Source organism: Miniopterus natalensis, chromosome 17 (assembly GCF_054644295.1).
Source record: "Miniopterus natalensis isolate mMinNat1 chromosome 17, mMinNat1.hap1, whole genome shotgun sequence".
In the NCBI taxonomy this organism is placed as follows: Eukaryota; Metazoa; Chordata; class Mammalia; order Chiroptera; family Miniopteridae; genus Miniopterus; species Miniopterus natalensis.
The window spans coordinates 28,141,874-28,203,990 of NC_142097.1; the positions used below are offsets into that span (position 1 = coordinate 28,141,874).

Genomic DNA, 62,117 nt, shown 5'->3' on the forward strand with positions numbered 1-62,117 from the left:
TTTTTAAAAAAAACATCAAGTAGGAAAAGAGGGAGGAGATGCTTTGAGATGTAAGAGGTTTGGTCTGTGCGTGAGTGACATGACATCTGAGATGCTGGTGTGGCATCTCCGTGGGTCTCCAGGCATCCCCACCACCTGTGTGCCTGAGGTCATCAGAGGGGAGAGGCCTGGCCAATTTGGGAAATGGTGTCAGCTCTGTTGTCCTGTCAAGGCTCTAGTGGCTCAGGCATTGTTATGCTAAGGGTGAACCTGAGGTCAAGGATCACCCAGAGTTCACTGTCCTGGGTGACTTCCTGTCAGCTGCACCTAGACTAGGCCTTGAAACCACCCTGGAGGGTGTGAAGGGTCTATGGTCCCTCTGCCCTTCAACAGTGGTGCGGGCTGGGGGCTCTTCTGAGACGAAGTCAGAGCCCAGCCCTCTTTCTGACCTAGCTGTGTGCCCAATGTCCTTGGGGAGGGTGGTAGGCAAAGGACACCCCAAGGTCAGGCCCACTCAGCCCAGGCTCCACTCCCCAGAGACCAGCTCTAGGGGAAGGGGTAGCCTGCTGGGTGGTGGAAGTGGGCAGCCAAGCCCTCATCTGGTTCCAGAGGTTGGTAAGGGTGAGGTCCATGCCACCATAGAAGAGTTGGAGGGAGACAGAGTCAGACAGAGCCTGGACCAGAGGACTGTGGGAGGCAGGGGCCCAGGAGGAAGGGACTTCAAAGTGCTTCCAGAACAGCTTATAAACAGGCGGGGCCGGCGGGGGCCTTTCTGGCAGGGCTAGAAGCTTGCACGGGGTTGTGTAAAGAGCACAGGACGGGGGTCTGTGAGAGGAGGCCGCGAGCCTGGGGATCCCGGGCAGGCCCAGCCTAACCTCTCTGTGACTCGGTTTCTTCTGATACACCAGAGCTCACAGCAACCTCTCCCGGCTCCCTCCTGGGGCTGGCGGGAGGGTCAGCAGCGATGATGTCGGTGAAAACGCTGTGTGGGCTCCGAGCCCTGATCAGATGTTATTTATTATTCTGAGCTGTGTTTTGGTGGGAGACTTGGAAGGGCTGAAAGGGAGAGCTGGAGGGTTCTAGGGCCCCTCTTCCCTGACGCTGTTTTGAGAGTCCTCAGAGCAGAATGGCCAGGAGAGGGGCCCTGGGACGGAGAGGCCCAGGCTCTGACAGGACGGAGCTGGAGCTGGGCGAGGGCTTTCTGCATCAACCTGGAGCAGCGGGCTAGGAGGACAGCTGTCCCTGCTCTGCTGACTGCCCCTCCCCCTCTCTCCCACTTCTGTTGTGTCCCTCCTTTCCCCCCACCCCACCCCCATCCCCTCTAATGCTCTCAAGTGACTCCCTAGAAATCAGCCTCCTATCCCTGGATACTTGTCCTCACGTAATGGGGCTGTGAAAATTTTTCTGAGTCCTGCTTAGAAATGTGTCACTGTCCATTTGCCTTTGTGATATCAAAGGAGGCTGCACGAACCCCGTTCGTCAGAGTGTGCCGAGGCCGCACTTGGAGCAGCTGGAACACGGGTTTATGAAATTACAGGGAATTCAAAGCAACCGGCGTCGCCCGCTGTCTGGCTTCATTACTGGGGCTGGCCTCGGAGGGAAGTTTATTCCAGTAATTTAGAGGATTAGGATCTGACACCCTTCATTAACTCTTTGACATAAGCAGAAAAGACAGATCTTGCAGAATGACCCACACGATGGGAAGGAATTGGCTCAGGTGCGGAGAAGCCAGCACACCACCCGGGAGGCGGGGAAAAGGCCTGCAGGGTAGGAAAAAAAGGTCATGGTCAAATTGGATGGTGAACTGTAGCCCTGCAGGGGAGAGTGGACCCGGGAAAGGAAGGGACTGGATTCAGGACTCAGTTTTCCCATCTGTAAAATGAGAGCACTGCTGGGAACCTTCTGGGTCCCTTCTGGCTCTGACATGTGCTGTGCCCACCCGTCCACCATCCTTGGGACACAGCGGCTCAGATGCTGCTCCCCAAACCCTTTATGGTTTGACCTTGAAAAGGTGCCTCTCTCTTCCAGGAATCTGTTTCCCCATCTCTTACCCCCTGGGGATCGAGTGACATTTTAGATAGGAGCCATTTCCTGCCAAACAGGAGGGAAATCACTCCCACCCCCAGCAGCTTCTGGCCCTTTTCCCGCCCCCTCCACAAATACAGCCCCTGGTGTTTCATAAACCTCTTGTCCAGCCTGTAAAAATCAGAGTCTGGGATGTATGTGGGCAGCAGTTCTGACAGATGGGGGTCCGGGGAGTGGTTTTCAGAGGTCCCTGCCTACACCTGGCAAGCTGGTATTCCCATTTCCCATATTAATGGTGGAGTCATGTAGCTGTGTGACACTGGCAAGTTGTTTAGCCTCTCTGTGCGTCCTTTCCTCAACTCTAAAATAACAGTACAACCTGGCCGGGCATGGCTCAGCGGTTGAGCATCGACCTAGGATCTAGGAGATTGTGGTTCGATTCCCGGTCAGGGCACACGTCCGGGTTGCAGACTCGATTCCCAACCAGAGGTGTGCAGGAGGCAGCCGATCAATGACAACTCTCTCCTCATTGATGTTTCTATCTCTCTCTCCCTCTCCCTTCCTCTCTCTAAAATCAATAAAAATACATTTTAAAAAATAATAAAATAACTGTACAGTTTGTGAGGATTATATGAGATGATGCATACCGAGAACCTGGCACTTATGAGGAGCCCAGTAAATATTAGCAATTAGTATTACTAGTTACCGTGGGTGACCTTGGGCAAGTGCCTTGCTCTCTGTTCATGTACCTTCTTCTTTGTAAAGTGGGGGGTAAATGAGACAACTGAAAAGTGCCTGGCACCCCAAAGAGCTCACTGAACAAGCCATCAAGCCATATTGAGAGCAGCTCGGCTGCCCAGCGCCACCCTGAGACACCCGTAGGTCTTCTTGGAGCCACGAGCGTGTCAATGGAGGAGCGAGGAATGTGATATGTCCCCGCAGCTGGGTAGCCGGAGCATATCTGGTATGTTTGTCTGGAATGATTTGGGGAAAATTCACTGAAGTTGGAACTTGAGAAGCAAACTGCCCGGGACAGAGAGATAGAAAGCTGTCGGTGCGCATACCCCCCACAAAGGGACCTGGTGCTGGGTGGGAGTCGGCTTACACAGCACAGCCGCTGCTCAGGCCCGCCCTGGAATGGCCGTGAACTTGTTGTTTTTCCACGTCATTTGCTCTCAAATGTACTATCGGCTGGGCGATGCTAACCCTGCGGCTGCAGGTCCCTCCTTGTAACAAGCGATTGTGTGTTCTTCAGAGGTGGCCAAGGGGAGGAGGGGGCCCGGCCGAGGAGGTGGGGGAAAGGGAAACAAACCGCTCCTTTACAGTGAGCTTGCGTGTCCCGGAGCCAGCTCCCCTCAAAGCACATGCCATTTCTGGCCCTTGAAGGGGTTAAAGGCCTCCTGGAGTCAAAAACAAGCAGGTGTCCCACCGTGCCAGATACGCCGCCTAAACTGCTTCCAGCTTTTTTTTTCCCCTTCTGCAACAAGTCTGTGATCAGCCACGGGACAGAGGAGCCAGCAGCCTGCCTGTGACAGGCATCAGGTTAGCTCGCTCCCACTCGGGTGGCGCCCAGGATATAAATCCAGGCCGGCCCCTGCTGGGGCTCCTCTCCCTGCACACTTCAGGAGAGGGGGTTTCCTTGCAAAGATCTTTCTTTTCTCTGTAGCTATACACAACCCAGTGGGCTCCACTGACTTGGTGGAGGCAGCCTCGGCAGCTGCAACCTTACCAGCAGCAAGGAAGCCTACTGGGGGGCAGGGGTGAGGGCAGGTGCCTGCAGCCCCTAAGAAGGAGAAGGCCCGGGTGGGCCCCAGCCCCTGGCAGCGTCACACGGGAGGCCTCTGGCCACTGCAGACCGCACCATGTGGGCCCTGGGATGCCACTGGTTCTGCTCCCGCTGGGGGCAGGTGGCAGTGCTTCTGCTGCTCCTCGGGGTGCCCCCGAGAGGCCTGGCACTGCCACCCATCCGCTATTCCCATGCTGGCATCTGCCCCAACGACATGAACCCCAACCTCTGGGTGGATGCTCAGAGCACCTGCAAGCGGGAGTGTGAGACGGACCAGGTGAGTGGAAATCCGGAAGCCTGAGATGGACCGAGTGAGTGTGTTAGTGAGGGAGAATGGGAGCTGTGGGGTGGGGACAGCTCAGAAGTGCCCTGTGGGGCCCAGGAGCATGAAGTCACTCAGGCCCCAGGCCACATGGAGATAAACAGGGTGTGATGTCTAACTCTGAGGCCCAGAAGAAGAGGTGAGTGTGATGTTCAAGTTCATGAGGGACTGAGAATCCTCGAATTCCTAGTGTCCTGTTTGCTGAGGGCTGCTTTGAGCCAGGACTATGCCAGCCAGGTGCATGCGTCAGCAGCCCATTGACAGGTGAGAACAGACACTCAGGACGGTGCAGTGAGCAGCACAAGGTCCCATGGCCAGGGGTGGGCTCAGAACCCACGTTTGACTGTCTGACAACAAAGCTGAGGCTTCACCCGGCCTCCAGACCATCTCCCAAGGGGTTTGCACCCTGACACTAAGAGCAGACCAGGCTGGCAAAGAGGGTGGACAGAAACAGCTTTGAATAGACACCCTCTCTGGGTGTTCCTGGGAAGGCAGTGGACCAAGTTTCAACCTGTCAGATTTCGCAGTCCTCCCTTCTGTTCTCATCAGGGCACCCTGCAGCAAACAGGGCACTTCTCTCCCAGCTCCTGAGTCCAAGGGTCATTCTTGCTATTTCCCCTAGCAGCTAAGAGCCTGCTGGTACCTGGCACCTCTCTGGGCAGAGGCACTTCCTGCCGGCCTGGCCAGCTCCCGGGGCTCAGGGCGGAGCTAGACATCACCAGAAAATGTGAGAGGCACTGGTGCTTCCTCTGCCAAACTCATGTAACCTCCAGGAGAGCACAGGACCCACCCTGGAGAGAGTGGCGTCTGCCTCACAGTGCCCAGGGGCCCATTCTCAGGCCTCTCCGGCTGAAAGCTGCCAGTGAGCAGTGGTGGTGTGGACAGGAAGGGAGCTAAGGAGTGGGGAGGGGTGGCAGAGCGTTCCCATCTCACTGGGGTCATGCTGTTGTCAGTGGCTACATTTGCAGGGAAGCCTGTTTCGTGGGCCTGATCAGTCGGGTTGGGCTTGGGGACCGTGAGATTGTGGCTGATTTTGTGTGTCTTGGGAAGGAGACACCTGTGTGGGGCTGGAGACTCAGATAACCTATGAGTACATTCTGGGCCCTTAAGGAAAACTGTTCTAAGGATCCCCTACGGGTTTCTCATGTCCAAAAATACCCTCCGCGTGGTCCCTGAGGACCCAGCCTGCCATGGACCTCTCAGTCCTGAGGAGCTTCTGGGGCCAGGGTCTCTCAGGGAATGGAATGACGTTCTGGCCGAGAAGCAGGTTCTCTCTGCTCAATCCCCCACTGGCTCTTTCTCCCTCAGACCCCAGCTCTGAGATCTGCCCATCCCTGTCCCAAAGCCTCCCCTGGTGAGGCCTAGAAGCCTATGCCAAGCAAGGGCTGCGAAACAAAGTCCCCATTCTGAGCTGAGAGGGAAAAACAGTAAACAAGCCGGGCAGGCAGACTCCGCATAGCCCGGGTGGGGGATCTTTCCCCCTCTTAGCTGATCTGGAATGTAAGAGGCTGAAAGAAAAGTCAGAACCACAAGAGGCAAGCCCTAGTGGGGAGTAATTCACAGAGCTACTACCAGGGCGGAGGATTAGGTGCGGTGCCTGCCGGCCCAGTGGGTACTTTGTGTTATTGTCAAAAACACCATGTGAAATTTTTGTTTGTGTCTGCCCTGAGCATGCTGCTAATTTCTAGGAATTAAACTAATGCCTACGTGGCTCCACAGAGACTCAGAGGGAATTACAGTCTTGTAAGTCCTCTGACGGGTTGCCAACCTTTGACACGCAAGGGGACTTTTTCCCTTGTTGATTTCCCCATGAAATGTCCCCTGCATTGGAACTGGGCACCAGGGTCTGGCATGGCCCATGGTGGTGGACCTGGCATCCCAGGCCTGTCTCTCCTGCCCTTCCTCTTGGCTTTGGACGGATGTAGGCCTCATCAGAGCCACTGTTTCTAAAGTGTATGTAGACCTCTGTCCCACTTTTCCTTCTCAGTGTTTGGTGTGACCTCTTCAATTCTGCCAGGGCATCCTCACCCCAATGGAAAAAAGACAAAATGGCATTTGTTCCCACCTAGACCTCATCTGTGGTCACTACCTGATATGTGTGATATGGAAGAAAAACTCATTTTAGAATTCCACCCATCTGCAACTTGACACCCTTTTCTACCATGTCCCAGCCCTGTGCACTGGGCATCACCTCTCCGAGGCTCTGCATTCTCATCTGTGAAACTGTAGTAAGAGGGATGTGGCCAGCCTCTTCCCACACTACTAGCTGTGTGACCTTGGGCAAGTTACCTAACCTCTCTGTACTTCAGTTATTTATCATCATCTGTGAAGTGAGTGAGGATAATGGTATAACCCACCTCATGGGCTTGTGATGAGCATTAACTTAGTTAACAAATGTAAACATTCTTGGAAGAGGGCCTGGCAAAGAAATAGCAGGTGCTCTGCTATTATTATCAAAACATTTTGCTCATGACAGATGAGCACCTATTTGTTCCCCTCCACAGAACAGTGGGGTAGGGTGGGGGAACCCAGCCCTCTGTTCCTTCTCCTCGCTCAGGCCTCTCTGTTTGGCTCTCTCCAGGAGTGTGAGACCTATGAGAAGTGCTGCCCCAACGTGTGTGGGACCAAGAGCTGCGTGGCAGCCCGCTACATGGACGTGAAAGGGAAGAGGGGCCCGGTGGGGATGCCCAAGGAGGCCACGTGCGACCACTTCATGTGTCTGCAGCAGGGCTCTGAGTGTGACATCTGGGACGGCCAGCCCGTGTGCAAGTGCAAAGATCGCTGTGAGAAGGAGCCCAGCTTCACCTGCGCCTCGGACGGCCTCACCTACTATAACCGCTGCTACATGGATGCCGAGGCCTGCTCTAAGGGCATCACACTGGTCGTGGTCACCTGCCGCTATCACTTTACCTGGCCCAACACCAGTCCCCCGCCACCTGAGACCACCGTGCAGCCTACCACAGCCTCCCCGGAGACCCCTGGGCTAGACATGGCGGCCCCAGCTCTGCTCAACCACCCCGTGCACCAGTCGGTGACCGTGGGTGAGACGGTGAGCTTTCTCTGTGATGTGGTGGGCCGGCCCCGGCCAGACATTACCTGGGAGAAGCAGCTGGAGGACCGAGAGAATGTGGTCATGAGGCCCAACCACGTGCGTGGCAACGTGGTAGTCACCAACATTGCCCAGCTGGTCATCTATAACGCCCAGCTCCAGGACGCCGGCATCTACACCTGCACAGCGCGGAATGCTGCTGGTGTCCTGCGCGCTGACTTCCCGCTGTCGGTGGTCAGGGGGGGCCAGGCCGCAGCCACCGCGGAGAGCAGCCCCAACGGCACGGCTTTCCCCACGGCCGAGTGCCTGAAGCCCCCCGACAGCGAGGACTGCGGCGAGGAGCAGACCCGCTGGCACTTTGACGCCCAGGCCAACAACTGCCTCACCTTCACCTTTGGCCACTGCCACCGCAACCGCAACCACTTCGAGACCTACGAGGCCTGCATGCTGGCCTGCATGAGCGGGCCGCTGGCCGTGTGCAGCCTGCCTGCCCTGCAGGGGCCCTGCAAGGCCTACGCGCCACGCTGGGCCTACAACAGCCAGGCAGGTCAGTGCCAGTCCTTCGTCTACGGGGGCTGCGAGGGCAACGGGAACAACTTTGAGAGCCGAGAGGCCTGTGAGGAGTCCTGTCCCTTCCCCTGGGGGAACCAGCGCTGCCAGGCCTGCAAGCCCAGGCAGAAGCTTGTGACCAGCTTCTGTCGGAGTGACTTTGTCATCTTGGGCCGGGTCTCTGAGCTGACCGAGGAGCCCGACTCGGGACGGGCTCTGGTAACTGTAGACGAGGTCCTGAAGGATGAGAAGATGGGCCTCAAGTTCCTGGGCCGGGAGCCGCTGGAGGTCACGCTGCTCCATGTGGACTGGACATGCCCCTGCCCCAATGTGACAGTGGGCGAGACTCCGCTCATCATCATGGGAGAGGTGGACGGTGGCATGGCCATGCTGAGGCCCGACAGCTTCGTGGGAGCATCCAGCACCCGGCGGGTCAGGAAGCTGCGCGAGGTCCTGCACAAGAAGACCTGCGACGTCCTCAAGGAGTTCCTGGGCTCACACTGAAGCCCCCTCCCCGCCCTCTCCCTGGCTTCCCCCTGCCCTCTCCCACCTCTCCCACCTGCCCACCCTGACGCCCCTCAGTTAGCAAACTGGGCAAGGTCAGATTCCACAGTCATAGGCCAGAAGAGGAATATCAATCAGAAAAGAGCCGCCGGAGCATCTTAGATCAAATTCTGTTCTTTGGGTTCAATAAGGGGTTCATCTTTTTTAGCTGAGGGGGACAAAAGGAGAAGGCAATAGACACTTGCAAAATATTCCTAACGACCAATCGCCTCGGACATTATTATCCTCTCTTTGCTGGCCACCTCCCTGCACACACACACTGCCCCCCCAACCCCCCAGCCGCCCTCCCCTAGCCAGCCTCCCACCAGGGTTCTAGAGATGGCAGCTGCAGGGTGGTCACAGGAAGCATGGAATGAATGGGTTTCCAAAAGGGGTAGGTGAGGAGAGAAAGGAGGGCCCAGGGGCTCACGGGACACATTCCCCACAGCCCCCTAGACCACTACGAGCAGAGCCACTTCACGTTCAGGGTCATGAGAAGTGGGAAGCAGGGGCATGGTCCAGCCCAGCACATGACTTGCCCTGAGTGGAGGCCACTAGGCAGGTGCCCTTGGGTGCTGGTCATCCTGTGCTTCGGTCAAGTTGGCCCTGTGGTCTCTGAGGCCACCAGCAGAATAAATACATGTTTCTCATGTTTTACCTCCTTGACTTTATTGATTGGTTTATTGATGGCTGATTTATTAATTCAGTTCTGTTCAGTCCAACTCAACAGTCATTTTCTGAACATTTACTGGGTGCCAGGTGCTAGGACCACAGAGAGCTGTTAGTCACTGCCCCGCTCACAACGGCTGAACACAGTGTCCAGACCCAGGGGGTTCCCCCAGCAGCAGACCCTTGGCTGGCCCTCCCAGATATCAAAGGGTCCCAGTTGACAGTCAGGGTGCTTTCATCTGTCACCGGCTTCCCTGGACATAAAGCAGTCAGAAGCCCCAGGATCTGTTTTGGTAGGAGAAGAAATAAAAGAGGGGGAAAGCAGGCAGAGAAGGGGCTGGTGAAGGAATGAGGAAGGAGGGAGGAGGGGAGGCAGGCCTGCGGAGGGGAGGGGAGGGGAGGGAAGGGAAGGGAAGGAATGCTGCCCAATGCTCCCATCTGGTGGTGGCCTCGGGAGCCGCGGGCACCCAGAGGGCGGCTCCGTGCCAGGCCTGGGATGGCAGGTTTGAGGATGTGGCAGCTTGTTGGTGATTTTTGTTTTCGGACTTCCTGTGCAGGTCCAGCCACCTACCACTAGATAAAGGATTCGGGAAAGCCACTGTCAGCTCTACCGCTGCCCTCCGGTCCCTCCTCAGCCCCTTCGAAGCAGAAGGTCAGCGCGGGGCGGCCTTGTTTCTTCCTCAGCTGTAGGGAGGAAGATACCGATTAAAAGCTCATAGTATCAACAGGCCTTCTTGTGTGATTCATTTGAGCTACTATGTGCATGTATGTGTATGGGGGGGTAGGGAGAGTGGGTGGTGTCATTTGCTTTGGGGACAGTGCAGGAGGGAAGTCTGGCCCATGGGACCATATTTGGGCGAGGGAGGGACACTGCTAACATTCGGCCCACTTTGCAGCTCCGAGGCTCCTTAACTGTGAGTCAGGCACTCGGGCCAGGTGACTCTCCAAAGAACACGGAGGCAGGAAGGTGTGGGGCTTAGGCCCAGGTGTTCTGACTTGTACCTCAGTCCCCCGCCCTGTCATGACAGCGTAGTGGACCAGAGGCAGGTGGAGGAAACAGAAATGGGGTGGGAAGGGCCGGCTGCCCAGCTCTGAGTCCCGAGGGGCCTTCTGGGTGAGGCCCTGTCCCAAAGCCCTAGGTGTGCTCTGAGCTTGTGGCTCAGTTCCTAGGATGGGGACAGCAGCCCTTTGGCCTCAGCTGCCCATGGCTACTCCCTTGCCCTGAAGGTATGTTCTGGAGCCTGCTGCCATGGCCCACCCCATGCTTGTCTGTCCCCGAGGCTGGGCGCCAGCGAAGCATAAGAGACACCTGTCTCCTGTCCACATCCCTGGGTCTTCCTGGGTCACAGCCCCAAGGAGGGATCCAGGCTCAGTCCAGCCCAGCCAGCCCTCCCTGGAGATGATTTGTGCAATAAGCACAGGCCAGGATAGAGAAGATGAGCTGCTCTCTGAGAGAGAAGAGAAATACTTGAGAAGTTGCCACTGGGAAAATCCTGAGATAAAACTTAGCCACCTAGAAGGTGTGAGCACCAGCCATAGGCCCCCCTCTGCTCAGGTCGGAGAACTAGGACGTGAGGACTCAACTCCTCACTCACCCTCAGAGGCTTAGAGATTCTGTTGCACGTTTCTAGGCCAAGGTGCCCCAATATATAGCACATCACTTTAGAGCCTGAGGGGTAAATGCCAACATGCCAGTGCCTGTCACCTCCCCTCTTCCCCAAACTTGCACAGCTATGGGGCCTGAGCCTGTGGCTGCCTTGTGGAGATATGAGGTTCAGGGGAGTCCGATCTCAGGGCTCCCTCTCACCAGCTCACTGACAACCCACACTCCCACATTTGGGGTCCCTGCCACACTCCAACCCCAGCCTGGCAGAGTGAAAAAACCCAGACTGTGGAGTCAGAACCTCCCCGGTTGGAATCTGGGCTCTGGCACTTATCTGTTGTCTCTCTGAGCCTGTTTCCTCGTCTGTAAAACACAGGGTAGTGCCTGGCTGGCATGGCTCAGTGGTTGAGTGTCGATCTATGATCCAGGAGGTCACAGTTTGATTCCCAGTCATGGCATATGCCCAGGGGGTGTGCAGGAGGCAGCTGATCAATGTTTCTCTCTCATCACTGATGTTTCTATCTCTCTCTCCCTCTCCTTTGCTCCCTCTGAAATCAATAAAAACATATTAAAAAAACAACACAGAGAGTAGTAAGGGCTCTTTATAGAGACTTATAGACTCGCCCTTTTAACCTTGTCAAACAGAAAAGCCTAGGAAATGGAGCCTGGCACGGATGGCTGCCCCTGGGCCCTCAGCAGCTCCCTGGCCAAGAGCAGGCCCCCAGAATCTCAAGCCTTCCCCCTTGTCTTTTTGGGCCTCAGGGCCCACAGTTTCAGTAACCACACAGCCTCAAATATCTTATTCTGTGGCTCACAGTGTACATCCAAACACATCACCCCACATGGGCTGATCTGGGATTCAGAAAACATGGGTACTTAGAGACTGGGTGATTTAGAATCTATTATAACTTTGGACCTACTACATGGCTGGCATTTATTTTTCTCTCCTTGAAACCAAGCCTGAGTCTCTGCCCTCTATTGGCCAGGCCTTACACGGGAAATGGCATCTAGTAGGTGTTCAATAAAGGCTGAACTAGATTCCCAGGGCCTCCTGGTTGCCAGGTAACCTGGGGAGGCCACCCCACCCAGTCTGGGAGGTTTGCCCAGGCCTGGGTCCCAGGACATATGGAGACTGAGCCTTCCTTCAGGTCCAAGGCCAGGCTCACCTTCTTTCTTGTCTACATTGGACACTTACTCCTCCCCTCCTTGCATCTGTTGTCCCCCCCACCCCCACCCCCACCCTGTTCCAGTCTCTCTCTCTGTTTGCCTCTTCAGAGGCCTGGTCTGGCGCCGCTGTCTCCAGACCAGCCCCACTGCCTCTGGGGCAGGACAGCTTGGCTTTTTCCACCCTCTTTCCCTCCCAGCCTCCTAGGACACTTTGCTCCATTGTCTGGCCAGCTGCTCCATACTCTGATGTCACCCCTGGACAGTGGGGCCAGAGAGCAGGGACCAGGGGCGGAAGCTAATGAGGGATGGGACAGAATAAATACACAGCCACGTGGTGATTTCCTTAGGCTGGGAGAACACCCTGTGTCCAACCATCCTGTTATAACATCAACACCAAGTGGGCACTTACTGCGCGACAGGACTGGGCATCATGTCTTGTCATCTCTATCACAACTGCCTGAGGCAGGATGCTATTTTGTAGGCAGGAAAACTGAGGCTAGGAGGATAAGAAACTTGCCCAAGATCACCCACCTGCTAAGGGGCAGAGCCAAGATCTGAACCTCGGCAGTCTGACTTCAGAGTTCTTAATGCTCATGTTATGCTATTTCTCCCAGCGTGTCACACACACACACACACACACACACACACACACACACACACACACACACAGGCCTGGGCAGTGTGAAATCCCATCAGGACCCCAAAGAGCCCACCTCCTGCCAGCCCGCATCACCCAGGGCTGACGACCTTGCCATGTGACATGGTATTTCTATCACACACCGGCAGTCACGGCCTAGATTCCTGCGCGAGACATCAGCCTTATGTCTACTCATCCTTCAAGACTCAGCTCCTTGGGGAAGCCTCTGCCACTCCCCAGGCTCTATAGACACCCTTCTACAAGACTTGGTCTCCCTCCGTGTCCCAGCATCATTGCTTAGGGGCTCCTGGAGGTCTGTGGGCCCAGCTCACAGAGCGCATGACGGATTCGCTGAAGGGTCCTGGGACCAAGGGCCTGCAGTGTGCTGCTCAGCCACAGGCTGTGAAAGGGCCTCTGTGGGGTCCTCCCTCCTTTTCCCAGCTCCTTTTCCTGATTCTGTCCCCTCCTCCTCCCACCTCCCCGAGGAGTCCAAAGTATTCCTCCTGCTCTAGGAATGTGTGATTAATATAGGCAGGATAGGTGGCAGGGATCCTGGGTCCTATTTTTGGCTGTGGCCTCATTCTGGAATGTGCCCCGAGGTCAAATGACACTCTTCTCTAGGGCTGGGTCAGGAGGAAGGAAGAACAACTCTAGCCGGCCACCCCTGAGGGAGCAGGCTGGGCGGGTAGGTGGGCAAGGGGCCCAGCCCTCTCCTTCCTGCCTCTGCTCCTGAGCCCCTCAGCGCTTCTCTCTGCATGGGGCTGGAGCCTCTGTGTCCACATCCCAAATGACACCGGGACACGGAACTCTGGCACCCCGCTTTCCAGCAACACCCTGCCACCCTCAACCCCACTCAGATGAGCAGAAAACAGGACTCAGCTCCAGCACCTCCTGACCGGACCCTCCCAAGGCACGTCTGTGGGGTGAGGTGGCCCTTTTCAAAGGGTGTTTTGCCCTTTTTGAGTCTTGAGGATGCTGCTAGAGACTGGATGGGGCGGTGATGGCCCCATCCCGATGACGTATTTTCCGTCTTGGTGTGAGGGACACATTCGGTCCTGTCGGAGGATGGTGGCTGTTTTGCCCTCCTGTGTGGGTAGCCAGGAACCTCAGGACAGCGGCACAGCATCAGGAGAGAGGAACGGGCACTCGAGTGCTAACAGCTCCGCATGGGATGCTACTCACATAGTCCAATTTGATCTCACGACCCTCTCCGAGCTGATTTTGCTCTGTCACCCTATGATGTATGCCACCCTAGGCTACAACGGTCAGGAGGGCAAAGCCAGTATGTGCTGTGGTCACCTCTACGTCCCCAGCACACGGCCTGACCAGAGAGGGTATTTGATAAATAGACGTGGAATGAGTGAATGAAGCGAGCCCCCAGACCTTATGGAGAAGAGGCTCCTCCTGGGTATTATTGTCCCTCTTAGTGACCCCTTATTTCATGCACCACTCCTCATCTCAATGCACCTCAAGGGGTAACAGAATAAAGGGGAAGACAGCCTTAGTGCCCCGGTGTGACCAATAACTCAGGCTCAAAGTGGAGCACAACGTCAGTGAGACACACAGACGGTGGCCCAGCCCCACCTCAGGCCTCATGGAAGGGGAGTGCCCTTACCAATGAGGCGTCTGGGTGGCAGGGTTAATAATTTCCATTACTAATAGCTAACAGCACCCAATCTGTGCTCAACATACATTATCTCATTAAATATTTTCAACCCTATGAGGTGTGTATTATTCACCCCGGTTTAATATTCTCTCCACTTTAAAGGCGATGAGACAGGCTCAGAAGGGTAGAAAAATTTGCCCAAAGTCCCTGGCCAAGTAGGTCCTTCTGTGTGATCTCAAGCCCATGCATCGAATCACATGTATGCTATCTTCCCCCACAGCTTCAAGAGCAGTGGAGTCCGGCTTTCTCTCGCTTTTGCTTCCTCCCTTTTCCCTGCTAATCCACCAGCAAGGTTTACTGCCTAGGATTCTGAAAAGACAAGTTTTAGGCAAGTTCAGCTTCCCTAAGTATGCTGAGACCGTGTCCTTCAGTCCCAGCCACAGGCAGAGATAAAGATATAGAGATAGAAGGACAGAGAGTTCAAGGCCCCTCTCAGAAGTGTAGCGAAGAGTTCCAGTTATTCCATAGGGGAAAGAGGAATGTGCTTAATGCTTTACGCATTTTATATAATCCTCGCACTAACCATGACAAGTAGGATTTTTCAGATAGGAAACCTGAGGCAGAGAAGGTTGAACAGGGCACACCCATTCACAGGGGAGCTTGGGATTCAATTAGAAGTCTGACCTCAAAGCCCATGTTCTTTCTTGCACAGGGTTACTGCATGTAATTTTATTTGGAGGCTTGATGAAGCCCCTGTACTACTATAGAAAATTCTTACTTATTTCTTGGCAGTTACCAAGGAGTTTGGAGGGGGGACTGTGGAGCCTAGACCTCTGTCCCTGCTGGTGAAGTTGAAGTAAGACATGGATGACGCGGGTGTTTTCTGTTTCAAAGCAAGATCCGTGCTTTGTACAGAACAGTGATGTTCCCTGAATGGTCCCAGGTCACATGAAGGGGCTTGGCCAGCTTGTGGCAGTATTTTCAGTGGATGACATAGTAGTCAGCCACAAAGGGAACTTATGGGAGCCTAGGGAAGGGCATTGCCCAAGGGAAGTGACCCAGGGGAGAAGTTATTTGGGGCTGCTAATTTCTGGCTTAAATTTCCCTCCAAAGCTTTCCCTCCAAAAGCCTCACTCTGATTTAGGCTCAAAATGGAAAGATGTTCTAAGCACCCAAAAAAACCAAACTGGAAAACGGAACAGTTTAAATTCTGAAAAGACTGTTATCTTGGCGAAGAGTAGAACGTGGTGTGTGTGTTGGGGCGGCAAGTGGGAGTGAGCTGGGGGTGCAGTGAACACACATTCGGCCAAAACCAACTTCTGGTATGGCGCTACCTACTGTGAACTGTGAACCCTGACAATTGAAAAAACAAAGTTTTGTCTCTAAAGGTAGGAAACAAATGAGATGACCCCTAGAGGGAGCTTCTAGCCTGAGGAGGTTTCTAGCATAAGCATTAAACTGAAACTGTCTTGAAAGGTGGAATTAGAGCCGTCCCTTGGTACAACCCATTCCCCTCCATCACTACCACCACGTACATCTTCCCTTGGACTTCTCACCTCACCTCTCCACCCCACCCCTGGATTAGATAAATAAAAAGTTCTCCACCACCTCTTTCACAGTGGTTCTGTACAAAGCTTGGAACAATGAAAAACATTGAAATGGCCAAAGTCAAAGGCAGCTTAGCTTCTCCTGGGAGTGATGAGCTGGCAGCAGAGCTGATTCTGATCTCTGCCTTTTCCCCCAGGGGTGAGCAGCCTACATTCTGCCCTCTGAGGACACATCAGATGAAGAAAAAGCACCAGGACCAAGTGTTTCCTTCACTGGGACTTGGAATTTGAGGGGGTTCATGCTTCCCCAGGTGACCCATTCATTCTTCAGGACTTGATAACTCCTCCCCCATCTAGGACCCCTCCAGTGGGCATGATCTCTCCCCCTTACACACACCTTCACACTCTCCTGTACACAATAATTTGGGCGTGTGTGTTATCTTTTGCTAGGATATAAGCTCCTTGGAAGGTCCTAAAGGTTTGTATACATCACCACCAGTTCCTAACCCAGTAGATGCTCGATAAATGCTTTGAGTGAATGAATACAGGGGTTGTTTTAAATGCTGTCTCACTTTGAGATAATCGAGGGACCTGTATAGAATCTGACCCTAGAGCAGCTACAAGTCAACATCACTCTTTTGCTAGCGGTTCAGTTATGTGAAGTTCTTCTCAAAGAACCTGGGAGCCCAGACAGTAGTGATGTGAATAAATAAAACAAGCACATCGCCCTCGAGCCCTTCTATCCCATTCCAGCATGGTTTTGCAACAACTTTCCCTTTCCTGCTTGTGCCTGGCAGAGGCTGGTATTAAAATGAGTCTGGGGTTGCTGAGCAAACAACCAACATTCAGGACCACGCTGAGTATTCAGGGGAGGGAAAGTTGGCACCAACTGCATTTTAGATCACTTCTCCTAAATAACTGAGTGTGGTTCTTTATAAAGCCTTCCTGTTGAGGAAGTCAACCAAAGGAGCAGGATAATGAATGGTTAAGCACCATGGACTTTGAAAACAGAATCCCACAGTTCAGATCCTGGCTCTGTTGGCTATTACTCTGTCAGAAGCTCCCTGCGTCCATTTCTTTATCTGTAAATGAGGAAAATAGCACAACTTTCAGAGGGTTCTTGGGAAATTGAAATGAGTTAAAAATATGTGTTTAGAACAATATCTAGCACACAGTAAATACTATATAAGTGTTATTATTCAGCTTCTGAGGTTGCTTATTCCCTCTGGACTCCCTAAGGCTTTGCGACAATATGAAAATCATGTCATTCAAATAGGCCGCATGCAAGGCATGGGTGCAGCTACTTGCCCTACTTCAAAGTCTGGAAGCAAACACGCAGTCGTCAGAACAGTGTGGTGTGCCTGGGTGAGGGGTGCTTGTCTCAGAACTGCAAAGCCTCCGTCAAGGGGAACTGATCTCCAGGACAGCTCCCAAGGCAGTGCATACAGAGGCCCCTCCTGTACTGTTCCTTTCCCAGGCCTAGAAAGGCAGAGAAAGCACATACACTGTAGCCCCTTTCTTACCTGCTGCCTGACCCATCTCCTCTGGTAGAGGCTTAGGGGGAGATAAGGCCTCACCTGTATCTCTCTACCTCTTCCACATAGAACCTAAAAAGTGTTGTTTTTTTTAAATCCTCACCAGAGGATATTTTTTCCATTGCTTTTCAGAGAGTAGAAGGGACAGAGAGAGACAGAGAGAGAAACTGACATGAGAGAGACACATGCACATGGCCCCAACCACAGCTGGGTCGAGCCTGCAACTGGTGCCCTTGGCCAGAATCGACCCTGGGACCCTTCAGTCCACAGGCCGATGCTCTAGCCACTGAGCAAAACCGGCTAGGGCCCTAAAAAGTTCTTTTAAGTTTTGTGATTCAGATGATTAACAAGGGTCTCCTTCCAAAAATCATTTCTTCCTGAGTTACAAAGGAAAATTTTCCTTCCTTTCCTACAATCTTCTGTAAAATTCAGAAAGATGCAATTTCCCCAGGTAAAACCCTTTAGAGCCTGTGTGGAAACTGGGCTGTTCTCAAAGTCCTTAAAGGGCCCCTGGTGACACCTTAGTTGCCAGAAAGGCTTCCCAGGGATTGCAGCTATCACAGGCATTGGATTGAAATGGTTTGGAGATCCCCACCGTTTCCTGGAAATAGAGTTAGCAGAAAGTAAGTCACCAGGGCTTTGCAGAACTTTAGAATGTCAGGTTGTTTATAAAACAAGGAGTGTTCTTTTTGGGAAAAGAGCTCTGAGGGTAGTAGGCAGATCTGGATATAACCAGAATGAGAAAAGAACAGACAGGCTCATTATAAAGCAAATCAAAGTCCAACCTTACTAGAAATGAATTTATGGATGGTGGAGGGGTGGCAAAGGACTGTGCCTAGCACAACTGAACCTGTCACAGGCCATCTCGACTCTTGACTAAAATGGGCAATGTTTGTAGGGTCCTATGATTCTATTTCTTAAACCATACTGATGGGAGTATTTGGTGTTCCCTTTAATAGTACCCAGAAGTCATCGATTTATACCCATTTGCTAGAAACCAAGCTAGAATGATGCCAAGCCCAGGCTTGCGACATTTCTTTCTAGCTGAAAGGAATAAAGGATTGTTTTAAACCTGAATCTGGTTTAGGAGTACATCATAACCCAGCCTTCATGCTGCCATATGCCCCCAGCTCTCAACAGCACTATGGGAGGAAGAGAAAAGGAGACCCAAGAGCTGTAGAAGGGCATGCAGAGAACCAGCATTTAAAAATAGCTGCAACCTGATGGCTGGGAAGGAAGTTTATGTTTGTCTTTAACATTCAATACAAAAAAAACCCCAAAACCATAAAAGCAATGTCTAGCTTATTTTGTAAATGTGGTTTTTCCACAATTATTTTTGAAACACTTGAGGCGTGTGTAGAGAGAAAGGATGCGACCTACAATATATGCCAAGGTTTGTCTAAAAATATTTTACACCTGTTCTCTGTTCTGCACACTGGTCATATTTTATCAGTGAAGTAAAGTACTCAGAATGCTAGACGGAATGTGTTTTTCCTTCCAAGTCCTCAATGTTTTTCCCTTCTGTAAAGCAAACCTCCTCTTCTTTCCTACCTGCACTAAAATAAAGCTAGCACCATTATCCATATGAAACATCTACCACCAGAGCTGCGTTTTCACTGCTCCTGAGCCAGTATTATTTAAATAGGAACAACCATTTCAATGTTTTTCACAACAGTATAGGCACTTTAGCAAACATTTTTGGCTGCCCCCTAAAGGAGTATCAACTTGTATACTGAGTTTAAATCAATTTGATGATTGTATGAAAAAGAATGCTGAAACACTGGTTTCCCTTTCGGCACCTCAAAACTAGAATTACAAAGCCAGTGGTGTTTATTACTAAAACATAAATAGAGTAGCTTTTAGGATATTACTGTAGAATTTTTATTTAATTCTATTTTTATTTGTTGGACAACAAATGTTGATATAATAAAGACAGTTACGGTCTTCATTAACTTTTCTGATTTCAAAGGGCAACAAACATGGGCAAAATTATGAACTTGATGGCTTCTAAATACTGTAAGCCCCTAAGAACACGTTCCATTAATTCAATGACAACTCTTCATAGCAAGGTCATTAGTTCCTTGAGGAAGTATGTTCATATCACTATACCCATTTTGCAGACAAAGAAACTGAGCCATCTCAGTCAAATGATTTAACATGCTTAAGGAAGAAATTAGGCCCATAATTTCAAATAGCCTCTAGACATGAGCTGCCTCCTGGCTCAATGTTTTCTTTTAAGGTTTGCCTAATTGTGAGGTGATCGCAAAGCTCCACTTAGAGATTATATGTATAAAGTAAGTCTTCTAAAATATAAATCTTAAAACTCAAATATTGAGAAATGGTTAGTAGTGGTTTATTATTTATAAGTCAAATACCATTATTAATGCAAGACTTATAACCCAATCTAAACATCCAAAAGCCCAACTAAAGGTTCATTAATATTTGGTCCAATCAAATTCTAACTAACTCAAAATCTGAAGAGTAGGCATTTAGTATAACAAGATTTAACCCATAGAGAAATTCCAGATTCTTCTGAGCCATTAAAAAAATTTTTTTTCTGGTTACTGTGCAGTTTCAACATGTTCAAAACTAATAGCAACACTAAAAGGGAATGTAAGTTCATCCATAATAGCTTATGCTTCTAAAATGTGAGTTTTTATTTTAAACTAAAATGTACTTTGATTTCTTCAAGAAAGGCTTTCAGAACCAGTTTGAAACAAGAGGTTGTTCAGTTTCCTTAATGTTTTAAAATAAAAGCAAAAAGGCCATTTAACACATCTATATATATAGAAATCATGTATTAGAAAGGTGTGTCTTAAGATAGTTTTTTAAAGTAACTTAAAGCAAATCATAGGTACTAGAAACACACTATTGAAAACTATTTTAGTAACCTACTTGGCCATTCCTTATTGTTTTTATCAATAAACACAGGTAAAGAATGTGTGTGAAAATAGCTACAGATCAAATGTTTATAATTTTACTTGAAAGTGACAGGGCCACTAAATCTGCAGTCCTTAGTCTAAGGGAGTCATTCTGTGGTTATAAAATGAGAGAATTTACACAATTGAATTAAGAAAATCAGCAAAATCAGAGCACTGTTAATGATTTCTAAAAATACTTCCAGATAGCCTGTGATTATAGTTTATGACCATCAAAGATATAAAGTATCTCTCAAAACATCATGACTTCTAAGCATGGCTAAGCACCTTCCACCAGACTCTTCTCATTAACTCTCTTGAGATTCTACAAGTCATGCGGCTAATACATCAAAAATGGTCTTTATTCTACTGACTTCAAATCAGAATAGCAACTAATCTGAGGGAACAAAGCAGAGGGTTTAAGAGCATGAACTCTGTCTGGAACCAAATTCAAATTCTGAATTTGAATTCCAAGTCTGCCACTTATTGTCCACACAATCATGGGTAAGTTAAGCTGTGTCTCAGCCCTTCTTCTGCAAACTAGATTAGAAATGTACATGGCACATAGTAAGTACTACACTAGTATTTGGTAACTGAATGTTTTAAATAAAAAATAAAGAGACTTCAACACAAGTGTGGTACTAATTTTCCAAATGCATGTACACAGATATTGATCCTAGGTCTTTAAATATGAAGATAGTATCTTCCTAACATAACACAAAAATTGAAGAACTCTGATCTCAAGTGACCTCCTAGGCCAAATTGATTAAGCATCAACTGATTGGCATGCTAAATGATATAAATGGGTTTTATTCAGCAATGGCAATTTTCCATACTTGTCTTCTAATAAGGCTGTTTTCTGACCTGATCTTGCACTAGAGTTGCTATCCTGCTTCTGACAAAACATGCATTCTAGTCAAGTAAGGATACATATTTGATGTGCCTTGCCTATGCTATTTTCTGTTTGTGTAGGGAAAGGGTGTGGAGGAAGCTTTCCAACTGGCATTTTACTTCACTGGCTTACATATGTCCAGAGAGATACTTTTTTCTGTGTGTTAGTGGCATTTAAAAATAACCTAAGTCCTAAAGATTTGCTGGGCTAATAAGTCTCTCAATTGAAATGCCAGTACATAAGACGCCTATTTGAGAATGAAATTAACACCAACACACATTAGAAAAACGTTTTAGAGTCAGGACACTTTTAGTTTCATCCTCAAAAGCTAACATAGTAAATATTGTCATTATTTTTAAGGGACATTTTGACTGAAGGCCTACATTTGCCATCTAATAGAGGTTACAGCTCTTCAAAGAGGATTTAACAATACACCTGATTTTAGAAAAGATGGGCAGTAAAGGAATATTCTAAGCCCAGGGCTACTCTTTAATGTCATCTTCTTCACTCATTTATGAGCCATGTATATATAAGGCAGCATTTTGAACACCAGGATAAGGCCATTCTGAGACTGCTACAGTATCTATAGTAAGAGAAGTCAAAAAGATAGGAAAGACCTAATAAGATGTAACTCATCAAACTGTCAACACAGTCTCCACACAGAGGGTCAAAAATGTGATGGCACAGTGGGGAGAAAAGATTTGGGACTAAGATGTAAGCTTTTCTAAGGTGTGCTAGAAAAAACACCTTTAAAAAAAATTTCCATTCCTAATGAGCAAAAAGGGCATGGAAACAGAGCCTTTGTTCATTCTTTAAGAAAAATCACGAAGTCCTCAAGGACACCAAACTCAAATGATTTTTTTCTTGATAAAATTTAGCTCTTTTCAAACACCAAGTGAACATATGTATCAATACAAAATTTCCCTCAGGTTTTTTTTTTTTAATCCTCAACCCAAGGACATGGTTTTATTGACTTTAGAGTAAAAGAGAAACATCCATTTGAGAAACATAGATCAGTTCTGTACCCACCCCAACCAAGGATCAAACCCGCAACCTGGGCATGGGCCCTGACTGGGAATTGAACCTAAGACCTTTTGGTGTATGAGGACAACGCTCCAGTCAACTGAGCCACACTGGCCAGGGCGAAATTTCCCTAAGATTTTTTTCAATACATGCCCCCATAAGATCTGAAATTACTTAAGTTCTATTATTTAAAAGCTATATATATTAGTGTTCCAGATTGTTACAAATTCTATTGCATATCTGGCCAGTTGTCTTATTCTGATTTTTAGGAAAAATTATGTCAACTTGAGCCTTTCTTCACTTATAAAAAGGCAGTTTTCTTCCAAGCCTATAACTTCAACCAGTCTCTGGCAGAAAATAGTGCTTAAAACCATTACTCTGATTGTTCTCTTACAGCTATTCAAACGTCGTGATCACAAAAGCACATAATTGATAGTGTTGGCAGACCAGATCTGCCGGTTCCACTCACTATCCCAATGCTTCTTCATAGCCTCATTCTGTCCACTAAAGGACAAAGGCCTCACCATGGAGCTGACAGAACAGCTTAGCTCTGTTATTTCCAGTGCTTGTTTCCTTAAAACTTTTTATTGCTCTAAACTGCATGGGTACAGACAAAAGGCTTTTGTAGACTGATGTCCAAAAAACTCATTTGACACCAAATTTATTTCACTAGTAACCCAGACAGTGCTGGTTTCTTACTATAAAAGCACAGAGAACATTATTTTTTCTTCCCATTCAAGACAATTTTGTCACCAATGCTTATGTCAACACACTATCAATGGACAATTTAACAGTGAAATGACTCATCATTTAAATAGTGTCTTTCCCAACTCATGTTATAAAAAAACTCCATTCTTAATAAACCACTACAATCTGACACATTATCAATGGATAACCTATAAATAACGCCCCCCCCCCCCCCCCAACCAGCAGGTTGTCTATCCAATTTGCAACGAAAAACCAATATGCAAACTTTTTTTGCTGGGGAAAATGCACACAAATGCTAACATTTAGCAACTGGTCCAATCTTGAATAGATTTAGACCATAAATTCTCCAGCTACAGACATGACTGAACTTTAAGTAAAAGGATTAGTAAACAGACCTAAATCTTTTTAAAGTTAGGTCAGCTGCTTTGTCCAAGCAAGTTTTACGAACTGTTCATCCTCCATAGAGACAGAAAACGACCCAATAGTCTCCTTACACATCTCAAATAAATCCTCAGATTACATGAGAATTTCACTTTATCACCTGACTCCACAGCATGACACCACACTTTAAAAACTTGTTATAAAATAGGGTTGACAAGCCTTAGCACACCATCCCTATCATGGGGAAACAGTTATGGACTGAAGAGTTGCCAAAAAAAAGCTGTCCCAAGCATTCGTCAGGCTATGGAGTTTTGTTGGACAACTTTTTAGGTAGCAAACTACTATCTGGTGCACCAGAAGAGCACTTGCTTTCCATTACTCCTTTGTGATTCAATGAGTCAGACCTTTCTGCATCACTAGCATTTACAACATCATAATTCCAGAGATGGATCTTTGGCAAAGATTTAAAAGACCACAAAAAGCATTTTTAATTTTAAAGAATTTTAATACAAACTTAATATAAACTATTTCAGTCCCTCTTAACATGTAAGACACTGACTCAAAATACTTTTATACCATTTTTCAAGTATTGCACAATATAGGTACAAAATTAATATTTACGATTACATTTTCTTCCATAATATATAGCAAAAATCTTTAAACCTTTAACAGAAAATACATTTTTTGAAAAAGCAAATATTCGTACATTTTAATTCCACCACTAAAGGAATATCCTGTACACAATTTTTAGAATAGCTGATGTCTTTAAGATGGATATTTTACAATTTCAGTAAAAAAAATACAACACGAAGCTGCTGCTGTCACAGATCACTGTAGTAAAAAGATATAAATGCAATACCATGTCGTAGAAACAATATATATATCCTCTGATATTTTACAAACTTTGTACTAAATTAAATTATACAATTAGAAAAGACCAATAAACCCACTTATTAGTGCCAATTTTTTATAAAAAGAAAAAAATCAGCCATGTCCTTGCTATATCTTAAATACTGTAAGAGGCCTTATCTGAGAGTATACTTTAAAATATACAGTCAGTATAAAATAACTTTGTGCTTGGTTGGCAAATGAAAAGTGATGCATGTTTTATTTTTGTAACCAAGCTTGAATGTATCTTTACTATAAGCTTAAAAAAAAAAAAAATCTCAAGGAGGTGAAAAAATCCTCCTTGGGCTCGAGCATTTTATCTTGTACTTTTAACTTTTACGATACTGTTTTTTCTTTTTTTAGTTAGCCATAACAGGCTGGAATTGCTGGTTAGAATACTGCATGTTATTTAAGCTAAAATTCAAGCCATCTACAAAAGACTTCTCGTTGAGGCCTCCGTAGGCCGCAAACACATCAAAGGCATTACTGTACTGAAGAGGACTGAGGTTAAGGGGGCTGTCACCTGGGAACATTCCATTGGTACTACTACCTTGACCCTGCATATTAGGAAAAATAAATTCCTTGGCATTAGGAGAAAGAGCAGAGGTTTTCTGCTGTTGCTGCTGTGGTGGTGGTGGTGGAGGCTGGGATGGCTGCTGTTGCTGCTGCGGCTGCTGCTGGCTACCCAGGCCAAGCCCATACAGAGAGTGCATTGAGGAAGAGATGGCTTTCTGCTTCAAGAGGTCATTCACATTCAAGCCAAGGTTGATAGGAGAAGTGCGTGCAACCTTGTTGCTGCGCCCACTATTCTTCATTTTGGTAGAGCCGAACTTGGTGGCAGCAAAAGTGGCAGTGGTAAAGGTTAAAGGCTGAGTGGACCGGGGCATGAAAGTAGGGCTTACAGCAGCAGAGTGACCAAAGGGAGGCGATGGAGAGCTGGATACTGATGAGGCTGGGTCACTTATGGGCATAAAAACCTGGGCCTCTGGGTTAAAGCTGTTTTTGATCTCTTTATCCAACTCACATCCATTTTCATTATTGTCATCCACATAAAGCACCTTCACTGGTCCCTTTTCACCAATTTGGTAGGAAACCTCAAATGGGTCGATCCACACACTAAGATCCTGCGGCAAATTGCCGCGAACATCGTCAATGTCCAAACCACTCTCTTTGGATGCTTGTTCAATCACTGGGTCCACTTTCTCCCCTATGTGTATACATCTAAACCCTGATCCTTTGTATGGCTTTTCAGGATACCAGTGCCCTTCATATTTCTTCTTAAGAAGTCTTTCAAGCTCTTCACCAAAAATGTTGACACGTCTCCTGGGAAGCTTATTGTACAAATATGAAATAATAAAATTTAGTGCTACTTGGATTTCAAGCTGCATAGCTGCTATGCCACAAAGTTAGATTTGTGTTTCAACTTCCCCACACACACCGAAAAAAAGTGTTCAGTTTGTGGCAGAAAAACAAATTTTCATTCAAAGTGCTGGTATTAGTAGATTATCCTTCACCTTGACAGGTCTTGTTCCTTAAAGAAAACAAAACAAAAGCAAACATGTACAAATAAGCTAAATGTAAGTCCCACAGCCTGTTTTTACCCCCAGAATTTGACTTTTGAAAGAGTCTAATGGACTAGACAGTCTGAAAAATATAATCAGCAAAAAAATAAAGAAATATACAATAGAAAATTGTTTATTAAAGTTCAAGATATCATGGGAAAACAGGACTTACAATTAAAACAATATTTTTAACCCTATAATTGTTTCTGAATATTCTAAAAATAAAAATATCTTCAGAATATGTAGTGTATTCCTTCTTTTTCTTCCCTCAATTCTCTCAATTCTCCCAAGAATGTTTACTGAAAACTATACTCAGCATTACCCATCACCTACCTCCATACACATATATGCCAGTTTTAGAAGTTGGCAATATTCCTATTCACCAATTTAGAAGCGAATTCTGTATTTGTTCATGTTGGATATACACTGTACTGTTTAAATCTCCTTTACTGTTAAACATTTAGAAATTTCAGAAGTAAGATTATTTTTAAAATTTCAAGGTACTATGTGCTAAATGAACTGCCATTCTAGTGAATGATTCACAGTTGAGGTCTTCCACATACTAAGGACACACAACTGAGCTTCTTTGTGCTTTTTCTTTTCAATATATATTTTTCTAAATCTGAAAATACCTCTTGGACAGCAAATATAACAAAAGCAACAATTCACTTCAAAACTATTTATTAATCTGTTTAATGGGCAGGGTTTCTGGGTTCTATTCTGATTTTCAAAACCACCTCCCTCCCTCACGATAAGAGAACAGCACAGCCGGAGTCCTGTACGATAAGGTCGACCTTTAAACGTTTGCTGGATCAGCACTGGGTGGGGATAAGAAAAGATCAAGGGCAAACAGAAGATATTTGCAAAGGAGATCTATTTGTACACCGAGGTTGATTTAAAAGGACATTTAAAAACCAAGCTGGTAATCATCCATCTGTTCCATTTTCCACATTCGTGGTGACAAAGGGAAGACTCCCTGGCTGCCCCCAAACTACAAACACTTTCCACGCCAAAAGCCTGAGCGCCGGCGCAGGCGGCTGATTAAGCCAAATTGCTTGAAGGTGCAGGCAAGCGAAATTCAGGCTCGGCGGAAGGTAGTTTTAAAGGAACGCCTGAAGACGGGAGCGTGAAGAATTACATAAACAGCCAGTTGGGTCTCATTAGATTTCTGCTCACAGCCCTCGGAACCCAAGCGCTACAGCAGCAGCGAGAGGAGGAGGGTGGGGAGGGGAAAGAGCGTACAAATCTCCTCGGAGGGGAGGGAGGGGGAGGAAGGCCGAGAGACGGGGAAAGGCAACCACTTGGGGCCGGGCACCGGGGCGCCGGCCGCCCCGGGTCAGCTGCTCCCCTCCCCCCGCCGTAACCGGACCCGCCGCTCCCCGCCCCCAGCCCCGAGGCTCCTGGGGCTCAGCCAGAGCCCCGGGAGCACCGGTTCCCCAGCACCATTTTCGGCCGCGGCGGCCACAGGCCCCGCGAACCCCAGCGTTCCCCTCGAGCTCGCCGCTCCTTCTGGGTGCCCCAAACCCCCGAGTCCCGTCAGCTCTCCTCGGGCCGCCCTTCCCCGGTCACCCGGCCCGGGCCGAGCCCGACGCGCCGGTCGGCCCCGCCTCCGGCTCCCGGGCGCGCCGGGGCCCTGGGAGCTGCCTCGGGCTGGACGTCTGGAGCCGCTCCCCTCCGCGCCGGGGCCGCGACGCCGCGGTCCCCGAGGGCCCGGTGCTCGACGCCGCTGCAGCCCCTCCTCCTCCGGACCCCGCCCGCCGCCCCTGGATACTTACGGGCTGCTTCCACCACAGACCTGGCCGCTGGGCGGGGGAGAAGGGGCGGCAGGGCGGGGGCACGGGAGGCTCGGCAGCGGCGAGCTGGCTGAGTGCACGACGACGTGGCCGGGCGGAAAGCGCGGAGGACAGGGGCCTTGGTGCTGGCCTCGGGAGGTCGGCCCTCTGACTCGGGGTGGCGGGGACGGGGTCAAGCGAGCGCGCTCACTTATCCACACAGCCCGGTGCCCGGCCCAGCGTCCCCGTAGTGCACTCACTCCGCGCCGGGCCAGAGCTTCACTCCTTCTGCCGCGGCCCGCGCCCCACCTCTCCTTTTATACCCTTTTCCCCGCCCCCATCCCCTCCCCTAGGGGTGCGCGCGCGCCCATTGGCGTCACACAGCTCGGGGAGGTGTAAACCAATCCCCGCCCTCCCACCCACTCGCCGGGCACTCGCCGGCTGGCTCCGCCCCTGCCCGGCCCCCCGAAGCCATTGGCCGTGTCCCTCCTGCCCTGATTCTGACGGCAGCGGAGGGCCGGGATGGGCAAGGCCACACCTCTTAGGCTCCAGGGTGGCCAATGAGCCGGCGATCTGGAGCCTCTGTGGGCGGGATTAAGAAAAAGTTTGGAAAGAGATTGGGGGAGAGACGTGGCAGTAAGGGTGACAGGTGGGGTGGGGCGGCTGACGCTCGGATTAGACCGAGAGCGCCGGGGAGAAGGGGGAGGGGAGCGAAGCAGGTGGCGAAGCCGCGGGGGAGAACGGCGAGAAGAGTCCAAGGCCCGAGAGAGAGGGGGACGTTTACAGAAAGTGACCCTACCCGAGTGTGGCTGTGGCCGAGGAAAATCCCACTCGTGGACGCTACCAAGTCGGCCTCCGGTGCACCCAGGAGAGCCTAGAGAAAGGGCGACGGGGACTCGTGCACCCGATTAATTGAATATTAATCACCTCAGGGGCCCAAGCCAACTGCCATCCAGAGAGTGACAACTACAGAACCCAAAGCTGCCGTGTCAGGCTGGGGGTGGGGAAGGGAGACCACAAGGCCACACCTCCCGCCCAGGTGACAGTTTAACTGCCTCCACATTCTAAATCAGACCTCCCGGTGCGACCCAGCAGCAGCTTGGACGTAGGGGTGGTGTGAGACTGTAAGAAGAATCGCATTTCATTCCAAATGTCCCAACCAGGCCTCTGTGCCACACTGCAAATGTATCTAAGTATATATATGTGTATGTGTGTATGTGTTTATGTGTGTGTGTGCCAAGTGCCTACTTGAACATATAATGAACACGGTGCCTTCCTGTAAAGTGCGTTTAAGATCATCTTCGGTTGAAATATGCCTGAGTGGGGAGAGAAGAGACTCAAGGGGGTAGGGTGAGCGCCCATTTTCACAACCTGCAGCAGAGAAATACACGAAGTTGACGTTGGGAGTGGAACCTAGAGTCCCTCCTGGCTAAAAATATTACAGGTAGCAACGGCGCCTGATTGGCCACGCGTCTCCCTTAGCAACCAGACGATTGGCTGTCTGGTATCCTGGAGACCGACGTCAAACTCGCACTGGGAAAAGGGGGGGGGGGAGAAAGTCCAGGGGGCAGGGAAGAGTGGGAGGAGGGGAAGCGGAGCAATGAATGAAACGCCCAGAGCCTCGCCATCCCGGCTCCCCGCTCCCCTCTCCTCTGCGCGCGAGGCGAGATGCCAGGGAAAAAACACCAGTTGCGGCGCCGCCTTCCCCTCAAAAGTGCGGGGCGTTCATTCTCGACCTGCTTCAGGGAGTTACAAGTGAAGCTCCCCGAGGAGTGGGGTGTCGGCGGAGCCGGCTGCGTGGACCAGCTCGGGCACAAACCCGCTTTGCGCGTTAGGCCTAGAGGCTTTGCGTCTTATGGACGCAAAAGCTGGATTGTAGCCTTTTTCTCCGCCCTGCCTCTCGTGCGCGTCTGCCACCTCTCCTTCCCTTTTAGAAGGAGCCGAATTGGAAAAGGGTATTAAGTCCCGATGCGTGGGAGCGGGGGAGGGGAGCCGGGCGAGTGGAAGGGGGGGAGGGGGGAGCGGTCAGGTGACCGATTTCATGTTTATTGTACAGATTCCTAAAACTCAGGCAGCGTTCAGGAAGGACGGAGAAGTTTTCACTCGGTGGCTCTAAATTCGGATTTTTATTTTTTTAGTGTTTGGGTATTTTTAGTTGTCAACAAGGAAGAGTGGGATTTGATTGTGAAAGTATGGGAAGCATTTTAAATTAAAACACCCCTTCCTTTGCATCAAAGAATTTTATAATAATTATTTGTTCAGTGTTTTCTTATTTTGCTCACTTATATTCCCTGGTTGTTTTCTATAATGAACGTTAATTCCATTTGGTATTTTAAAAGTTTTGTGTGTTTTTTAAATTTTATAATTAGCTGAGCACAGAAATTGTGAGAAACTAGGTAGGATATTTTGGGAATAGCTTACCAAGAGAAACACTTGATTTTTCCTGTGCTCCGGAGCATAATTTCTCTTGCCATTAAGCAAGTATTACTGTACCAAACATCCAGAATTCCAGGGCCATGTGTTGGGCCATGTGTCTTGCATTGTAATTTGGAAAATATATCACTATAATTAGAGGAGCATATTAGGCTCAGCCGAGATTAAAATGTCTAACTAAAGATAGATGAATTGTAATTTTGTCAAGCTTATCTATACTTTTCAAGAATTCTCTAAAGAGAAGATGCAAATTCACTTTTCTGAATGCCCCCTGGGACCTATAATCAATCCCAGGTTTAAAATTTGAGAGCAGCCATCTGAGAGATACTGATTAAATATGAATGACAGTAAATAGAATTTTTAAATCAGAAATTTAAATGTCAAAAATTTATGAGTAATTGCTGCTCAGCTCCAGGATATGAGAGGGTTTCAAACCAAATATAAACACACACACACTTTGAGACTCCATGGCACACTGGAGAAAGTACCCAAGAGCAGGTATTGGGACATCTGAATTTCACCTGTTTCTGTCACTTTCAGTTCTCTCATCTATAATAAGGATTGGATTAAATAATCTCTTTCAATTACAAAAGTCCACATTTAAAGCTCAATGACCCTAGAGTAAATAATGTAGTTCTTTTTTAAATATAGATTGCAAATAAAAGGGAAACCAGATGCATAGCTTTCCAACATTACCAGTCCCAAGGTATAAAATTCTCTTTGTCCAAATTTTGCACTTTTAAGGACCCCTCATATGGCTTATTACTATTTAACATTTACTTTGGAATTGTGTAGGACTGCTAAAGAGTTATTTAGATTCATGGAGAAAAAGAAAGAATTTTACATTAGCCCCCAGGTGGTATCACAATCAACAGATATTTCTCTCTCTGGGCAAGTGATAGTCACTGGAAATCACAGCCCGTGTCTTTCACCTCCTTGCATTCCACACAATTCCTAGAGCAGTGCCTTACACTAAAGGTAACAATTGTTTGGTAAAGGAAGAAACTCCAATATCATTGGAAATTATAGTTCCTGAAAGTGCCCTGAATTATTACCTCCATCAAACATATAAACGCACACCCCACCTTGATTTCTGAGAGAGATGTCCTAAACTTTCTAATTCTCATTCTGTTTCCTTATAAACCGAGACGGGATTATAGGAGAATCACCATCACATGTGTATTTACTTATTTCATTTCTAGGGAATCAACCTTTATTTGAAAATTAGGCAATATCCAAATGTAATGCTGTTCTTATCACTCTTATTTATTTCTGTTAGGTAGTCATGCAGCATAAACCACAGCATGTACATTTTAAACATTGTTTAATAAGGAACACCTGCAAACTAATCGCTGAGTTATTAAACTCCAAGTAAACCAATTCTTTCCTAAACATTTCTGAAAGGAAAGCACACACTTATGACAGAGTGAACCTCAGTGTGGTTTCCTGTGGCTTCTCATATGGGTTAGGAGAGGAGGGCCACACATTCTCCAAAAGAAACAGGAACACAGGCTTTGCAACGAAAAGATAACCAGGTAAAACCCATTTCTCTTTGGAACGGGCACTTCCACAGAAGGAACTTGCTCTGATAGAACGTCCCCTTGTAACTTGCTCAATCCCTATTCTCCTGATGAAGGAGAATCGAATCAAACCTTGAAATTTCTTTTCTTTAGCCAAGGATACAGATTTTGATCTCAGCTGGGGATTGCAGTGATTCAGTGTTCACAACATTCTAAGTCCAAAGGACGTTAAAGGCTCTGTGAGCGAATGCGATTAGAGCACTTGAAACATATGAATTGTAGATTTAATCTATTGTATACTGTTTTAAGGAGAATGGAAAGGGCTCTGTTGTAATGATACATAAATTTAAAGCATAGATTGCAGCTGTTATTATGCATCACTTCTTACTAAAATAGGCTTACAGTATACATAAAAAACTTTATAACATTTCTGAAATACATATGTATTATATATATAATATACATATAAATCTGGAGAAATATATAGAATACATATAGATGTAGGCATATAGAGATATAGGTATATAGATATAAAAATATAGACATATGCTAATTGTAGCCAACACTGTTGCTAGCTCACCTATTTCCCATGCCCTGCCTCATCCCCTCCCCCTTGTCTTCATGGCTGAAGATCCTATAGGAGCTAAAGACATATTTCCTCAGCTTTCATTGCAGCAGAGGGGGCATTGTGACACTGTTCCGCCAATGAGACATAAACAAAAGCCAGTTCAGATGTTTCTGAGCAAGCTTTGCTTTTCTTATCAAAGGAGTTTGTTCCAGGTACTATAAGCTGCATAACAAACTATTCAAAATTTGGTGGCATAAAACACCCATTTTATTATGTTCTCAGATCCTGTAGGTCAGGAATTCAGACAGGGCACAGGGGGATGGATGGCTTATCTCTGCTCCACAATGTCTGGAGCTTCAGCTGGGAAGATTCAAGCACTCAATCCTCTGAAGCAGATTTGTCTTGTAGAACTTTCTCCAACGACGAAAACATGCTATCTCTGTGCTGCCCAATATGGTAGCCGTTAGCCATGTGTGGCTATTGAGCACTTGACATGTGGCCAGTGAGACTAAGGAACCCAAGTGTATATTTTATTGTTTTAATTAAGTGTAAATTTAAATAACTACACGTGACCAGCGGCTCCTGAATTGGGGAGCAGGGACAGGAAGCTTCTTCACTTACATGTCTAGCAGCGGGGCTAGGATGAAACAGAGTCTAGGCTCAGTTGGCACTGCCAACTGGAGCATCTACACGTGGCCTCTGAACTCTCCCTGTGGCTTGGGCTTCTGAAAGCCTGGCAGCTGGTTCTGAGAGGAAACATCCCAAGAGGGAATTTCTGGAGAGTGAACATTCTAAGAGAGCCATGTGGAAGCTGCCTGGCCCTGCAGTCCACTTAGCATCACATCGTTCCTATTGTCACTTGACATTAAGCATTATCATAATCGTCATTTTTAATGACTGCATTCTATGATTTAGAATAATTTATTTAATCATTGCTCAGAATGTAGGTTGTTGAGAATTTTTCTGTATTAAAAGTAATATTTAACAAATATTTTTTATATATAACTTGAACTGCATCTTTGATTATTTCCTTGGGATAGTTCTGGAAGTGAAATTACCCAGTTAAAAGGAAGGGTGTGTTTTTTTTCCTTTTTTTTCTTTAAGGCTCTTAATACATAATGATGATCCACTTTCCAGAAAGATTGTACTATCTTTCACTCCCAGTGGATAATCCTGTCTGTCTCACTACATCCTAGCCAGCATTGTCCACTAGGATTTCTTTTTCTAGTCTTGGCTAATTTGATACGTAATATGGCATCTCTTTATTGTTTAAATTTGCATTTCTTTGATTATATGTAGGATGAACATGTTCCCACATATTTATCAGCTCCTTCTATTATTCTTTCAGTGAATTTTTAAAAAAAATATATCTTTATTGATTTCAGAGAGAGGAAGGGAGGAGAGGGAGACAGAAACATCAATGATGAGAGAGTCATTGATCGGATGCCTCCTGCACGCCCCCGACTGGGGATCGAGCCTGAAACCTGGGCATGTGCCCTGACCGGGAATCGAACCTCGATCTCCTGGATCACTAGGTCGATGCTCAACCTCTGAGCCACGCCCAGCCGGGCTCAATGAATTTTCTATCCACACCTTTTCTCCACATTCTTACTAGAGGTCTTTATTTTTTCCTCCTCAATCCATGTGAGCATCTCACAGATTTGTGGATTGTGTGCCAAATATGTGGCTGAACGTGATTCTAATCTAAACTTTCACTCTAGAACGTGCCCAACTGTTTTAAACACATGACTTGGATACCTAGTTCCTTGATTTCCTATCTATTCCTTATCAACAAATGCTTTCTGGTAGCCACTGGTCACATGTGCTTATTAAAATTTACATTTAATTAAAACTCAGTAAGATACAAATAGGCAAAACAAAATAGTTCTCACGATCTTTACTGAGCCTTTCTCCTTGGCCTTTCTGCCACATCCTGCACTGTTGGCTGGTAACTACTAGAAACATTCCCTTTTGACTTTGGACATTCTCATGTTGACATAGGATGTGCCCAACGTAACTCCCACGATCTTAGCTGTAGTTGGGCCTAGAAACTTGATATTAGAGGATTTGCATTTGAGTCCTGCTGGGTTTGGCTGCACTAAGTCTCAGCCCTCATGTCATATATAGAAACACTAATTACCCTCTGAGTTGTGTGTGACTCAAATGAGAGGATGCCTGTGAAATGCTTTGTGAACTGTAAAACCTACATAGATGTTGATGTTTTCTTCATTCCTAGCCTCTCCTTCCCCTCTCTCCTCTCCTTGCCTTTCCTCTCCCCTCTTCCTACCTCTCCTTTGCTCCTTAAAGCTGATGGAAATTTCCTTTAACTCAAGTAAGAAAATAAGTGAAATTGCTTTTAAACCATAAACAAGTATTATTAACACTCTCTTCTCTCATATTCAGTGTCCCCAACTCCGTCATTCTCACCTTCAAAATGTGTCTCAGAATCTCATGCCTCAGTGTTTTAGATTGTTACTTAATTCTTAGGTTATCTAATTTTCCATGTGTTTATGTCCTGTCTCCTATCTGGGATTGATTCCAAGCTTTTTTAGGCCAAGGATCATGTTATACACTTTTTCTATCGATGCACGTGAGCTCTATAGTGCACTGCAATCAATATCGACTGATTAATGGCTTTGCTCTGTAGTTGCCTAATCCAATGAAAGAACAGAGAAATTTGAGAAAGGGTGAGTGGTTCAGAGTGGCTGGTGTATAGGCTCAGAAAGCGAGACTCCAGAGAGGAGGCTGGGTAGGTAGAAGCCAGATTACTGAGGGCCTTGGGTTAGGAAGTTGGGAATTTATTGAGGAAGTTTTCAGTAGGGAAATGAAATGAATTGTAATTCTTTTTGGAACATATTTTATTTAGCTCTGAATCCCAGAGCCTAGCACCATGCCTACTATTCAGGAATTGCCCTGTCAGTGTGTATTCAATTGCACTTATCGCTCAACAGAGTATTCTTCAATCCTGTGGCTATTCTGAAGACGAAATACTTTGTTTTTAAGGGTGGAAATAGACCCTGCCAGTAGACCACTATTTCTTTCTTTTTTTTTAATCTTCACCTGAGGATATGTTTTTATTGATTTTAGAGAGAGAGGAAGGGAGAGGAAGAGAGAGAGAAACATTGATGTGAGAGAGAAACACCGATCAGTTGCCTCCTTTACACACCTGGACTGGGGACGGATCCCACAACCTGGGTATGTGTCCTGACTGGGAATTGAACCCATTACCTTTTAGCGTATGGAATGACGCTCCAACCCACTGAGCCACACCAGCCAGGGCTAGACCACTATTTCTAGCCACCTTGGAACAAAAGAAAATGAAATAATTCTATGAAGGGTATAAGCCAGAAGCTTTGGTTTTTGGAAAACTTAAACACTTTCTGTGGAAAATTTTACTGGGGGTCCAGGAAGATTGGTTTCTTCTACTTCTATCTTTCCTGTCTGTGCTGGGTATTTGTTGTTACTTTAGACAATATCCACTCCCCTTTCCTCCAACAACAGTCCTGACTTTTGTTTGAGGACCCATCTCTCTCTCCCAGTCTCTGTCCATTGCTTCCTTTGGGACCTGGTATCTAGGCTGAAGACAACCAAAACATGGCATTCTCCTGGCCACCGCGATGAGTTCAGAGGTGGACACTGACCTGATTAGGCCTGTCAGAGCCAGCAAGTCTCAATTCTGGGACTTCTGTCTGTGGTGATGGGGATTAGGACTCTTTCCTGTGAAATACGAACCTAGAAGCGTCCACTGTTGAGGTTCCTGGGGCCATCTCAGCACCATGGGGAGAGAGCTTGTTGAAGGCAGCTAAGCCAGGCAAACTCCTGGGGATAAACAAGCCCTGGAAACAGCCTTTGAGACCGTGCATCACCTCTACCTGGACTTTTTAGCTACAGGAAGTCCAGGCTTGGGTTCCCAAAAGAGCAGAGCCTGAGCAAGGGGCTTTGTGCTACCACTATAACAGGGAGTGAAATCCCAGGAATCAGGAGCCAGGGGGCCTGCAGGAGGCAGCCGATCAATGACTCTCTCATCACCGATGTTTCTGTCTCTCTTCCTCTCCCTTCTCTTTGAAATCAATAAAGATATATTTTTTAAAAAGAATGGAGAGGACAACCAGAAGGAAATAATTAAATTGTAGAAAAAATTTATACATTAATTAGGTAAAAAGTAAAGCTTTGGATAATAGGCTTGATGTAATAGATAGCTGTGTTCTTGTAGGACTTTCCAAGGTTAGACATTCTTTTCAAATGTCCATGGAATAGTTTAAAATTGCGTGTGTAATGTATCACAATGAAAATTTACATAAATTTCCCAAAATAGAGATTTTATGACTCAGACCGTCCACAGAAGAGTAACATTAGAAATTAACAACAAATATAGCAAACAAATCTATTCATTTGCAATTTTAAAGTACTTTTTAAAATAGCGCTTACATTAAAAAGGAAAGCAAAACTGAAATGTTACGTAATTTATAGTTAGAGAATCAAAACTGAAACAAATGATTAATTTCAAGTAATGATAACGTAGACACTATACACCAAATCCTTATAGAATGAAGACAAAGTGATAATTGGAGAAATATTCATTACCTTAAACACATTTATTAGAAAATTAGAAAAACTGAAACTAAGTTATCTAAGTATTCAACTCGGGATGCTAGAAAAAGAGAAGCAAAAAAGACCTAAGTAAAGCAGAATGTATGAATTAGTAAAGATAAAACTGAAATGGATGCTATGACAGACATCGGATGTCTAAAATCGAAAGCTGATGATTGACCAACAAAATAGAAAAATTTTTAGAAGTCTAAGGAAAAAGGACTCAAGTTGGTGATTTTAGAAATAAGAGTACATGATTAGAGGAATAGGTTGTTAACAGAATACTATGTACAACTGGATTAAATCTAGATTAAATTTACAATCCTCAGGAAAAGTTGAAATTATCTCAATTGACTTAAGAAATTGTATCAAACCACCCTGGCCGGTGTGGTTCAGTGGTTGAGCATCTCCTAGGATCCAGGAGACCGGGGTTCGATTCCCGGTCAGGGCACATGCCCGGGTTGCAGGCTCAATCAATGACTCTCTCATCATTGATGTTTCTATCTCTCTCTCCCTCTCCCTTCCTCTCTCTGAGATCAATAAAGATATATATACATATATATTTTAAAATGTGGTATGTAGGAATAACTAAATGGGTAAGGAAACAGAACAGAAAGTTCTGAAGTATATCCTGAATAGATAGAAACTTAGTTTATAAAAATAATGGCAATTACAATTTGTGGGAGGAAATGGTATTGGGACAACTGGCTATCAATTTTAGGGGAAAGAAGTTATATCACAATATACACAAAAATTCCAGGTGCCTTAAAAATCAAAGTATTTTTAAAGTGTATAAATCAATGAGATAAATACAAAAAAATTGTTTTAAATCTTGAGTTGGACAAGTCTTTCTAGGAAAGGCCCCAATCCTAAAAGTCAGACAGACTACAGATAACATATTTATCTGTTAAAAAACATCTGTCAAAACAGATGGACAGATAAACATTTCTTTGGTATAACTAAAGAAACCACAAAAACAACATTAAAAGACACATGGCCAACTAAGAGAAATTGTTTGAATAGAAGATTAATATTCATAATATTATAAAGAACTTCCACAAATCAACAACTGAGAGCTATCTAAACCCAATGAAAATTAACCAATAAGGGATCAACTTAGTGAAGAAAAAAAAATACAACTTAGTAATAAACATGTATTACTAATAACACGGGGAACAAAAGTAAAAACGAGATATTTAATATTTGGGGCTTACTTTGTTTACATAGTCTTTGTTAACACTGATTTGCTAGAACTTACTAAAAATTGTTCACTGTTAGTGTTGGCAAAAGAGTGGGAGAAGCAGCTCTCTAGCAGAAATTCAAATTGGTTAAGTATGGGTGGGAGTGAAAATCAATGCCATTTTGTAGTGAGAACAAAAGTGCCCACATGTGTGCAGGAAGATCTATCTTTAAAGTAAAGATATTTTAAAGATATTTGCAGTTTAGAATTGCAGAGGAAATGGGAGCAACTTAAATGGCCATCAATAAAGGAGAGCTGAATAATTCTGATACATCTGTCTTGTGCTTGGAAGCTGTCGAGGGGATGGATTCTTGCTGATGGGAGAAGATAATCTGTACCGGGCTTTGTTCTCCACGCTTTACATCGATTTGATCCTCACAGAAACCCTCTGAGGAAGATACCATAACTTGAGCTATTATTACACAGACGAGGGAACTGAGGCGCAGTCGCTGAGTCATTCATCTCAGATCACCCAGCGGGTAAGTGGCAGAGCTGGGGTTTGAACTCCAGGAGTCTGCCTCCCTAGCCTGTGGCTTGACCAAGACCCTAAATCATGCTTTCATGTGACTATGATACACTGAGAAGGTAAGCAAACCACAGAAAAATAGTGAATAACCTCGTCTTTATTAAAAGTGGAAAACATGTTTTGATGCATGGGAAAGCGATTACATTTGGTGAGGGGTAGATTTGGAGGGGGGTGAAGGGGCATTTCACCTTGACTCCATTCTTTAAATATTGCTTGATATTTTTCACAGCGAGAAGTTACTTTTGCAATTAAAAATAATATATTGAATATATTTTAATATTTACTATATAACATATGTGATTTATATATTTAAATTATCTTTATATTTGGGGTTTCTTTGTTTACATAATGTTTGTTTCCAGAAGCTTCCTTTAGTTCAAACTATTATCTTGAAATGATGAGAACAGAATGCTCAAGCCCCACCTATTTTGCCTACATTCCAAAAGCATTAAATGGTCACTTTGGAAAAGGTCTGATTTTTGTATATTTTGAAATACCTATTTGTTACAGGAACTGGGTAAATGGTCTGGATAAATGGCTAGAATTCGACACCTAACAGACTCCCTAATAGAGAGAGTTTGCCCTTTGGTTTCTAGCATCTGGATTTCCCATTCACAAACTCTTTGTAAGATGCTATGCTGGTCGTGGAAAGGGGGGGGCTACAAGACTGAGTGAGCCCCAGGCCAGTGGGAGCAACAGATCCTTCCCAAGCCAGAAATAGGGAGCCGTCTCAGAGATCCCCTTCTGCTCAGCTATTTCCAGCTTGTCACTGAGCCCATCAGTCTGACCTCCTACCTTTTGATCTGGTTCATCCACCACTGTCCAGACCATGGGCACCTCTTCCCCGGACCTCTGCACCAGCCTCCTACTGGCTCTCCTGCCATCACTCCTGTCCCCACTGGTAACCTGTCTTCACCCCACAGCTGAGGGATGAATCTTTATAAAATGCAAATCAGACATATTCCCATCATCCTGCCCCACCAGGGTAAACCCATCAGTGTCCCCCATTTCTCTTAGGAGGAGAGCCAGAACCCTCATTGCCATCTACTAGGCCCTCGGAGGATCTGGTCCCTGCCTGCCCACCCAGCCACAGCCAGAGCTTGCCCAACCTTCCTCCACCCTCTTTTACTTCCTCCAACTTGCCAGGTCCCCTCCCACTTTGCCTAGGGCCTCTCACCCCACCCCCCTAGACCTTATCAACCTCTACTACCTTTCCGCTGTTATTTCACTTCTTCAGGAGAAGCTGTCCAGACCCTCACTCTCAGAGCAAACCCCCTGCTCCCTCCCCCTAGGACTCCAATGCAGTTATTAACTCAATAGCCGCCTGGAATGTCCACAGGGGTAGGAACTGTGTTTATCATATTTCCTGTGCTATCCTTGGAATCTAGCAGAGAACCTGGCTCCTACAGATGCTCAATGAGTACTTGTTGAATGAATGAATGAATGAATGAATGAATGAATGAATGAATGAATGAACGAACGAACAAATGAATGAGTGAATGAATGAGTGAGTGGCCTGCTGTTTTACCAAACAGACTGTGATAAGGCAGCAGCTGCTATTTGGGCTCGAGGAGGCTCTTTGCCTGGGAGGTGAGAAAAGGAAATTCCAGACTCAGAACCTGCAGGAGCCTGACGGTCGGTGGTGAGGTCAGACGGGGAGAGGCAGAGATAAGACCGCAATTTCGGGTGAGCCCAGCTTGGAAAGGCTCTACATACCTAAAAAGGACTTGAACTTTATTCCGTAGGTAACGGGGAAATCTGGGAAGGTTGTTAGGCAATCTTTCTCCACTCCCTTTCTTTTTCCATCCCTCCTTCCCTGCTTTCCTTCCTTCTGGAGACTGGGAACAAAGCCTCTCAGTGCCAGATAGTAAGCTTTTGGTTGGAAAGGAAGTGAGGAGGGATTTGGAAGGGACAAGTGCTCGATGGACCCCTTTTCCTGCCCCCATTCCTAGATGTACAAAGTGGAGCTAGAGTGGTAGAAAATGGGAAAGAGACTCCCCAGGGCCACCTCATTTACCCAGGGGGTGTCTGGGAGCCCCTGAAACATCCAGGACTCTGAGCCCCAAGGGTGGAGGCCACAGGGAGTAGTTGGGGTGGTAGGTGCTCGTCAGTGAGAATGACAAATTGATGGAGCCACTGACAAGTGTCTGGGGGTAGGTCCCTGAGGATGTGCCACTTTCCAGTGTTTCTTCTGCACTGTTGGCTTTGCCTCAGGACAGCCGAGGGGTTGAAAGTCATGGCTCCAGGCTTGTGCTCTGGGGCACAGGTTCCACCTTGTTCAAGCCAGGCAAATTCGCCTCTCTCTGAACAAGACTGGTGAGGAAGGGAGCGCAGTCTGAGGATCTGCAGCCTCACCTTGAAGTCACAGTGTCCCAGGTAAGTCCTGTCTGGGCCAGGTTAGGACAGACAAGTGTCTCTGGAGCCACAGCTGTTTCCATGGCCTCAAATGGCTCTTCTGCACACATTTCAAACCTTTCAAAATTTCAAAACCATGGGGCCTGTTGGCTTCTACATTCCTCACCCTGCCTTTTGGGCTTAAATTTATACTTCAACAGTGCTCACTGAGTGCCTGTTCTGTGCAGTTGCGTGCTGGGCTCTCAGTCAGAAATGGATGATTCGTGGTCCCTGCCCTCAAGAGACATACAGTCTAGTGAGGAAAACAGATACAAACAGAAACTTCCAGAACAATGTAAAGACCTCCAGAGGAGGAGGTCAAATGCTAACAAGGTCTACCTGATTTTTTACTATCTTTATGTAACTTCCATAGATAACACATGACCTAGACACATGACCCAATATTTTGTAATCTTTGGAATACCTGTTTATTTTTCCCCCCAGTACTCTTTTGGGACTTGGGATTGTTTTGCTTAGCTACAAAAAAAAGTTAGACATGCCTCAGAGTCTCTTCAAAATTTCCTCCATGTGATCAATCAGCGCAGGCTCCTCTGAATTAGATCTGCCCTGCCACCCTCCTCATGTGGGAAGGACAGACCTTTACAGGTGAGCTGGAAGCTGATGAAGGAAGCGGCCAAGATGTGGCCTCTGAAGAGCAGGCAGGAGGGTCCCTGGCTATATATATATGTCCTTGATAAGGGCCCAAAATCCCACTGTAAGAACTTTATTCCTTTGAAGGTGCATGAGCTCCCCAGGAGGAATAACATCCTAAATAAATCCTGACCACTTATCTGCTCTAGGGGCAGATTTGTATGTAGCAGGGAGGGGCAGCCAGCTCTCCAGGTCCCACCGTATCCTCTAGATTTTGAGGTTTTCTCAGTTAGCTATTGCTGTGTAACAGACCAAATGACTTTCTGTTTCCCACTATGCTGTGGGTTGGCTATATGAATGTTTTTGCTAGTTCCACCCGCAATAGCTCATGCAGCTACAATCATCCGATTTGGGCTGGAGGGTTCAACATGACCCCATCCCTATGTCTGGCAGTTGGTGCTAGTTTTCAGTTCTCCAAGTGGCCTCTCATCCTCCAGTAGACTCACCAAATTTCATCAAGAAATGGTGGTCTCAAGGTTATTAGAAGCTGGAAGACCCCGTTAGGAGTGAGCTCCAGAATTTGCACGATGTTATTTCCTCTGCATTCTATTGGGGAGGAAAAGTCCTGAGGCCAGTTCAGATTCAAGAAGATAGCAAAAGAGACTCAACCTCTCTCAGTGGGGGAGGAGCAACATCACATAGCAAAGGGGTGTGGACACAAGGAGCTGTGATTCATCGGGGCCACTATTCTAACGATCTTCCACAGGTGTCTAAAAGGTGTATGAAGTGTTTGCTTCAGGGCAGCAGGGTAGAAGAGTTGAAAGTCCCTATTTCCTGCCAACATCTATTTCCATGATCTTGCCCCGGGTTCTGTTACCTTTTGCCAGAAAGGACATAGCCTACAAATCCAGTTTGCTTAAGTCCACAGAGCCCATCAAACTAGGTAGTGCTATGTGGCTGACCGTCTTGAGTTGTGAGAGCATGTCCTTCACCAGGCCCAGTGATGTGCTGGTAAGCTGGATGGGGGTGGGGGCAGGGGGCTGATTTGTAGCATTTGCCAGTTTCTGTGGTGTAAATACTCCTACCCTGGCCAATTTCAAGCCACCAATGTGACGGCACTGAATGAGGAGTTGGAAATAGAGATACATAATTGATTCCTGGCCCTATACAAACCAGCTCCACACCTTTACCTTATCTCTGGAATTTTCTAGAAAAAGTGAATACATATTTTTTTGAAAGTAAAAACTTTCTTGGTGCCAAAAGAATAAAATGCATTAAGAAGATAGAGTCTTGTCTTGGAAGACAGGGAATTCCACAGGTATGAGGCAGGCCACGGCAACCGTGGAAACTAGGTGGGATCTAACACGCCCAGTGATGTCTTTGTGTGGGCATAGACAATATCTAGAAGGGTGCTCACGTAAACAATAGTGGTTATTTCTGGTGGTGATGGTGCATGAAGGTGAGAGACTGGTCCTAATATGGTTGCCAAATGGGAGGGAGATTGGGGGGATGGGTGAAAAAGGCGAAAGGATTAGGAAGTATAAATCTGCAGTTTCCAAATAGTCATGGGGATGTAAAGTACAGCCCAAGGAATATAGTCAATAATATTGTGCCCAGTCGGGCGTGGCTCAGTGGTTGAGCGTTGACCTAGGATCCAGGCGATCAGGGTTCGATTCCTGGTCAGGGCACATCCCCAGGTTGCCGGCTAGGCAGCCGATCAATGACTCTCTCATCATTGATGTTTCTCTCTCTCTCTCCCTCTCTCTTCCTCTCTCTGAAATCAATAAAGATATATAAAATAATAATAATAATATTGTAATAGCTATGTATGGTGCCAGATGGATACTAGATTTACTGGGATGATCACTTAGTAAGTTTTATAAAATGTATGTCAACTGTAATTGAAAAATAAAAATGACTTAAAATGAAAAAAAAAGGAGGAACTGGTCCTGATATATTTCTGTACTATCTTCACGTTCTTACAGTGAACATGCATTCGATTCATAAATAAATAATTCAGACTAATCACAGACTCATTGAACTTTGCAGGCTCTCTGACTCAGGGAAACATAATCCCAGATAAATTAGAGAATTTGCCCTGGCCAGGGGTACCACCAAGACTAGGACTCAGGTCTCCTGACTTCTGATTGAGAATTCATTCCTCTGACCTTCAGGCTGCCCCACCTCCATACAGCTACCAATCAGGAAGAAATTGATAATCCTACCACCAAAGCCTGTGGAAATTTGCAGAGACTTACCCTGGGAGGCTGAGCACAGATCAGAAGGCAGGCCCCTAGGAGTGGCCTCCGTGTTTGGCAAACCAGCAAAAGCACAGCACAGAACCCCTTGGGGACAAACCCCATGGCCCCGGTAGAAAGTCTGATTACCCCCTACACACACACACACACACACACACACACACACACACACACACGTCATGTAGCAGCAAAGAAAAGCAAATTATGGGGGAAAGATCCTCCTACCCAAGAGACTCTCTTCTTGGAAACTTCATCGCTGGTGCTAAATGGGTTGATTGGAAATTCTTTCTGAGAGTTCAGTGTTTCTTTGATTTGGTTTTTCCTTTTCTTGTGCCTTTTGCTCCAACAACATGAGTAGAAGGCCAATAAAATGCAATACGAAAGCAAGCTGTCGATGAGTTAATGAAAATAACACGCAAAGGGCACCCTTGTCTTGCAAGGGGAGGAGGAGACATCGGCTTTCAGCAAATGTCTTGTCTTGCTCGGGACGATTGCGGGAGGAGGGTCAGGGAGGGCGAGCACCGGTGGACCAAGACAAATGGGAAGCTGAAGGAAAAAAGCCTTTTTGAAAACAAAACGAAGTGCTTGCGATGCCCACTCTCCCCCGGCTCAGGGCTGTGTTCAAGGGTCAGTGGGCCGTGTTGGGAGGTTTCTTTGCCAGGCCAGGCCAACCCACAGGGGCCAAACCACCCAAGCACTTGGAGGTGAAGGCAGCTCAGCCCGGCCTTCAGGCTTGCCTGGGAACATTCTGTATTTCCTACTTCATTTCTAGTTCTGCGGGCGGGCGCCGCCCTTGCTAGGCTGAGGGCCCCTTGAAGGCAGCGTCCAGGTCGCATCTGTCTTAGGATCTCTCAAAGTGCCTGTCATAGGAGCTCATTCTTGGCAAGCGATCCGTGAATGGGTGTTGAATGAAGGAATAAAATTTAAGGCAACAAATATATTGTACATGGACTTCATTAGTTGTTTTTTGGGGAGTGGTGGGGAATTGGGAATCGGTAGGAAAAAAAAGACTCAGTAAACAATGATCAGGCTATGTCCCTGACTCAAAGAGCTTGCAGACAAACCTAAGAGACAGATAGGAGTTAATTACCCATCTAGCTCCTTGCCTGGGGACCTATAAATTTCTACAGGTTGTGGCCAAACTTGAGACTCATTCTCCTTCTGTCCCTCACCCCCATGGGGCCAGGAGAATGTGGGTGGAAAAAGTGCCGGGTCCACGTTGCAGTGGCTGGTCGAAGCTCTAACATTCCATTCAGGTCCTCAGCAGTCGAGGCCAAGGGCCAAGGCTGAGGTCCAGGGGTGGGGATGGGACAGAGTGTCCACAGGGTGGGCAGGAAGAGCAGAAGGCAGGTTCCAGCCAAGGCCCTTAAAGAATGCCAAAGGTCATCCTGAAGAAAACAAGTTCAGGTGTCAGATCCAAAGGGCAACAGGAGGGCTGAGAGTAGGAGGGGACCCAGGTGGCCCTGGAATGGAGTGGGAGCAGGCTAGGCCAGAAATGAGTGGCCTGCAGTGTCTGCATAGGACATCAGAGGTGCCAGCTGTGAGGGTGTGGTTAGCACAAAAGCTCAGGACCAGGATAGACACCTTGTATGTGATCATAGTGCCTTTGTCATGTTCCTTGAAACCAAGTGCCACAAGGTAGCTCAGACGCCAGGAAGGGGAGCCTTCAGTGTGAATGCACCCTAAACTTTGTCTTGTCCATCAGCCCTGCTCCATGACAGATGTTCCCCCCACTGAAAAATGACAATGTCAATGAACATTCTGTAAAGTTAATTTTTGTTTCCAGTTTAAATGGTTGTCTGTTCTGAGATTATATCTGTCTGTTTCTTGGTGATAAGATGGCTTTTCTTTTATGAAATCGTGGTGATGGTAGTGATAAGTTTTTTGGTTGTTTGTATGACCTCACTTGGCTAAATTAAAAGGTTGGCAATATTGGTCCACAGATTTCTAGTCTGGCAGCAGGAGGAGAAGGGGTGGAGATAATAAAGCATTAAATCCTAGTCTGGTTACTTCTGCTCTAAGAACTAAAATCCTGTCCTGAAGCCCAGGTCCTGGCTGCCAAAATAACATCGTCACTATCACCATCACCATCATCTTTATCATCACCATCAACATCACTTTGCACAAAGCACTATCCTAAAATTTGCATATGTTAATTGACTCTTCCCCTTGTTTTGACCTCTTGCCCACCTATATGTGCCCAGTATCTGGATTTGGCCCTCCCTACACTGACCTAGCCCACTGTCAATTAAACTCCAATTCTAATGGCCCCCCTGCTACAGGTTTCATAATATCTTCCCTGACCCAGCCACCTAGAAAGTAGGGTTCTGCCTCAAAATTCCTAGCCAGTGGCTGTGTCTCCACTCCCTGCTGCCAAGTCCTCACCAGATCCTTCCACTGCCTGCCTGGCTGAGCCTCCTACCAGACACTGTCAGATCCTCTGAATACCGGGCACCAGCCTGGGAGGAGAGCCACCTGCTGCTCAACTCTTGGCTCCCCAGACTAACACCCTGCCCAGCTGTGTCTGACCCTCCTGGGCCCTCATTCTGCCCTCCCAGCAGCCTGACTTTACTGCTTGCTTCCTGCTCAAATCTTCCCTGAACGAACACCCCATCACTGAATCTTCTCGTTTCTGGGGTTAGCTCTTATCATGCCTCCTCTATGCAAAGCAAACCTTGAATCAAATGCTATACTCCCAGGCCTTGACTTGTTACTTTCATGGCCCTTGAGAACATACCAGGGGCCCGTTCTACACTTTACTTGTATTAGCCGCTGTGTACCTCATCATAACCTTATGAGGTAGATACTATTGTTATCTCCATTTTACAGATGAGCAAATCAAAGCCCAGAGAGGTAAAGTTACTTGCCCAAGGTCACACAGCTAGGAAGTGGCAGGAACAAACTTTGAATTCATATTCTAGAGGCCTATCCCTTAACTACAACATTGCCTCACTTCTCCTTAGAGTCTAAGAAGCTCTGCCCTGGGAGGTTTGAAATCAGATGAGTCTTTGGCTTATGAACTCCCTGACTGTGGAACACCATTAGTTCTCTGAGTCTCTCTGCTCCTGCATCTTCCATGGTTCTAGAATCAGTGCTGGCACTCAGCACGCGGTGGACACAATCATCAGTCCCATCCTTTCCTGCATTAAAACCTTGGCAACCACAGACATGTCGTGAGTGGGGCCTGGGTATTTTACTCAGCCCTCGGGAAATGTCAGTCACAACTGAGAAGAATAAGCTTGAGCCTGTTTGTAAAGCATTTTGCAGCTGATGGAGGAGGTGGATGTGATGGTTTGAAGCATGGAGTCCGGAGTCTGGCTGTCCAGGTTTAACTCCACACTAGTATGTGATTTGGGGCAAGTTACTTAAAATTCCCCACTCCTTGGTTATCTCATCTTTAAGGAGGGTGATAATCATAATATTATGTATCTTATGTAGGGTTCTTGCTAATTTCAGAGTTAATAAATATATAAGGCCCTTAGAACAGTGGCAGGTACACACAGCAAGCCCTTCAGAAGGGTTCACTGTTAGTCTGAGGCTATGACAACTAGACGTTACCACCATTTTACAGTCAAGGAAACTAAGGCTCCAATGGGTTGGATGACATGCAGTGTCACACGGCCTCAGCAGAGTGGACCAGAATCGACATCCAGAGCCTCTGGTGGAAGACTTGCTAGCTCCTCATTTCTTCCAGTACTTTCTTATTTCCACTTCTGATGTGACTGCTGTTGGCTGCCATTCCCAGGTGACCAGTTTCCAACCTCATTAAATCTGCTCCTGCAAAAGTTAGGCGCATCCTAATGGGCATTGCTGCTGTTCCTAGTCCTGGGCCCATTCAGCAGCTGTCCACCTACGCCTTGCCTTGTCCTTGCTAGAGTGCTGCAGAATACCACCGGCTGGGGGGGGGGGGGGTGCATTTACCTCCTTCAGGTGCCTAATTATGCAAACCTTGAACTTGAGAAACAGAAGGGGAGATTGTGGCCTGCCCAAGGGTGATTGATGGAGCTGGCTGGTTTTATCTTCCCCATTGTACAGGCCGCAGGCTTTACTGTGAGAGGAGCTCAGCTGCCCTCTCTCAGTTGCTTTGTTGCAGATGCAGGGGCAAGAAAGGCTGAACTGGGTTAATCTAATTCTCCAGTGACTCATCCTAGGAGAGGACCTGTGATGGATCATTAAGCTGTCTTGGAGCTTATTTCAAGCCCACGCCCCCAAGATGAATGCTCTCAATTTGTTTATCGGGTCTCCAACAATAGGCCACTATTCTCCTTCCCCACAACTTGATTACACAATCTTTCCCCTCGTGTCTTTCAGCCACCTACAGAAAATCTGTCTGCGCACCAAGCATGCGCTCCCATCCCTCTACCAAATGCTCGACTGGAGCGTCATCCCATCTCTGGTGGGTGCGCTCACTGCCTTCTTGACAAGCTGAACTCTGCTCACCAGGATCTCTCCGAAATGGAGACACTTAATCACTTGTCTGAGCCCTCCTGTGGGCAGATTTTCCTCTCCCCTCCCCCCAAATCTTCTCACCCTTGCTGACTCCAAACTGGGTCTAGACCTCTGAATTATCCACTGTCTAGTGCCTGATGAATGTTCTGGATCTTCCAATTCCCCTTTGATCCAAAGTTCTAGGTTGATTGCCTTTTATTGTTTAATTCCTTTAACAAATATACGAATAAGTCATGTTTATGTAGAAAGGAAAATACAAACCACTCGTAATCTTGCCACCTAAAAACAATCTCTATAAATATTTTGGGGGTCCCTGTTCTTGGCCCTACCTCTCACATTCCAAAGTTTATCTCTGTGTCCTTCTTTGCTATGGCACCTCGGATAGGTGCCCCTACCCGGAGGTATTGGAAATTTAAAGATGCCTTTTCTTTTTTTTTTCTTTTCTTTGTTTTATAAGCAAATGTTTATTTAGAAAGTCACAGAGGTAAAAGAAGTGAGCCAGCTGGGCTGCGAGGGCTCAGGAAACAAGTTACAGAGGCCAAAGAAGGGCCCTTGGCACTTAGGAGAAAGAAAGGCAAAGGTAATGGACCTGGGGAAAAAGAGGGGGGGAAAGGCATGGGAGTGCTCCAGAGAGTGAGAGAGTGCACTTGTAGCTGCCTTTTCTTAATGAACATCTACTACAGGATAGGATATATTTGTTAATTTGTATGTGGATCTAGACTGCGGAGTCTCCGTGGCCTCAGTGTAGCTCCAGAACGTATTGTCTACATTTCTGGAATAGTCCTCTCCTGGTCTCCTGTCCTATAGCCTATCCTCCACATGGCCTCCATAGTGAGCAGATCAAGATACTAATGCTACCAGGTCATTGCTCTGCTGGCAACTTTCCGCAGCTTACCATCACCTTTGGGATAAAGTCAATATCCCTTAGCCTTGCATCCATCACTCTTCATGACATGAGGTTGGCTTGCTTTTCCCATGTCTTCACTTGCTTCCCCCACTAAGGGTATTCACTCTCTACCCTTGTCAGGCAATTTGCTCTTCCTAGAATGGGACTGCTTTTTGAAGCCCAAGATTTTTGTATCCGCTGCTCCCCCTGCCTGGAATGACCTTCCTTTCCCCCTCCTTTGTTTAGATAATTTTACTCTTCCTTCAAGACTTAGTTCAAGCATCACCTCTTCCAGGAGCCTTCCTTAACCACCTTATTTATCTGCAATCATGTCACATCTCAGTTCAGTGCTTCCTCTCCATGAGGGCCCCACATGTTATCTACAGACCTTGACTCAACTAAAAATCTGCTGTCTTCTCTCTCTCCTTCACTAGACTGTGAGCTCCATGAGGGCAAGTATTTTGTTGTTGTTTTTTAAATATGTTTTTATTGATTTTAGAGAGAGAGAAGAAGGGAGAGGGAGAGCAAGAGGAAAATGCCAATGTGAGAGTGAAACATTGATCCAATGCCTCCCATATGCACCCTGACTGGGGTCCAAACCCCAAACCTGGGCATGTGCCCCAACTGGGAATTGAACTGACAACCTTTTGGTACATGGGACGACGCTCAACCAACTGAGCCACACCAGCCAGGGCTGTTGTTTTTTTAACTCTGTTTTTCTAGCCACTAACAAAATGTCTGACCCACCATATATATTCAGTTCAAAAATTTTTTTTTGCTGGCTAGAATGTAAGAATGAGAAGTATACCTGTAACTTCTTGCTCAGGAGGTGAGCATTTTTATTAGATCCAGATACAGCTTACATTTCAAAATTAAATCAGACACTAAGATTGTGCACACCTAGGATCAAAATGCTTCATGTTATGTAAATTATCCCATTTAATTTTATTTCATCTTCAGAGCATCTACTTGAGATAGGAATTATTTTCATATTACAGATCAGCCAGATTCAGCACCTTATAAAAAGTAAATAACAAAATCAGAATTTTGAACCAAGATCAAAATAAAGGTCATTCTCTGAAGAAATGATTGGGATTCAACTGTCTTTAAGGTTTTTTGGATGAGGAAATTTGTCTCCCCAACTGGATCCTTGTAATTTAGCAGCCAAATAATCATGGATTCACATCCTCCTCAAAGGTAACTAGGAAACTTGTGAATAAATTGTGGATTGATGGGTGGCTCTGGTGCTGCTTTCCTGCCGGCGTTCAGTACCACTGTTGTCACCAAGCTGTTCAGGCCCTGTCCTTTCCTGTCCTTCATCTCACAGGATGATAAACTTCCTCCAGTCATCTTTGCTTAACCAGACATTTTCAGCTCAACCTGCAGAAGTGTTGAATTGCAACCTACAAATAAGCCACTGCCAATCCAGGGGACATAGTGGGTACCTTGACTGTCATTAATATCTGAACAGAAGGACTCTGATGCTGAATGTTCTTGATGGATGGAAAAGTGCCTTATTAGACTCTTCAGGCTCTCGTTCACTCATTCATTCAAAAAACATTTATGCAGGGCCTAATAATCAGTTAATAACAGTAGCTAACACTTACTGAGAGCTTAATATGTGAGAGGCACTGCTCTGTACGCTTTATAAATAGTAACTCATTAAATCCTCATTGTTGAGGATTCCCTCAGCCAGGAACTATTATTATGACAGTTTTATGAATGAGTAAACTGAGAGACAGAGAGGGTAAGTAACTTGCCCAAGGCCACACAGCCTATGATGTACTGCCTCTCCTGCCATGCATAAGGCTCTCTGTCAGCTTTCAATGTATAAAAGTGAGCATGACACAGGCCCTGCCTTTAAGGAGCTTATGTGCTCACACAAAAGACACAAAACTGCAATACTCTGTGGTCGTCCATTGCACAGGAAAAGTGCAAGATGAAAAGACACAAGAAAGGGATGTTGGATGGCTAGCTGATGACATCAAAGGGGAGGTGACATTTCAGCTAGGTCTTCAAGGACTAGTATGAGCTCAATAGATCAGAAAGCGTGGGCTTTGTTGTGGAGAGTAATTTTTGCAGAGAGCAGAGAAGATGCAAAGTGTGGGGGTAGAAAAAGAAGAACTTGCTTGATAAACAGTGAGAAGCTCCAAGGGATTGGCTCACAGGGTCCACAGGGAAACACAGCAAGAAATAGGCTGGAATAGCAGGTTGGGCCAAATCATGAGGCATCTAATTGAATTGTGCTTCACTTTGTGAGAAACGGAGACTTATTGAACGTAGTAAAAGAAAGGAGTGGAACATCTGAAATACTGTCAACAATAAAAAATACATATTAAAAATAAAAAAAAAATAAAAAGGAGTAGCGTGATTAGATTTGTGTTACACCTATGAGCAGTGAGGAAGATGGTCACGTAGATAGGAGAGAGAGTTAAACAGGGAAGCCAGGAAATCAGTCAACCAATTCCTGGTTAGAATTAACCAGGTGAAAACAAACATCCCCCAAAGAGGTATTGGTTGGAGAGGTATTTCAAGAAGTAGAATCAACAGGATCTTCAAGCTTCTCACTGGGCCTTATGTAAACAGACTGACGTTAACCTGGGAGGGAATGAAGAAGGAAGAGCTGGTTCTTATCTATTTCTTTGTTCAACAGGCACCAGGTGGGAGAGCCAGGCCCCAGGCCCTGCACCAGGTAGTGGGCACCCAGCCGCCGATCAGACAAAAGCCTGCCCTCGCAGAGCCCACAGTACGGTGGGCGAGGCAGACAAGGAAACAATGATTACAATACAAAGGGGTGGGTGGGCCACCCACAGAGCCCAGTCCTTGGCATTCGATGGTGATGTCAGACTAGAGGCAACACCAGTCTCCTCTCCACCCGTTTGCTGGTCCCTCTACTTCCCCTTTACTCGGGTATCCAGCCTGCCTTCTCCAGGGCAGAGGCCAAGAGTCTGGTGTGCATATTAGGGGTTGGCAGGGCTGGAGCCAGGGCACGGCTCCTACTAAAACAGTGCAGAAACTGGGCTTCCCAGTGTGTTAGCCATGGCAATGCCTATCCAGGAAATGCCAGGAGGACTGACTAGAAACCCCTGGTCCAAATGGCCAGGGCTGGGGAGGCAGAGTCAAGAGCTTGGAGTTGGGCAGATAGGAGGCCAGAACAAGCCAGAACATGCAGGATAATTGCTGCAACCCCCGGGGTGGTGCTGCTATTTCTGCTAATGGGCTGGTTTACCCACGATGCATGGGCTCCGGGGGCTGGCAAAAAGGGTCAGGGATGCCTTTCTCACACACTGCAGGGAAGTCCCCACGTGCTTCCTCTGGCCTCCCGGGTAGCCCACACCCATTCATCTAGGTGTGCTGTGGATTGCAAGGAATGAAGGTTTACTATTTCTAATTGTTTTAGCAGGAGGCAAGTTGCAGGAGACGGAAGGAGGTAGAGAGAGGGGAGCTCAAAGTGCAGAGAGCAGGGCCTGGGAGGAGAGGATTGTCCGCCACGCTCCCTCTCCAGTTGCCTCTCTTTACAAAGACAAAGGAATGAACAGGGTCAGCAAAGCTGGAGGCTGTGTTTAAGCTGCCTGTGTTGCTGAGCAAAGCATGCAAGTGACTGCTGGACCAATTGGGACACCCACGGAATTCAGGGCCCTTCTCAGAACAGTCAGGCCATACACACAAGGTCAGCCACAGGGTAAAGGAGGTGGGGAGAGACGGAGATAATGGGAAATGAGAGACTCAGTGAACAGGAAAAAACAAAAGAGACTTGGAAAGGAAGGATGGAAGTTGAGGCCCAGTTTCCTGTCTCTGCTCCTTACAGCTCTGCTCACAGCAGCCTCATTCCACACAACGGCTCCTTGGAAAGGCCTTGTGGATGGGAGACGGCCAAGTGGGGCACCCACCCGGGGAACGTGAAGCCTAACAGCCCCTGATGGGAGATAACAGGTCACTGAGCCTTGGAGGGAAGGGAGGTCCCGCGGGAAGGGAGGGGCCTAACGAGGGGAGCAGGCCGCTGCAGCCCCGTGATCACTGCATTCTGGCAGCGTTTGCATCGATCATTTGTTGCTGTCTGTTCGTTGTATTAACTTTAATTTGTAACTGGGTTGATCAGCAATTGTTTTTCCTGGAGGGTGTAATTAGGATGATAAATAAAGCCAAGTGGAGAGTTTGGGCGACCAAACTGTGCGTTCTGTGCTGTAATGAGCCCAGGGGCCCCCACCCCCAGCACCCTCCCCGGAGGGCCCATTTTCCAATAGGTTCATTGGCTCAAACAAGAATCGGAAGTCTCAGAGAATTCTCACACTTCATTGTTTGGAGGGAATCAACATTGGTCACCTTGGTCTTCTAGGGACAAATTAGCTTTGGGTATTAACTCTAGGAGCCTTTTGAATTTAGAGCCCATAGCAGTACATTCATCCCAGAAGTCACATCTTCTACACGAAATCTTCTTGGGCATAGTATATGTTCCTTCCCACCTGTCTTGTCCAGGCTGGACCTGGAAGCCCCTCAGTTCTGCTCCCTTCTCTCCATGCCCACTGTCCGGGCTTTAGTCAGGACAATTCAGTTTTTACCCAAATTCTTCCATAGTTCTCCTGGCTGCTCTCTTCTCCTTTTCCATCTCACCTTCTCTACAGTGATCTTTCTCAAATGCAAAGCTCTCCATGTCTTGCTCCTACTCCCAGTCCAAATACCTCCTCCTCAAACAAGTCTCTTCTGACTCCTTCTGACAGCTATCCCTCCTTTGAGGTTCCACAGGACTTTACACTCTTTAATTACTCTCTCTCACCCTTATATATCTATCTTTGCTTAGTCTAATATTTGTCCTCCACTGTCTTAAAATTTGTGAGTCATTGTGTCATTCTAGAATTACAGATTATTTGGGGCAAGGATCATATCTTTGAGATTTTTTTCTTCTTGAAGGCCCATCCCAGATAAGGGCCATATGCAGATGGTGCAGAAAATATTCTAGGTGATAAAGTTGCTGCTGAATACATGGCTAAATGCTTCAACCAGCACCGCCCAATAGAACTTTCCGCAATGTTGGAAATATCCCATATCTGCCTTGTCCAACGCGGTAGCCACTAAACCACATGTAGCTGTGGAGCACTTGAAATGTGACTGGTGCCATCAAGGAACTAAAATCTCACTTTTATTGCATTTTAACTTTTTCCCTTTACATTTAAGTAGCCACATGTGGCTAGTGGGTGTCATAGTGGAAATCATAGTTTTTGGATTAAGCCAATTTAGAATAAAGGCCTAAAGAGATACCTACCTGTATCAAATCCAACAGCTCACAGCTATACTGCAATCTCTGAATAAAATAAATGCAAACAGTAATAATAAGGGATTAAAAGTTATTTTGATAGCTTAGACTAGAGTGATATCACAGGTTCATCACCCCAGTGCCATATCATCCGTGGACTCTCTTGACATGGGGCAGGAAGTGCCTTCTAAGGAGTTTGTTCTTGAAGACAGTGGAGTGAACTATTCCTGGACTGCGTGGTGGTATTTCCCCAAGCAGGAGAGGATAGTGTCTTAGGTATCCTGCGGTCTGAGAGAGATTACAGCCCAAGAGTCGGACAACGAAGATGATCTTAATTTATCCTGAAGGAGCCATTTGTTGGCCCTGCCCTAAAAGCTTCAGAGCAGGAGTGGGAACAGAGTAGGACCAGCTCAGCAGGGGTGCCAGGCAACTCTGCTGCCTTAACTCTTGCTCCAGGGGAAGATCCTACCTGCCAGTACCTTCCTACCTCTGGGCAATCAGCAAGCTATCTGAACACAAAAGCAAGCTTCCCCCTTTCCCCCGGGCAGCTGCATTCTTTGCAGTTAGGGGGGCCCAGCTCTTTCTGATGGCTGGGGGCCCGGTGGACCCGTGCGGCTGGGGGGAGAGAGCCGGGCTGGGACACGGACAGCGAAGCAGCCAAGGTCTCTAGGTACACACGTCGCCTCTCCAGTCCTCAGCGCAAGCTGGCGAAAAGGGGGGACTCCTCGGAACATAAGCACTGAACTGCCCCGGCCCGAATGGTTTCACCCGGGGGAGGAGGGGAGCCGGGGAATCAGGGTGAGACTGCCAGCGCGCAGCAGCTCTGTTTAAAGACATTCGCAAAAGGAAAATAATTATAGCATTTTAGCCAGCGATGCATCTGCTTAAACTCAGGTATAAATAGATCCTTAAGCTCTGCTCTACCCAGCACAGCCTCTTTAATCTCAGCCATGAGCAGCCACTCGGAGGGGGCACGGAATGTTCTCTGGCGAGGCCAGGGCCCCCCCTTGTCCTCCCTGAAGCACCAAACCACCTTACAAAACCCGCTCAGTCCCCGGGGAAGAGAAAAGGCCGAGATATGGGACAGGAAAGGGCTGCCTTCTCCTACTCACATGTTGTAAAATGGGGCAGCCATTCTGGGAAAGGGTTTGGCAGTTTCTTAAAGAGTTAAACATACGCTTGTCGCTTGTGGTATAACCCAGCAAGCCCACTTCTGGGTGCTAAGGCCAGAGAAACGAGCTCATCCGTCCACATAAAGACACACACCAGTGTTCACAGCAGCTTTAGTCATAACAGCTACAAACTGGAAACAACTCAAAGGTCCCAAAACAAGGGAACAGATAAACAATCTATGATACATCCAAATTACTCAGCAATATAAAGGAACGAACTGCCGACAGGCACGATGACACGGATGAAACAAAATTCATGTACTGAGCAAAAAAACCCGCAAGAGTAGACTTGTTGGTAACGTATGTGAAACTGGTGAATCTAACCTCTAGGGACAGAAAGTGGATCAGTGGATGTGGGGATGGGGGTGGGTATTGGCTGGGAAGGGGACACAAGGGAACCTTTTAGAATGAGGGACATGTTCTGTATCTTGATTATTGTGGTAGGTACACAAGCATTTATAATTCATTAAACAGTACATCTAAAATGGGTACATTTTATTGTATATAAATTAGACCTCAGTAAAGTTGATTTTAAAAAGAATTCCTTCCAGCTGGGTGACTCAGGTGGTTGGAGTGTCGTCCTGTACACCAAAAAGTTGCGGGTTCGATTCCCGGTCAGGGCACATACCTAAGTTTCAGGTTGGATTCCTGGGGGGGTGGAGGGGGGAGGCAACTGATAGATGTTTCTCTTTCTCAATGGACATATCCTCAGGTGAGAATTAAAAATAATAATAATTCCTTCCCAAGGGCCTAGATGAGGGGGCTGGAGGTTCCATCTTGTCAGAAGTGGCCACGGGACTGCCAGCTCCTCTGAGGTTCCTACACCTTTCTGAAAGCCTATCAAAGGTGAGGAAAGCCTCCACAAGGCCCAGTGATACTGCCAAGCTGGAAAAACGGCTCTCTGGCAGCCTGGAAAAGGCCCTCTCTGGCCCTTGATCCTTAAAAGGCTGGAATTTCTGGCTGAACAAGAAGGCCTGGGCGCAGTCCCCGGGCAGCTTTCCCTTGGCTCCAGGCAGGACGCCCAGCCACCCCTCACGTAGGTGCCAGCTTGCTGCCCAAGCACAGGACCCGAGGTCCTGGCACAGCCTGCTGGGGGCAGAGGAGGGAGGCAGCCCGGGGCCTGTGCTTGCAGAGCAAGCTTGCAGGGAAGGGAAGCAACAGCCCAGCACCCACCCAGCTCCCCAACCAGAGAGTCACCGAGACCTTTACTCCATGTGGGGATGGTTTAACAGCCCAGAGAAAGTCAGGGACTCAGTGACAGAACAGGGCCTGGACTCTGAACTCTTAGCCCAGTGCCCTTTTCCCCACAGACTGGGTTCCCAGTTACTTGCTGGGGGAGGGATTTTTAGTGGGGTTGGTTCCAAGCAGGAGTTCTCCAGGTCAGAGCCTATGGTACAAAGGGACACTCTCACTGTGGCTGGTGGCTGTGGAGAGGCTGCTGCTGGTGGCAGTTTATCAAAGGGCAGCCCTGCCCCCCAGGTGTGCACCTCGCCTCTGCTCAGTGGCTGAGGCCAGAGCAGCTGCAGCCAAGGTTTTCCCTCAGACCCTTCTGCAGGCCAGGATCACAGGGAGGGTGGGCCTGAGAGCATGTCTGGCCTCTGAACCTCCGGGGATCCTCCAGGGTCTCAGGAGCCCCACCTCCGCTGCTCTGTCTGGTTCTGTCTCTGTCTTTCTCTCTCTTTGTCTCCCCTCCCCCATCCCTGTTGTCACCTGCACCTGTTTTTCTGCCTTGCTCAATCTCTCTAATCCACAGGCGGTTAATTCCCAGGGGTCCCTTCCCTTATCTTCTAGGCAGCTGTTGGCCCTGGCCTGGAGGGACAGAGGAGTTAACTCTTCCTCTCCTCCCACCTGCTGCACTCCCAATGAACACCAGCAGCAGAGCCCCAAGAGAGCCCAGGGTGAGGGCTCAGGAAGCCACGGCCCTGGCCCTCCCCTCCCTGCTGTGGGACCCCTGCCCCCTGATGGTTCCTCATGATGTGACCTGGAGCTGGGCACTCGCTCTGCCTCTCAGCTTTCTCATTTGCAAAATGACAGCATCTGACCTTTTTAGTATCCCAGCTCTCGCTGTCTCTCTCTCTCTCTGTCTCTCTCTTTCTCTCTCAATCTCTCTGTCTCTCTCTCTCACACACACACACAGACACACACACACACACAGAGGCCATGTTTTAAAAGTTAAGGGCTATCAAATTACATTTATTCAGTAATTATTAATTCAGAAGCAGACTCTGTATGAAACAAAACCAGCCAGAGCTTCTGAGCGGCATGCTATGGTTTTGTTTCACATAAAACAGGATCCTGAATTAGTAATTACCAAATAATTGTACATCTAGCATGAAACTTGACATTTTAGTTAAGCCTGTGATAGCTTCCACACAGGTAAATGTTCTATTTCTGCTAAGCTTTTCGAAAGATAAAAATCAACTCCAGGTCTCTTCCTTCCTGCTCTTGTCTGGACTGGGGTAGAGAGTGGAGAGCCAAGGATGGGGGATCCTTAAGATCCTTTGTATTGCTGGGTTTGCAGGCCTGAGTGTGTTCTATTGGCTAGCACATCAGCCACTCATTGGGCACCGGTATCATTGGTCCCACCTACCAAGGCCTGGTCTCCCATCAGATAGCAGAGAAGATGGCCAGCAGGCCAGGGCCTGGGCCCCCATACCCACCCCCAGCACAGACCCTTCTGCTGCTTACCTGCCAGCCCCACCCACAGTTAACATCAGTGATAGTGGAAGCAGGTAAGGGCCATGGTGGGGACACCTTAGGATTTTCCCAAGGGAAAGAGTCCAGGTGCCTTGTCAAGGAGACTGCACTCTGGGAACAGAGGCTGCTCCTCAGACAGTCTCAAGGGGTTTTAAAGCCAAGGTGCAAGGAGAGCTGGTCCCCTCAGCCCTTTGTCAAGACCGCCTCTCATTTTACAGAGGGGGAAACGGAGACCCAGGAGTGGCACTTCCCTGCCATTCTTTCTCTCTCTCTCTGTTCCCCACCCCTGCACCCTAGGTCAAAGGCCCCGAGCTTGATGGCATTACCTGGCTTTTTAGTCTTGGCCCCATCTCCTAACTGCCAGCTGTGTCACCCCTACTCCTAACTCCATTCCCTATAGGACAATCCACCTGGATGTCTCAGGGGAGCCTGGAATTCAACTGCTCAAACCAGCTCATTATTCCCCCTCTTGTGGGGGAGGCTGCCCCTCGGGCTGGGTTCTCCCAACTTGGCACATAGCCACCAATCTCCCAGGCTCTGCGCTCTGACCCAGGGAATCACCACCCCTGACCCCTCCCTCCTCCTGGTCCCTGGCAAGCCCTCCAGGAGGCGAGGACCCCCCATGCAAAGGGTCCCCCCCCCCCCCCCCCCCCCCCCGCAGCCTGCCCTGCTTCTCCTCAGATCTCTCAGCCCAGGCCTCATCCTTGCCCTCCTGGACCATGGCTGTGGCCCTCCCATCCTCTCACCCGCCCCCACACTGAAAACAGAGGGGGTTTTTCACTTTGCTTGTAACTGGTGACTCACAGCCTTGACCAAGACCTTCAGCGACTGCCCTGCGAAGACTCAGCTTGTGCAGAGGGAAGATGGGGAGAAACGAAGGGAATAACTGAAGGTCTTGGAGGGAAGATGAGGAGCCATTCATCAGACAGAAACAGGGACTGGCTGGCTCAAGGTCACCCAGCCAGGCACAGGAAGAAGAATGGCATGTTCAGGGCACCGTAGCGCTGCCCCTCACCACGCAAGCTGACCGCTCCCTCACGCCCTCATTGGACACTATGCTGCAGCCCCACAGAGCTTCTGTGTGCCCTAGCACATGCTCTTTCACTCCTCTGCTTCCTTCCTTCCTCGTGCAGTCATGCCCTTCCTCTCTGCCCCACCTCCACAGTTAGCCACCCACCCAATCCCAGCTCCAGTGCCGCCTCCTCCAAGAAGCCTTCCCCGAATGCTTGTCCTGACACGCCTCTCTCACATCACTCAGCACTCTCAAACTTTGGTTAGAATTATTCTTGTGCATGTCCCCCAGGAGGGGTGGGGCTCATCTTACACACCTTCATATCTCCAAGAGCACCCTGCACAGTGCTGAGTCACACGTGCTCAACAGGTATTTCTGGAAGGAATTAGCATTCTATTTATTGTCATTATGAATGGCCAGCATTGACCGAGTCCTCATTTGAGTTAGCCGCTGGGCTCAGCGTGCAAGTCAGAGCGCATGCGCCTTCACAGCAGCCCCAACTATTAGCCCATTTCACAGATGGGGAAATAGGGTCTCAGAGGAAGTAAGTAGCTTGCCCTGAATCTCACTGCTGGAAGGTGGCAGAGCTGGAACTTGATCCCAAGTGTAGCTGATACTAAAGCCTACGTACAGCCTGTTACTCTTGACCTGGGCAAGCTGAGAAGAATTCCAAAGACCCCCGGTGGCCCTTATACCCTTAGTGGTCCAAGGCCAGAGAACAGAGGCCCCTCCACTTGTCACAACAGGCTCTGCTAGGGCCAGCTTTGCCCATGGCCCTGGTGGTTTAGATCTTGCCCTGGAATCCCCAGCCCAGCCAGGTGACAAGAGCTCTTCTCTGGCCCCCTGCCACAGGAACACAAAGTACCTTTGCACACAGCCTCTCTTTGTCCACTGCTGGTGACAGCAAATGGGGCAGGCCCACGGCAACATGTAAGGTGGCAGAAGTTTGTCTTGGACAGAGTTTGCAGCCTCTCTGTTCTGTTCTCTTTTCACTTGGGGTTTCCTGCTGGCTGACCCTCTTCCCACCCTCTCCTCACCCTCTCCCCATGCGCCAGGCTAGACACTGGGGTTTAACCCTTTCCTCACCAAGAGTGTCATGAAAGGACTGCAGAGGGAACTTCAGGCTTTTGGGGGAGAATTGGAATGAAGGTGGGGGTTCTCCTTGATCGTGAGACCTGGACTGACCCACAGCTAGTCCTAACCAGGGCCTGTAATGCTTCTACCCCTTGGGTGTCCTCCAGTCACAAAGCTCTGTGGAAAATGCGCTGTCTCACTTATTTCCCTTGCTGTACCTGGATCCCCGTGCCTGCCATCTCTGCTGCCACTCCTGTGCCCCCCGACCCCGGGAAGGGGCCTGTTCATGATCACCTCTTCCTGTAGGCCTTCACAGATATCATCACGAGAGCCCTGAACCCTCCTACCCATTTGATGGATGAAGACTCATCAAAGCCGAGATGAGTTCCCCAACACTCAGGATCACACACCAAGTGCGTGGGTTGCTAGGATTTAAACTCTGGTCTATGTGGCTGCAAAGCCTGTGCTGCCTTGAACCCCTTTCCACCCACTACAGCCTGGAGATTAGGCTGTGTCCCCCTGGGCAGCACATAGCCTGCCGCTTCCCCTGCCCTCAACTGCCTGGCACCAGTGTCCCCAGGGAGCAGGGAGAGCACTAGGCTGGTGCAGGGACCAGCCAGGGGCGGAGGCTGTCCAGTACTGTGGTTCGCTGCAGCGACAGGGCCACACTGCCCGGGCTGGCTCATTCCTGCTTCTGAGACTACGGGCAGCACAACCAAGCTGAACCTCAGTTTTCTCTTTTGTAAACTCTGAGCTAAAAATACCTATTTCTGGGGATTCCAGTGAGGATTAAATCAGATACTCCGAGCCAAGTGCTTTGCATAGAGCACCGGGTAGGCGCCCAGGGAAAGCCTGCTGTCTGCCTGTGACCCGGGCGAGGGCGGCAGGGTTGGGTGGCAGCGGCGACGACACGGCACGGAAACCCACAGGAAGCCAGCTCAGAGACTGACAGCACGTGCAAGGGAAGTCGCGAAACAAGAAGAAACTTTTCAATTTTGGCTGAGTAAAGGCAACAGTATAATTACCATCATTTATAAAAACTGCTTCCCATTAATGCCCGATTCCCGTGAAGCGCAACAGTGATTATCTCATTAACCGTGCGTCGGATCAACTTCGTTGTAGGTTTTATTTGATTAAAACAGTGAACTCTCAGGACGTGCACTCGTTCTTTATCTGCGGTTTCTGGAGCACAGTCCCCTGTTGACAACTCCTCGAAATTAGAAGGCACGTTCCTAGGCGAGCGCCTTATCAAACGCAGCTGTTTGGGTTCCCCAGAGCAAGGCGGGCCGGGCCGAGGGGGAGGCTCGGGGCGTCCCGTGAGCGCCCACTTTGGGATTTGCCAAGGCCAGTGGCCAGAGGTGAATTACGTGTCCATCTTTTTTTTGTTTTGCTTTGTTTTTAAAGATTTTTAAATTGATTTTTAGAGAGAAAGGAAGGGAGAGGGAGAAACAGTAACTGGCTGACTCCTGCACTGACCAGGGATCAAGCCCAGAACTTGGGCATGTGCCCTGACGGGGAATCGAATGAGCAACGTTTCCGTGCACAAGATGATGCCCAACCAACTGAGCCACACAGGCCAGCGTCAATCTTTTTAAAGCTTTGAGGGCTTTTGTATTATTTGAGTATTTTACTATGTGCATTTATATTATTTTGTAGTAGTGGAGGGTGCTGGGGTGTTTTTTTTTTCCCCCCAAACATTGACAACTCCATTACATCCTGGATTCCATTTCCCTCGCGGAGAAAGGTTGCTATCTGTCATATGCACACAAGCACCTGGCGTTTTTTTCATTTTCTGAGAGGTGGTGCGGCCCCTCCCCCTTCCCTTCCCCCTGCCTTAACTGAGAAAAGCTGCTGGCTGACGGCTCCCAGCTGCACGGGGAGGTAGCTGAGAATTCCCAGCACAGAAGTGTCATGCTTTGCCAGCTGGAGGGAAGACGGAATAATTGGCTAGAATCACAGACCTGGGTGATGGTACAAGAGAAGACAGAGCTGGTGGGGGTCCCCCAGGGGCAGGCTGGACACCTCTCACAATGCTAGACTCAAGGCTTGTTGTGTCCAGAGGCTCGGACCCTTCAGCCGCCCCTTTCACCCCTAGGAGCCCCAGAGTGTGCCTGCTGCATGGTGGGACCACAAAGCCCTTCTCCCAGCCACAAAGTCAAGTGTGGGGGACACTGCTTACTAACTCACCCCTTTGAATGTCTGCATGTTCTCCCCTAGGGCCCCACCTCTGGCTCCTCCCAGTGGCCCCTCCCCTCATGTCCACCCATGAGCCCCAAAGCTCAGGAAGGTTAGAAG

At 47.7% G+C, this 62,117-nt stretch overlaps 2 protein-coding genes across 2 annotated transcripts; one reads left to right on the plus strand and one right to left on the minus strand.

Moving 5' to 3' along the window:
* The first annotated feature begins 3,472 nt into the window (after positions 1-3,472).
* On the plus strand, positions 3,473-8,230 carry WFIKKN2 (WAP, follistatin/kazal, immunoglobulin, kunitz and netrin domain containing 2). Its single transcript, XM_016203356.2, has 2 exons — positions 3,473-4,067; positions 6,694-8,230. Exons 1-2 carry the CDS (start codon positions 3,867-3,869, stop codon positions 8,212-8,214), a joined length of 1,722 nt encoding a protein of 573 aa, XP_016058842.2. The 5' UTR covers positions 3,473-3,866; the 3' UTR covers positions 8,215-8,230.
* A 15,193-nt stretch (positions 8,231-23,423) lies between these two features.
* TOB1 (transducer of ERBB2, 1) lies at positions 23,424-27,445 on the minus strand. Its single transcript, XM_016203379.2, has 2 exons — positions 27,165-27,445; positions 23,424-25,358 (listed from the first exon to the last, which is right to left on the minus strand). The coding sequence occupies exon 2, from the start codon at positions 25,213-25,215 to the stop codon at positions 24,187-24,189; it is 1,029 nt and encodes a 342-aa protein (XP_016058865.1). The 5' UTR covers positions 25,216-25,358; positions 27,165-27,445; the 3' UTR covers positions 23,424-24,186.
* Between the last annotated feature and the right edge of the window lie 34,672 nt (positions 27,446-62,117).

What these genes read in the sequence shown, in the direction of transcription:
- WFIKKN2 (XM_016203356.2), top strand. Translation starts at nt 3,867, where the DNA reads ATGTGGGCCCTGGGATGCCACTGGTTCTGCTCCCGCTGGGGGCAGGTG. An exon ending in GGGAGTGTGAGACGGACCAG is followed by an intron (nt 4,068 to 6,693) that starts GTGAGTGGAAAT and finishes GGCTCTCTCCAG; the next exon opens with GAGTGTGAGACCTATGAGAA.
- TOB1 (XM_016203379.2), bottom strand. Translation starts at nt 25,215, where the DNA reads ATGCAGCTTGAAATCCAAGTAGCACTAAATTTTATTATTTCATATTTG.